This window comes from Zingiber officinale, chromosome 1A, assembly GCF_018446385.1.
Source record: "Zingiber officinale cultivar Zhangliang chromosome 1A, Zo_v1.1, whole genome shotgun sequence".
Taxonomy (NCBI): domain Eukaryota; kingdom Viridiplantae; phylum Streptophyta; class Magnoliopsida; order Zingiberales; family Zingiberaceae; genus Zingiber; species Zingiber officinale.
In genome coordinates this window covers 19,100,345-19,172,433 of record NC_055987.1, presented here as the reverse complement: position 1 = coordinate 19,172,433, position 72,089 = coordinate 19,100,345, and the positions used below count along the sequence as shown (strand labels likewise).

Below are 72,089 nucleotides of genomic sequence, written 5' to 3'. Positions count from 1 at the left end.
TCCCTAGCCGGTATCCACATAGATAGAGATGACGGGACTATGTCTTGGCGGAGGGGCTGGCACCCGATCCGCGGACGCACGGTGGGCGAGTTCATGCTACTATTTCGGAGGAAGCGCAGGCTCCACCACCACCCCACCGAGCACCACGACACGCTCCCGCACTCTAGCCGACCGTATGGCCGGGACTAGAGAGCTATGGCAGTCTCCAGAGGAGAACTCGATTTTCATCGGGACATGCGGAGAGGTTGCGAGATTCTGAGTGCCGAGAGTCACCCGACACGGAAGTTGATGGCACTTCTTCGATCCTTGGGATCTGGACCACCCCCTTCATCATCTCAGTAGCCTTAGTGATGACCTACTTCTGTAGCTACACTACTTGTAAAATATTTTGGATTTATCTAATGGCGTTTCAAACTTACATTGAATATGTTCTATCTTAATAGGCTAGGATCTTTCAAAAATACTTTCAAAAATGATTTTACTAACTTATAGGCTAAACCTGTTTGTTTTCAAACTTTCCATTCTTAGACTTTCAAAAACAGTTTTGGCCTTAGACTAGTTTTGAATCCTTAGAAAGCATGTGCCCATAGGTCTAGTTCTTGAGCATCTCACCAACACTCTAGGTTTACCTTGCTTGTGTTTAACAAACATAGAAAGGGGTGAGATGCATAGGCCAAATGTCTGGACTTAAGATGCTTATTTCAGTGCATCAGCATAAGTCTGGACGTTAAATACAATTCAGATATTAATCAGATTAAAGTTCATCAGTCAAGTCAAACACTGATTGATTATAATCTGACTAACCAAGTGAAAGCTACTATCTTTTGATAGTTAGTTAGTACCTAATTGGTTAAATAGCTGGTTAAAGTTAAGTATCAGGCTCAGGGGGAGGAATTAATTAAAAATTTTCCTTTATATAAAATATTTTAAATTTTGTTTGAAAAATGTTTTCTTAAAAATTTTTTTTAAAACCCACTTTTGAAAACTAACTCTTATAAAACTAAGTTGTTTTTAAGAATTAGGTCTTACATCCTATTGAAAATTGATTTTGAAAATTAGATTTAACTTAGTTTTGAAAATTATGGAAATTAGATTTTCCAAAACTTAAGTTTACAAACTAAGCTTCTCAAAACTCAACTTTTCAAGTATTTTAAACCATGGTTTTGAAACTAGTACTTTTGAACTTTAAAAGTTTGATTTTTTTTATTTTACTTTATCAAAGTTAGTTCTCCCAAACTCCTTTGAAAACTAAAAGTAAAGTTCAAAATCAATATTTGCAAACTGAAATTTGATTTGCAAAACTCAGTGTTGAAAATTATGAAAGTTAGATTTTTCAAACTTAAATCATTGTCAAAACTTAAGTTTTAATCGTTTACAAATTTAGTTGTGAAAAATAAATCAGTTTTGAAAAAATAGGTTTTTCAAACTTAGTTTTGGAATATTTGGTTTTGAAAACTTATGTTTGAAAAAGCGTTTCAAAGTTGAAACTTAGACCTTATACACTTATGTTTGTAAATTTAAAACCACACAAACTGACTACACTATGATTGTTTTTATACTCCCCCAAGTCAACTTGATCTTTTCTTGGATTGACAAATTGTACTTTTGTCCTGAACTATGATTGTTTAAGTGTTATTCAGTAACTCTACACTATGATTGTTTACCCTTGTTCTTTTTGATGATGAATGCCAAAGGGGGAGGAGGGTTAGGTGGTTAAGTTAGCTAAACCAATTTGAAAACACAAACTGACTTTAAAACCACACAAATGCATGTTGTTTCGTAACATATGCTTTCACTAAACAAGTTGTCATTCCATCAAAGGGAGATTTGTTAGTACAGTCTAACCCGGTTTTGATGAATGACAAATAGGTTAAGTTAGTTGTGTTGTTGGACACTTTGATCAAGTGTGCAAAAGTCCACTAGGTCGACGGGCTGACCGGATGGCGAGAAGTCAGAAGTCAAGTCGACGCGAGTCGGGCTGAACGCGGACGGCGGAAGTCCACGTCTAGGTCGGGCTGACGGGCCGGATAGCGAAGTGCAAGTCGCGGTCGACGGGCCGAGGACGCTAGAAGTCCGACGGGATTCGGCCAGGGCCGGACGTCGCGGAGTAAGTGAGGTAAGTCGAGGGAGTGTGGCGAGGAGGCGCGTCGGGAAGGGACTTTAGGCGTCGATCCGGCTTAGATCCATTTCGATGTCTAAGTCGAGATCGTGACTAGATTCCGGCTCGGAAGACGGAATCTAAGTCATACTCTCTTTATCTATCTGTTGAACTTTAACTGTGCTAACCATTTGTTTTACAGGATATATATTTGCCTCGGACTAACCTTGTTTTGCAGGAAAAAGGAGTCTTTGAACAAGGTGGTCTCGCGCCGAGGATCCAGCACCGGAGGGCCGACCGGGGCGGCAATTTTATCCAAACACCTCGTCGCTACGTGGAGCATCTTGATTTGAGCGATTACGTCACACTCAGTGCGCGAGGAAGGGATCGATAGCGCCGGAATAAGCGGAGCGCCAGATATAAAGAAGCCCCAGGGGCTTGAATCAACTTTGGAGAACTCTTGGATCTTGCGCCGGCGTTCAAGTGCGACGCCAACAACGCTCCGACAAAAGTGCTCTTCCGGTTTTTGTTTAATTTTCTTTTTGTCGGTATTGCTTTATTATTACTAGCATCTCCTGTACTTTTTCTGTAATCATATTTCGACTTGCTAGTGATTGTCCAACGAAAGTGGTCAAGGACCACGGGCCTTCGAGTAGGAGTCGTCACAGGCTCCGAACGAAGTAAAAATATTTGTGTCTACTTTATCTTTTTCCGCTGCGCTTAAACTCTTATTTTTTCGAATCGATATTCACCCCCCCCCCCCTCTCTATCGAATCTAACGGTCCTACAGAGGGTTGTTTCCGATTCTGCTGAGGAGATCGGAAACGTCCTGAGGAAGACTGCCCTAACTTCTGAGGCCGACCAGATGCCCCAGAAGTACCCTGACTTGGCCGACTGTGACCACTCTTCTACTATATAGCCTGTGTCGGCTGGATCTGTCTTGATGTCCGATCAGTCTGTTTCCTTTTCTTGTCCGAATATGCTCTCTACTGCGCTAACTTAATCATCAGAGCTCTGTCCAACGACTCCAGGTAAGACAAATTCCCAAACCGGGCAAACTTTACTTGCAGATGTCCATCCAGGCCCTAAATAAACTGTTGCATACGGGAACTGTCCTTAGCAACTAGTTCTGGACAAAATCTGGCCAACCGATTAAACTCGGCAATATACTCTGTCACCGAGCGGTTGTTCTGTCGCATACTCAGAAAATCCTACCGGTGAGTCATCTGATATGCCCGTGAGAAGTAGCGGCTCTCAAAAGCCTCTCTAAATCTGTCCTAGGTGATGTTTTGCTTGCTAATGATGGAATGTTGCGTAACCCACCAGGTGTCGGCCTCATCCCGTAAATGGAAAGCAGCCAGCTCTACTTTTTCCCACTCGGAGCAAGCCATGTAGAAGAAGGTCCGCTCCATGGTCTCTATCCAAGACTGGGCCACGCTCGGATAAATCTCTCCTCGGAAGAGTGTGAATCGACTCTTCATCAACTTTGCCAACGTTGGGATCCGGGCTCGTGCCGTGACAATATTTGTGAGGTGGGTAGGGATCGACGCGGGAATTGGCGAAATCCCCTGAACTGGTGGTACTGTTAGTACCGCTGAATAGACCGGGGGAGGTATCCCCGGTGTAGCCCATGAGCAATCATATTCTTACACAAAATCCATATATAGTGGTATGTCAATGCTGCGTGGTGGTGCTATCCTCTGCTAAATGGTTCAGACGTCTTATCTGAAAGGCAATGAATGTCATTAGTGCCTGCACATGGTAGGTCCAGTGGTTCTGGAGCTCGTACACTGAAAAACAGAACAACTTATGCATCTCTTGTTCTCCAATTGGTACCGTGGTAGGTACGAATGGTATGGGTTGTAGGTGGATGTAATTCTAAAGCCATATCTCCGGAGCCTACGACGCACCCGCAGTATCCTGAGTCTGTCCCTGACCAACAGGCTCAAACCCAGTAGGGATCTCTGGCGAGTCTGTTGCCAAAGATTCCAAGGTCCTCTTACGTGGTCGTCCAGCACCACGTCTCGCAGCTACTCGTGTAGATTCCATCATATCTGTTAAGTTATAACACAAATATTACTACATGTATAACAATTATAAAATTACCTTTATACCTATTTGCCATCTTGAGATGCTCCGTCAGTGTCCAGTCCCCCTTTATGACCTCGGAATTCCGTACGAGAAAATCAACGGAAATCCATACAAATCCGAAAGATAAATGAACACCCAAGTTAAAGTAAACTTGGACTAACCCTAAAATCCAGAACATCAAAAGCAGGTATCGTAACCTACTCTGATACCAAATAAATTGTCACGCCTCGGAGGAGTCACCGCCAAAAGAAATTTCGGCAGCATCTCCCCTGTACGGGTGACAATCTGAAATTTTCTACAATGCCATCAGGGCCACATATGCATCGGTCAACACGGCCGGAACAATAACAATAAATAATAAGCAACATCCACTCAGTTTAATAATAAAACTAAACTAATACAACGATAAGGAAAAACCAAGTCAAAAATCCTACTCAACTACACCCATAAAGCTCAAAACTGATATCCTACTACACTACACCCATAAAACATAAATCACAACGATCTCACCTCTTCTGCCATCCAGGCAGGCATGTAGCAAAAACACATCCAAATAAAATTCATCGACAATAAAGATAACACAATATCCAAGTGTCAAAACTAGAACAAGTCTAAAAAGTACAATAAGAAAACAAAAGATAAAACACATCCTCGCAATCTGCAGGGGATTAGCGACTGGAACTCCTCCGGACAGCCTCAACCTGAAAATAGTAAATATTCATGGGGTGAGTCTGTAGGACCGTTGGGTCGGCTGAAAGGGGGGTTGTTGGATAGTCCTGTAAAATAAAAAGCAAACAACAACCTTCCTCGAACTCTTTAAGCTAACACTTGTATATATAAAGTAAGTCGATAAATAAAAAGCATAAAGAAAAAGCGAGGCACAAGGATTTACTTGGTTACAACCGATGTGGTTGTTAATCCAAGGAAGATTAAGCTCACTAAAAACTCCTTCAGGCGGAGAAGCCTCGTACAGCGTTGAAGTGCAGATAACAGAAGCTTAACTCTAGACTAAAGCTTACAAGCGTTGGAATTACAATTTAGAGTTCGTTGAAAAGCTTCTGGACCAAGGCTATATTTATAGCCTTGGTCGGAACGCCTGAATGGAAGGGGATAAACTTTATCCCCAATGATCGATCAAGTCAAATCTCGATCCTGGTCAAAAGTCCCGGGCGCCCGGAAAGGGTTCCAGGCGCCCGAGGCTCCGGGCACCCGGAGCCCAAAGTCAGAGATGTTGACTTTTTCGTGACCTCTTCGTTGCTTCATACCCCTCCGGTCCTTCTCCTCCGATTCCGCTTGGGTGATCTCGCCATTCAAAAAGGGCTCACCCAACCCAACATCCGGTCTTCGAGCAGCCTTCTTCCGGCTTCTCATCCCTCGGAATTGTCGCGTGTTTCCTTCTCGCTCCACCAGTATCATCCGCAGTCTTCATCCCTCGGTCACACCCCATGCCGACCTTCTCGCTGCTAGTGTCTCTTGCTGCCCCAGCAATCTTCGCCTAGCTTTGTCCCTCGGAACCACCCACGCTTCCTTCTCGTCCATCTGGATACTATTCGCAGCACCTCATCCCTGATGCCCTGCCATCCTTCTCGCTAGCTTCGCTTTTCGACTCCGTATGTTCCTAAGCTCCTGCACACTTGGACACAAGGTTAAAACAACATAGGACCTAACTTAACTTGTTGATCACACCAAAACAACCTTGGGTTCGAACAATCTCCCCCTTTTTGATGTGATCAACCCAAGTTAAGCTAGGGACAAAATAGATATGAAAATTAAACATTTTAATATTGCAATCACGTGCAACAAGATAGAAAAAAATTAAATTTCAATTTTAATTTTTCAATTTCTACCTCCCCCTAGACTTATACTTTGTCTTCTCCCCCTTTGATCACATAAAAAATTGGGGTTGCAAGAAAATCTAAGGGTTGACACTTAAAAACTTTATAAAGATCTATTTCACTGATTTTCTGGACAATATTTCTAAGTCAAGGAGAATTTCTAAAAATATTTCTAAGTCATTAAGAACTTTTAGAAAATTTTGAGAACTTTGAAAATTTTGTAATAATTTTCACAAAAGCAATCTCAAAATATCAGAGAAAATTTCTAAGTTAAAAATAACTTTTGGAAAATTTCTAAGTTTTCGTCATGAAAATTAAGAATTTTCTCAGTAGAAAACTTTATGTAAAAAAATTTTGGAACAAAATAAAAAAAAATCTATGTATTTATTTTTAATTTTATTTCATCATTTTTTTTATGCTTTTATCAGAAGGTTTTAAATTTCCATTTTAACTTATTATAGCTTCTTAAATCACACTTTTTCAGATTTAAAGCAACCTTGATTAAACATGCAAATATTTGTATTATGTTAATCTCTATTTCACAATAATATTTTGATAATCTAAATCCTAATTTGATAAAGTTTTTCGACAACATATCCAATTTACAAAATTTGTTCGACAAAATATTTTGTAATTTGCAAAAATATTTTGACAACATAAATTGTAATTTGAGCAAATCTGTTGATAATCTGAAAAACTCTTTCGATAATATCTCTAATTTACAAAATTCGTTCGAAAAATTATTTCGTATTTTGTAAAATTTATTCGTCAGAAGATTTTCTAATTCGAAAATTCTTTCGACGATTCAATTTTTAATTCGGAAAATTCTTTCGGCGACATTTTGATTGATTTAACTAATTGTTCAGAAGTTGGAGTCCATACCTGACTTACCTTTTCAGTCGTTGGTTCTCCCCCTGTCGAGTTGTTTTCCTCCGACGTTACTCCCCCTTTATTGATGCTCTCAATGTTTATTGAGGAAGAGCTGATTGCGTCTTCTGGTAGATGCTCGGTGGTGAGAGATGTTTCGGCAATTTCCTTGATCTCTAACTCTTATGTCGGTGACTCGATGTCTATTGAGGAGTTGGATTCGACTGTAAGTGGTTCTTCGTAAAGCTTCAAGAACCTTTCCCAAAGTTCCTTTGCACTTTTGTATGTTTTGACTCTGTCGAGATCCTTAGCAGATAACATGCTCAAAAGACTGGATTCAGCCTTACTGTTTGCCATGAATTTGTCGTGCTGCTCGTCAGTCCATTGATGCTCCTTAAGTTCTTCTCCTTCTTCGCTTTTGGGCATTATAAAACCATACCTCATTATTAATAACATTGAAATCAGTTTTAAAGTAAACCTCCATTCGTCGCTTCCAGAATGTGAACTCCCCCTCGAATATTGGTGGATAGAAGTTAGCTCCGGCCATATCGTTGCTTTGATCGGCGGTTAGTTCTCCTGAAGCGCCTCAGCTTTGATACCACTTGTAGGACCATTGGGTCGACTGGAAGGGGGGTTGTTGGATAGTTCTGTAAAATAAAAAGCAAACAACAACCTTTCTCGAACTCTTTAAGCTAACACTTATATATATAAAGTAAGCCGATAAATAAAAAGCATAAAGAAAAAGCGAGGCGCAAGGATTTACTTGGTTACAACCGATGTGGTTGTTAATCCAAGGAAGATTAAGCTCACTAAAAACTCCTTCAGGCGGAGAAGCCTCGTACATCATTGAAGAAACAAAAGCTCAACTCTAGACTAAAGCTTACAAGCGTTAGAATTATAATTCAGAGTTTGTTGAAAAGCTTCTGGACCAAGGCTATATTTATAGCCTTGGTCGGGGCGCCCTGAAGGGTTTCGGGCACACTAGGGGGATAAACTTTATCCCCCAATGATCAGATCGAGTCAAATCTTGATCCTGGTCAAAAGTCTGGTCCGGGCGCCCGGAAGGGTTCCGGGCGCCCCGGAGCCCAAAGTCAACAGATGTTGACTTTTTCGTCCGGGACCTCTTCTCTGGTTCAGTCCCACCTCGGTCCGGTTCTTCTCCTCCGGATCTGCTCGCTTGGGTGATCTCTGCCATCCGGAAAAGGGCTCATCCGAACCCAACTTCCGATCTTCTTAAGAAGCCTTCCGCTTCGGCTTCTCGTCCCTCGAAATCGCTGCGTGTTTCCTTCTCGTCCACGAGCGTATCGACCTTCTAGCTAGCTGCGTCTCTTGCTCCCCGAGCAATCTTCCGCTTCGGCTTTCATCCCTCGGAACCACCGCACGCTTCCTTCTCGTCCACCGGGGTATTCTTCCGCAGCATCTCATCCCTCGGATGCACCGCGTGCCGTCCTTCTCGCTAGCTGTGTCTTCCGCTCGAGTACCTGTGCTCCTAAGCTCCTGCACACTTAGACACAAGGATAAAATAACACATGACCTAACTTAACTTGTTGATCACACCAAAACAACCTTGGGGTTCCAACAGAGTCAACTCCTTAGCGGGTAACTACTGATATGCATAATAAAGAAAATAACAACTAGCACTAATCATGCATACAATCTCCTGATATAATAATGATAAATGCAGCTGAAATAAATAGGAGAAGACTGTACTAACCAAGACCTGGTGTATGGATAATAAAATCGAGAGGTATAGGAATCCTGTATTCATAACAAACAAATGCATCCATCCAATATGCAGCATACAATTGCAGCAAACACAAGCAATAAATGCATCAATGCGTATGATGCCAATGACATGTCCTTGTCACCCCTACTGCCAGTCAGTCATCTCACACACGATGGTGAGACTGAGTGGGTAAGGTTGTGACAACCGTGCACTCTGCCGTCATTGTTCTTGATGAGTGACCGAGTGGACGGGATGTTGTCGGAGTACACCTATCCTCCTACCCCAAATCATAAGTAGGGGAGCGCAATGCTCTCATCTCCCTGAGACAATCCAGAGGAGGGATCCCTAACGTGCTACTACGCTGCGTCACGCTACCCATGAGTGGACCAGCGAAGCACTAACAGAGCAAACTGCTACACACCCTGCCTGATATACCACTAACCCATGAGTGGTTGTGTGTGCAGATTCATGAAACTGGCGATGAGCTCAACAATAATGGGGCTACCAATCGCACAACATGCAATCATGCAAGATGGTGCATGATACTAAGCATGGGAATATCCTGAACTACAAAGAATCAAATCAAAGGTCTAGGTACATAGATCAGATAAGGTATAAAAACCTAGGTCCTGAACATAATGAAGCATGGTTATGTCACTACCCTTATAAGCATGTATAATCAGGTAGGTACTAACAAGAAGTGCATAACAAGTAACAAAATAAGCAGGTAACAGGTATCGGGTAGTGACCAACCGATGCAGATAAGAAACATAATCATTACTAATTGTTAAAAACATTACTATGCATATCAAATGACAAATCTAAAAAGATAAGTCAAAGTACCCGCCTCTAATAAGAGGATCGTATCCGAAATAGATCCCTTATCGAGACACCGTCTTGAATCAATGTCCTGTAATATCAAATATATAATTTTAGCTAATACATATAGCTAATAAAATCTCTAAAACTATTCAATAATCTTATCCTTCCTTTATATTTAAAATCTTTGAATTAAACAAATCCTAACCATTTCACCTTCCAATTAGAATTTGCTACTAACATGATCAACCTAAACTTAAATAAATTCAAGTCCAATTTCATTCCTAACCTTTCCTTTAAATTGGTGCACGCTACAACAAAAGAAACAATTGCACTACACCTTACCTAAATTCTCACAGCCACAGTTGTTGATCCACAACCAAGGAAGTTTACTGCCGGAAAGGATTAGCGTCTGGAAACCACCTCGTTGCCTAATCTATTTTTGGTTAGCGACCTTATCAGAACACGCCCAAACCTAAATCCAGATTTAGGAGAAGAGCCTACCTCAATACTGGCCGTCGGAACCCTAGGTCAACGATGGCATAGAAGGACTGTGGAGAGAGTGTTGGTTGCGTCAGTAGATTGGGCATAGGTCTCTGCCCTGGGCCGAAGATCGTGTTGCACAGAGGTAACACCTCTGATCGGAAGGACTAGAAAGGGGTCGGCGGCGAGAGATCGGTTCGTGGCAGTCGACTTCAATCTAGGGCATGACGTAGAGGAGGTCGGCGGCACTGCGGGTGGTGACGCCGTCAGGTGGAGAAGGCGCGACCGAGAAGATGGCTAGGGCTCAGAGAAACAAAATGGTGGTCGGGGGGCCACGCCGCTCGGAGTCGCGAAAGGAAGAGGGAGGTAGCAGGGCTAGGGCACAGGGGATGCCGACGACACTTTCGTGCGGCAGCGGCGCTGTGCAGAGGCGCTTGGCGTCACTAGCGATAGTGGGGATGGGGCATCGTGAGGAAGGAGGAAGAAGGGTTCGGCTCAGGGAGGAAGAAGGAGAAGAGGAAGGGATCGGTTTGGGATTTGTACGCGGGAGGGGGAGAAACTGCTCGCGGTTAGGGCAAATCGGCGTTGGGGGAAAAATAAAATGAAAATGAAGAATAAGGAGGAAAATCAAACATTTCCTCGCTTAAATTGGGGTAGCCTAAACGGCTTTCCCGAGGCCCAATATTTATCCCCGTAACCTAAGCCATACGAGCTCCAAAAAATTTCTAAAAATTTCGCAAAAATCTCTTATGTTGATTCGCCCATTTTCGGTATTTTACATATTGTTCAAGCTTGGCTTGGTTTATTTTTTATGGGCTTGAGCTTGGTTCGTTTAGATGTTATCGAGCTCTCAATTCAATCTTTGCTTGAGCTTGGTTCATTTAGATGTTATCGAGTTCTCAATTCAAACTTGTTTGATTGTTTGAAACTTTTAGTTGTTTGATTGATTATTGAGTTTGATAATTCAAACTTATTTGTTTATTTTATTTTATTTTATTGTTTATTTAGCATATTGATAAGAGTTTTATTAATGAATATGGTTCATGAACATTATTCACAAATATTGTTTACGAACATTGTTCATGAACATTGTTCCCGAACGTTAACGAGTTGAACACATATATGTTCAAGCTTGTTTGTTTAATTTAACGAGTTGTTCAAAATTATTTGTTTAATTGATATTGTGTATATTGAACGAACATAATGTTGGTGCAATTGACCTCCAAGGTTTTAATGTCCGAAAAATATGTTTAAGTATGTTTAATGGAGCTTGATCATGGGAAGTCCTAATCATGGCTAGGCAAGGGTGAGAAGTCAACTGAGTCTTGGAATGTCCTAATTGTAGGCTAGGCAGGAGAAATCTCGGTATATCGTAGAATCCAGGTGGATAGGTCTGGGGGACCTGATTCCTAGGTAGCTGAATACTGACACAAGGGGGAAATCTCGGTATATCGTGGAAGCCAGGTGGATAGGTCTAGAGGACCTGATCCCTGGGTAGCCGAATACTGAGGCAAGGGAAATCTCGTTATATTGTGGAAGCCAGGTGGATTGGTTTGGAAGACCTGATCCCTGGGTAGCCGAATACTGAGTCTTGGTGAGTGAAGCCAGGTGGAGAAAATCCTAGGGGGAGATAACCTTAGGTAACGAGAAGTCTTGGAGGAGTGAACTCCAAGCAAGGTTGATCGGGCGATCGACCGGACCAGCGGATCTCGCTAAATCTAGGTTTAGGTTTACCATTATATTCTGTATTACTATTATTGTTGTTGGCTAATATAGTATTGCAGGAAAGGTCTTAGTGGATCAGGAGATCAGACACTAAGCAGGCAAAGTCCAAACATGTTTGGAGGACCATGTTTGGTAGGTAAGTTGAGGTAAACAACTGGAGGAGCGACAGTGTGGTCAGGTTCCTGAAGGGAACAACCTAAGGTCGCTGATCTAACTGAAGAAACTGGGAAGGTTTCCAAGTTGAGATCAAGACAGTTTTACTGTCTAATATTACTCATACATTATATATATTACTGTGCTAACCTTTGTGTTGCAGGGATACTTTGTTTAATTCTGTGTTGCAGGTTCAACCGGATCGGTCGACCGAACGTAGGGATCGATCACCCGAACCAAGTAGACTCAGCACAAGCCAGTTCATCAACATTGATCAGAAGAAAAAAGGAAATAGAGTTGATCGGTCGACCGAACCCTTGGATTGATCGACCAAACCAATCAACATTAATGCACAGTAAATGTGAATCTCGGCAAATCTCGACGAGCAGGGAAGGAGCCTGTTCGGTCGATCGAAAAATGAGATTGGTCAACCGAACCCTTAATGAGCAATTAATGCCAGAGATCGAGACAGCGTCAGACTCCAGCTAGGAAGAAAGGGAGCTGGTTCGGTCGACCAAACAGAGCGATTGGTCGACCAAACGTCCATTACACCTATAAAAAGAGGCTCGAGGGTTGAGGCTAATACAACACTTTCTGATTGACTGAAGTTCTCTTCTGCAAGCTACTTGTGCTACAAGTCTTCATGAGCTCTACAAGTCACTCTGTCCGATAGTGCTGACCAAAGCTTCAACTCTATTACTTGTCGGTATATTTTATTACCTTGCATTGTAATTAACTTAAGCAAGATAGTAGGTTGTTACTATCTTACTCATTTTGTACATTCTACTTCTTTCTGAGGATTTCGGAAAGAAAGGTTATAGTGGATTGCCCATCGGTGTGATCAAGGATCACGGGCCTTCGAGTAGGAGTCGACCTAGACTCCAAACGAAGTAAACAAGCTTGTCTTTCTTTTTACTCTCCACTGTGCATGACTCTGCTTTCAAAGAAAAAGAGAAGTGAGAAGTTTTAAAAAGGCGCGATATTCAACCCCCCCCCTCTATCACACCCATTCGATCTAACACATAAATAAACTCTTACCAAGTCAAACACCAAACTTGTTTATGAACGCTTGGTTAATTTACAGCCCTACTCTTCTCCTACAATACTAATATAAGACCAAGTCTTGGTACTTCTTTCTAATTTTTTATTTGTGCAAGAATCCTTTTTAAATGGCACGAATCAAGGGCTACAACATTGTTGGTCCACCTCTATACAATGAAGATGACTTCTCCTACTAGAAGAAGAAGATGGAGGTCTATCTGAAAACTGACATCGACCAATGGTTTTCTATCCTACAAGGGTATAAGGAGCTAATCAATGAAGAAACTAAAATACCCCTCAACCCAGAGAACTAGAACATTGAAATGAAGAAAAAGGCACAAATTGACAACAAGACTGTAAACACTCTTCAATGTAGGTTGATGTGGGAAGAACTCAGCCAGATCAGACCATTTAAGAACGCAAAGGAATTTTGGGACAAGTTGATCGAGTTGCACAAAGGCATAAGTGATGCAAAGATAACGAAGGATGACTTACTATTGAATAATCTATTTAATATTAAAATACAAGATGGAGTAACAACTACTCAACTACACGCAAGAATCAAGGACATTCTGAATGGACTCCACCTAATCGGTCACCAACTGGAGAACTGGGATGTAATCAAGTATACTTTGAACTCCTTTCCTCGAAATATACTGTCAGCATCTATAATAGATACCTATAAAGTTTTGAGAAATTTAAATAAATTAAAATTAGATGAGCTATTTTGTGAACTTGAACTCTACGAACGGACTAACTCAAAGCAAGTCGAGAAAGGTGTGGCTTTTCTTTCAAGTCCATCAAAGGAAATGAAGACTAGAACTCGGGTCAAGCCTTAGTTAGAAAATGAATCTAACTCAGAAACAGATGAAGAAGAAGAACTAGTGAACATGGTCAGAAAAATATTCACTAGAAGGAAGAACAACTTCACAAAGGACTTACAAAAGGTGATTAAATCAATATCCAACCATGCAAAGGCGAAGTCACATGCTACGAGTGTAACAAGAAAGGACACTACAAGCACGAGTATCCAAAAATGAAAGAGGGAAAACCCAAAACAACCAGAAGAAATAAGACACTCAAACTAACTTGGGACGATTCGTCATCGGAAGAATTAGACAACGACAAATCGAAGCATCACAACTACCTCGCACTGATGGCATCCGGATCGAAATCAGAAAGCGAGGCGGATTAAGATAGCAAGTTCAAATTCGAGTCAAGTCATGAGTCCATACTCGTTTCCGAAGGTTCCAACAAGGTACAATCTATTTTAACATAAATTTTTTAAAAAATTATTGCATGCCTTAATTAAAAATTAATTAAATCTAAAAAATAAAATGAAACACTTCTTAAGGAAAATCAATACCTCAAGGAATAAATTAATTCTCAAACAGAAAATGGAAACCCAAATCAAACTATAAAACTTGAGGAGGAAAATTCTATTTTAAAAGGTGAAGTCGATAAAATTAAAGGATTATTAGAAACTTTCACAATAAGATTAAAGAATTTAGACTTAATCCTTAGATCACAAAAGCTATATATAATAAGTCTAGACTCGGATATAGACCCAACTTAATAAATAAATCGTTCATCTCATTAATAAGTCAAAATAAAAAATAAACCAAAGCTTGAGTTTTAAAAGCTTGTCTAACTAAGCAATTCAATCAATATTATGTACATAAAAATGAAACTCATGACCTAAAATCAAACAATTCAAATTCAAACCCAAAAATAAAATTTAAACCTACTAATTCAAATCCAACCCTAAAATGTAAAACAAATAAATCAAATAAAAAACTAAATTTAAATCAAATAACTACAAAGTCAATCTAAACTCAAGTTATAATCAAGTTTATTATAACTATAAAATAAATTGACATAAACCTAAAACTTAAAATAAATCCAAGTTTAATACTTTATGGGAGACACCAGACTAGTTGGCACATCCAAAATAATAGTTTACACGTTAGGGAAGCTTAGTCTAGGGAGTCAAATAGAGTGAGGCGTACCCTTCTTCGTCTACTTAGCTAAGTGAAGCTAACCAAAGCTACCTTATCAAATCCTAGATTAGTTACACCAAGGTTTATCAATAGAAAAGTTTAGAAGTGATTGTTGTTGTGATACCTAAGACGACTCCTATTCTTTGCCATAGCCTGGAGGTCGATTTTTGAAATGCACATTTAATTGACTAGCGGTTAAATCTGAATCAAACACAAAGTCAAATTATCTTCAAATAAAAATTCAATTCATCTCACAAAACTATAGAATATCTTAGTTGAATAATTAGACCGAGTGAGATAATTAAGGAAAAGTACAACTAAAATCAAACTTAAAATTAATAACTTAAATTAAATAAAAACTAAACTAAATCTAAATTCATATTAAATTAAATTAAACCAAATTAAAATTGAATTAATTTAAATTATAATTAATTCTAATTAATCCATCTGAAATTCAATAATCAATAATAAATAATTAATCCTATTTTTCTATCATAATTCAATTAATACCAATTTAATAACCAAATATTAATAATAAATCTAAAATTTAATTAATCAACTAATAAGCCAAAAGTAATAACTTAACTAATTAATAATTGATTAATTTAAAATGACTTTTAACTAAATTTATGCCAATGAAATAATAAAATTTAATTAAAAGTTAAGAATTAAATAATAATTTATTTAATAATACTAATGAATATAAAAGAGTGATTCTAACTTAGTAAGCAATCATTATCTCAATAATTAATTTCTTTAAACTTATTAATCTATCATATTTACAAATAATTATAAGTATATTTTTTCCCTGAAAACTAAGACCTTAAGTTAATGGGAGGATATTTCTTCAAATAATTTTCAAATTCTAAGCTAATTTTTACTTATATTTTTTAAAAATTCCTAATTTCTTAGTGTTTAAAAATTAGTTATGGACTTAGCCTAGATATTCCTCCTAAAAAGTATGATCTTATAGTTCTAGCTATCAACATCTCACAAAGGACTTTAGGATTACCTTGCTTGTGTATTCAAAACATAGAAATGTGTGATATGTATAGGGTCTTGCCTGAACTTTAGATGTTTATATTTGTGTATCAATATAAGTCAAGGCGAAAAATACCATAACATATTAATCAATTTAAGCAATCCTATTTAATAAATAATTAGCTGGATAATTTTACTTAACTTGACTAACCAAATGAACGTTACTATCCTCTGATAGATAGTTAGTAACTAAAGGTTAGACATTTAAGGACTATTTTGAGATGAATATTATTTTCAAAATAATATCAGGTTGAGGGAGAGCAATTGTTTGGGCAAAATTTTTGAAATTTAGAAGACTTCTTTGAAAACACTTTAAAAAATATTTTATAAAATTCATGCAGAGTTTTATGGTATGAAAATAGCTTACAAAGTTTTTGAAAAACGTCATTGAAAATACTTGAAACTTTTTTGCTTTAAAAATTGCTCTAAAAACCCTTGCAAAGTATTGTTTCACAATTTTTAACTTTGTTTGAAAAATATTTTTTTGAAAATATTTCACAAAACTATTTTGCTTAATTTATTTGAAAATGTGGTGTAAAATTTTCCATAAAATTTTAGAAATTACTTGAAAATTGTCGTAAAGTTATTTTGAGAAATTTTTTTAGCAAATGCTTTCAAAAACTTTCTTTCAAAACTTACCCTAAAAATTAAACTTCAAAAATTACTTTGCAACTTATTTTAAAAATTGTTTTAAAGTGTTTTGAAATTTGTCTTGGAAATTTTTTCTGAAAATACTTTGAAAAATGGTTTACAAAATTCTTACAAAGTTTTTTAAAAATATTTTTGAAAAATACTTAAATGTATTTCAGAATATTTTATAAATTTAATTCTTTCAAAATTACTCAGAAAAACTTTTATGAATTTTGAAAATTCCTTTGAAAATTTTCTTAAACTCATTAATTTCTCCCTGGAATAGAACTATAAGTTTTTATGAGAAAGACTTTACCTTGAAAAATTTATTGCTACTTACTTGCTCTATTTACCTACTTTATACTTGTTATATTACCATTTTTTTTTATGAATAACAAAGGGGGAGGGTAAGGATTAGTAAGAAAAACTAAAGGAAAATCTTAACCCTAAAATGATCAAGAGAAAACAGAAACAGAAATTGCATATATTTTTTTTCTAACTTTACCCATGTTGTCATTGTATCAAAAAGGAGGAGATTGCTGGTACACTTGACATTAATAATCAAACCTAAGTTTTGATGAATTATAAATGAATTAAAGTTAAATGTTGTGTGATCTAACCTTTCTACCAAGTATATAGGACTTAACTAGTTTGACACCAGGCTGAAATCCAGCTAGGTCTAGAGAACCTGATAGCTGGTGTAGAAGTCCAAACAGGTCAAGGAGTGACCCGATATCTGGGGGGAAATCCTTTTGGGTCCGCGGGACCTGACAGCTAGTCAAAGTCCAGTTGAGTCTGTGAACCTTACAACTAGCAGAAAGATTTGGTGGACTGTAAGGGAGCTAAGAGATTCTGTATGGTAAGTAAGGTAATTCACTAGAGGAGAGTGTTCCAGTGTAAACGAGTCCTAATTAGGGACTTTAGGTACAGGTGCATTTTAGGTCCATTTTTTATCCCTAAACTGAGACCTTGACTAGATCCTAATCTTGGACGGACAGGATCTAAGTTATAAATTGATCATATTTTTAATGTGCTAACTCTGTTTTGCAGAGTAATTTTTGTTGCTTCAACTAACGTATTTTGCAGGGAACCAAAGTTGCAGAATGGTTTTAAAAAAAGGGGTTCTGGATGCCTAGAGCCCTTTTTCTAGCCTTTTTGCACTTTGGTTTAGGACAAGAGCATCCGGGCACCCAAGGTTGCTCCAGGTGCCCGAGGTTGCAACAGGTGCCCGGGGTTGCTCCAGGAGCCCAGGTCAGGGCCTTTGAAGGAGCAATCGGGTGGCACTGCAAGCACCAGGATGGTCCGGGTGCCCATAGTTGCTCTAGGTGCTCGAACTAGCTAAATGTTATCTTCGAGCTGCATTGTCACGCGTTGGTTGGTCAACCCACGTCAGCAGTCCAGGAGCCCGGAGGTGGTCCAAGCGCCCGATCATGGATAAACTTCTTGAATGAAGTTTTGATGAGAGCACACCATGTCAACACACTCCACAAGCCCAAGGAGGTATATAGGCGGCCGGATGGGGCTATAAAAGGAAGGTTCGACTAGCAACTTCAAGACAATTCAATTACGAGCTTCAACGACTCTTCTGCTGCTTTGACTACACTCTACCATTGCGCAACTACTCCAAGAACTTCCGACTGCTGCCGGCAGACTGACACTGACACATGAGTCCACTTAGACTCTACAACTTCAAGTGTTGGCAACTAGTTTTAAATTTGTACTTACTTTACATATTTGCAAAAGGAAAGTGTAGGATTGTTACACTTTCCTATTTCATTCTTTGTATTTGATCACTCTTCTGCAGTTTTGAAAGAGGATTTAATGGATTATCCATTGTTAGGTCCGAGGGACTTGGGTCTTGAAGTATGAGTCATCGAAGGTTTCGAACTAAGTAACTCCTTGTGTACTTGTGCTTTTTCGATTTTGTTTTCATTTAATTTCCATTGTGCACTTTGATTTCAAATTTGAAAAAGATAAGTTTTATAAAACCACGTGATTCACTTCCCCCCTCTCACATGCGTAACAATCTTATAAGTAGTACCTTGTTTTCCTAAACACTTCCATACCTCTATCAGAATATCTTCTGGTCCAATGGTTTTTCCATTGTGTATCTCATTTAAAGCTTGTTCTACTTCTAAAGTTTGAATTTTATAATAAAAATTTAAATTTCTATAGTCATTTGACCAACTTAAATTACCTAAATTAAGTTGGTCACCTAAACCTTCATTAAAAAGTTGATGAAAATATTTTTTCTACTGCTCTTTTATTTCTTCATCGTTTACTAGTACCTTATTATATTCATCTTTAATACATTTTATTTTGATAAGATCTCTTATCTTCATTTCTCTCACTTTAGTTTATTCTATAAATATCTCTCTCTTCTTTTGTATCTAATTTTTTAATATAATCATTCAAAAGTTTCATTCTTTACTTCATTCACTATTCTCTTAGCTTCTTTCTTGGTTATTGTATATTTTTTTAAAGTTTTTCTTGTTCTTACAAATATAATTCCTTATAAGCTATTCATTTTTTCCTTCACTTTCTCTTGTATTTTTTCATTCCACCACCAAGATTCCTTACTTAGTAGTGCATGTCCCTTTTACTCACCAAGTGGACTCTTAACTACTATTTTTAACTTTGATATCATTTTATCTCATGTTGTATTAGAGTCACCATATATTTCACCTAATGCTTGTACTTCTACTTTCTTTTTAAATATATTTTTCTTTCCATCCTTTAACTTTTATCACTTAATTCTAGAAGTCATATATATTTTCTTTATAATGATATTATATTTGAGGCATATATCCAACACTACTAATCTATGTTGGGTAGTTAAGCTTTTATCAAAACTGATATTGTAATCTTTATAAATCTTTCTATCCTTCTTCCTAATTATAAGAAAGTAAATTTGTAATTTATTATTCTCACTTTTGAATGTAACTAAGTGTTCTTATCTTTTCTTAAAAAATGTATTAGCTAATATAAGGTCATATACTATCGTAAAATCTAATATAGTTTTCCCTTTATTATTTCTCATTCCAAACTCATAACCCCTATGTACCCTTTCATATTCCTCATTTTTTACTCCGATATATTCATTTAGATCACCTCTAAATTATTTCATTTGGTAGAATATTTTATCATATTTCATCTAAGTCATCCCAAAACCTTGATTTGGTAGCTTCATCTAATCTTACTTGCAATGAATACGTAAGTACCCCAACTTAGTTTTGATGTGATCAACCGAGTTAAGTTAAGTCCTATGTTATTTTGATACCTTGTGTTTAAGTATGTAGGAGCTTAAGAACACAAGAAGTCCAATGGAAGATACAGTGAGTGAGAAGGATGGCATAGGAAGTGAGTCGACTAGCTTGGTGCATCCAAGGGACAAAAAGTTGTTGAAGGGTACATTGGTGGACGAGAAGGAGCGCGTGGAGCATTCAAGGGATGAGAAGCTAGGGAGGAAGTTTGCTCTAGGAGAAGGTTAGAGTTGAGTTCGGGTGAGCTCAATTTCAGATGGCTAGAGTATCACCCAAAGAAGAGCGAGGAAAAGTTAACTAGTTTTGAAGGTTGACTATACGAGTTGGCTGGTGGAAGGCACCCTCAAGGTGATGGAAGGCGCCCTCGCGCCTTTTTATGGAAGCCACCCTCTCACCTTTTCATGGGAGGCACCCTCAAATTGGTTGAAGGCACCTCAAGTAGACGTTAAGCTCCTGTCAGAGAGGATAAAACTCTATCGGATTGAGGATAAACTCTATCTCTTGGAGGTGCCCTGGACCTCTTTGGAGGCACCTCCAAGCGACGAAAACCAATGACCACTTCATCATAGGAGGCTATAAATAGCCTCTTAGTGCTAGAAATTAAACACAACAGTATAATTAATCTTCCTAGTTGTTTCTGAGCATTCAAATATTGTAAGAGGCTTTTTTGCCTTCAATGAAAGAATTTTTCATTGAGTTTTTCATTGTCTTAGATTAACAACCATTTAGGTTGTAACAAAGTAAACCTTTTTATCCTCTTACTTATTTTATGTTATTATTTTTAATTATTGTGCTTAATTAATATTGGGTCCTTGCTTTGTTCAAAAAGCAAAAGAATTTCTCTAATTTATTTTCAGGGCTATTCACCCCCTCTATGTAACAACCCAAATTTCCTCATTTAGAGTCATAATAGTATTTTTAAAAATATTTAGAAATACTTTAGAAATATTCTAGAGATTTTTAGAGTATTTTTATATAATTTTTAGAGTTCGTTTGGTACTTTTACCAAAAGAAACAAGTTACAAAAAAATAAAGGGGTTGAGCCGAAGTTCGAACCAGAGACCTCTGGTTAAGCAAACCCTTAAGTTGTTTCGGATGACCAGGAACCCAGTAGGGTCGTGCTGATGAAATAGATAGTGAAATTAATTTAAGCAATAGTAGATAACAGAGTACTCTAGTTATAAAGGGAGATAAAGAGAGAACTTAGGGATTATTTTTCCCCGTGACCTAAATTTTCTCTCCTCCTCTCACGCGCGGCGTCGATTTCTGCTCGGGTGGAAACGAAGCCGGAGCTAGGGCTTCGTCTCCAGCGGCCAGCCAAGGGTTAATCCGAGGGTTCTTCACATCACCGTGATCACCTTGTCGAGGAGAGCACGTAGATGTGATGTAACGCCCTAAATTTCCTCAATTAGAGTCCTAAAAGTAATTTAAAAATATTTAAAAATGCTATAGAAATATTCTAGGGATTTTTAGAAATTTTTAGAGTATTTTTATGTAATTTTTGGAGGTCGTTTGGTATTTTTACTAAACGAAGGAAGTTTCGACAAAAAAATGTCCAAGCCGAGAATTGAACCCACGACCTTTGACTCAGTCAAAACCCGACTGACCAGGTGTGCAAACGGATTTTTCTATTTAGAAAAGGTAGCGAATTTATTTAAGATAGTTAACAGAATATTGGATTATAAAAGGGATAAGTTGATCTTGGATTTGTCTGTTTAGAAAAGGTAGCGAATTTATTTAAGATAGTTAACAGAATATTATAAAAGGGATAAGTTGATGTTGGATTTGTCTATTTAGAAAAGGTAGCGAATTTATTTAAGATAGTTAGCAGAATATTGGATTATAAAAGGGATAAGTTGATGTTGGATTTGTCTGTTTAGAAAAGGTAGCGAATTTATTTAAGAAGTTAACAGAAATATTAAGTTATAAAAAGGCATAAGTTGATGCTCTGTTTTCCCGTGACTTAAACCATTCTCTCCTTCTCTTCTGCATACGATGGCGGAGCTCGGGCAGAAAACGAAAGGGAGTTAGGGCATCATCTCCGGCGGTCGGCCAAGGTCCTAAAAGCCCTTTTTGTTCGGTTGTGAGTCCAAGAAGCAAGGTAAGTGCTTCTCACCTGCAGTAGGAGTAGTTTCGGACCTTTGTTCTTCTTGAATTCAAAGCATGAGAAGCGCTTATAGTGCAGATTTTTAATTAAGCCTATAGTGCAGATTTTTAATTAAGCTTATAGTGCAGATTTTTATATAAGAGCTTATAGTGCAGATTTTAATTAAGCTTGTAGTGTAGATTTTTAATTAAGCATATAGTGCAGATTTTTAATTAAGCTTATAGTGCAGATTTTTATATAGGCTTATAGTGCAGATTTTAATTAAGCTTGTAGTGCAGATTTTTAATTAAGCCTATAGTGCAGATTTTAATTAAGCTTATAGTGCAGATTTTTATGTAGGCTTATAGTTTAATTAATTACATTGATTTTTATGTAAGCTTATAGTGCAGATTTTAATTAAGCTTGTAGTGCAGATTTCTTAGAGCTTAAATTGCAGATTTCTTTAGAGCAGATTTCTTTAGAGCTTGTAGTGTAGATTTCTTAAGAGCTTATGGTACAGATTTCTTTAAAGTTTATAGTGAAGATTTTTGGTGGAACTTGTAGTGCAGATTTTTGGTTGAATTTATAGTGCAGATTTTTTGTGGAACTTGTAGTACAGATTTTTGGTGAAACTTATAGTGCAGTTTTTAAAGAAAAAAGATTATAGTGCAGTTTGGTTAAGTATTATAGTGCAGAATTTATGTTTGTATAGTATGCAGAAATAATGTAGCATAGAATGTAGAATCTTGAGTAGTATAGTATGCAGAATTTTGATTAGCATAGTATGCAAATTTTTGTTTATGCATTTCAAAGTTAGAATTTGTTTAAACATTTCAGTTTTTAAAGAAGCATTCTTTAATTAGAAGTATTAACAAGTGTAAGAAAGATAAAGAAAAGAAAGAGAAAGGCCAAGGCCTTAAGTAGATTCCAAAGTCAAGACTTTAGGGATTTTGACACATAAGGTGCTTAAAGAAAATGCCGAGGCATTATATATTAGAAGTAATAAAAGATAACAAGTATTTTACTTTATTTAAGAGGCTAGTACCCGACTTCCGAGGTTGTCGTTAAACAAATCCAGGTGTTCAATTCCGAGGTCTTGGCCCTGGTAGACCGAGTTCTGCTCTTTTAGGATTGGTGGCTCGCTACCCCAACCTATTAGGGAACGCGCATAAGATGGTACTACGCCTGGGCCCAAGAAGAAAGTTGATTATTATTTTGAAGTATTAAAGTATAAGTTTTTAAACAAGTGAAATAAGATTCAAAATGTGTTTAAAATTCAACAAGATTATGCTAGCATGATTGTATAGATTTGTTTTACATGTTTAGCATTTCAGTATGTTTCTTTTGCTTGTAGATGAGCATGAGTAGTTTTCCTTTTGAGCATTCAGCTTTTATATTTCAGTATATTCACATGCATATTCGAGTTTTGTGAGTTAGATAGCGCTTACTAAGCAATTTTGCTTATAGATGCATTTTCCTCTTACTGCAGATAAAGGAAAGGAAAAGTTATAGCAAAGGAAGGAGACAAGGAGGTGCGGATGGATGTGTGATGCCTGGAATATAGAAGCCTTGGGACCTAACATAAGAATTTATTAAGATTGTCATTTATTAAGAATGTATTAGATGAGTCATTTAGTCTTCCGCTGCTAGTTAATTGTATGTTTTGAGTTCTCTGAGAGTTTTAGGAATTTCTATCAACATGTGAACAAGGATAGTTAAGTAAAGTTAGTAGTCCAGTAGCGCTCCGCCCTCGCAGACTAGTAGTGAGGAGGGTGGGGTGTTACATGTGAAGAAGTTGCTGGAATCTCAAGTTTCTCCGAAACCCTAGAAACTCTCTTTTTGGGATCGCAAGTTTAGTTTTCTTTTATGCTAGCATGTTGTTTAGTTTTGCTTACTGTTATTTACTATTAGATGAGCAGCTATACATGTTTAGCATTTCAGTATGTTTGATTTCTTTATTATTAGATGAGCATGTGTAGTATTTCTTTTAAAGCATTCAGTTTTTAGATTTCTTCCTATTCACATGCATATTCGAGTTTTGTGAGTTAGATAGCGCTTACTAAGCATTCTGCTTATAGTTGTATTTATCTCTTACTGTAGTAAAAGGAAAGGAAAAGTTATAGCAAAGGAAGGCGACAAGGAGGTGTGGATGGATGTGTGATGTCTGGACTATGGAAGCCTTGGGATTTAGTTTAAAAATTCATTAATGTTTTATATTCAGAATGTTGGAACTATTCTTTTATGTTGCTGGATTTTCTTATTAAATATTTTATGTTTTAGAATTCTTCCTTTTATTTGCTATGCACATTAGTTCTGCTAATTGAGTTGTATCACTGTTGCATGCATATACTGATTGATATACTTTAGTTGTGAACATATGCTTGAGTAGAATGACAAGATGAGTTAATTATGTTTCAGTTGTTACTAATTGCATGTTTCTCATTTTTGAGAGTTTTAAGTATTGATGTTTACATGTGAGTAACTCTAGTTAAGAAAAGTTAATAGTACAGTAGCGTCCCACCCTCACAGACTAGTAGGGAGGAGGGTGGGGCGTTACACTCTAGTCGGTCTCACTTGGACCTACAAGTGGTATTAGAGCCAAACCGCTCTAGAAGGACTGATCGCTTGCTAAAGTAAGGAAACGATGGTCGGACCAAATATCTACCTGCTAAAGTTTAAAGGGGAGTTTGCACTATGGAAATGTCGGATGAAGGTATTTTCAAAATCGATTTTGATATTTTTTTAATAATTAAATATGATTTTGTAGTACCAAAAGATTAACATGGAGAAGAAAAGGAAGAGCATATGTGAATAAAAAAGGAACAAAATGATTTCGTAGCAAGCGGAAGAGCTGAATTCTACCTACTAAGCATACTTTCATCCCAAGAAGTCAACTAGATTGGCAGCTATGATTCAGTAAAAGAACTTTGGGAGAAATTCTTAAAATTGAATGAAGGGACCTTAGAAGCGAAGCTTGTAAGACGGGACCTACTCCAGAATCAATTCAGCAACCTATGACTTGAAGAAGGAGAAATGGTTGCTTAGCTACATGCTAAACTTAAGGAGCTGATCATCGAACTCACCAATCTTGGATAAATGGTAACCAATTGAGACACCTTAAGATACACACTTAATGTTTTCCTAAGGACCCTTGACTGTACATCGATAATCAATTCCTACTATATCTCTAAGGATCTTGAGGTAAGTTTTAGAAAGTTTGTTTTCTACCTTAGAATTACATGAAACTTGATATGTAGGACTGAGAAAAGATAAGGGGCCACATTAGAATTTAGCACTACAAGCCAAGCAAACCGGACCAGATTCAGGTTCATCAGTGGACGAAGACAAGCAAGTATACGTGGTAATAAAGCTAAATAAGTCCTTTAAGACTAATAAATTTAATAAGATGCATGCAAAGAAGTTCCTTCATGGAAGAAGAAAATTTCAATGCTACAACTGTACTGAAGAGGAACACATCAAAGACAACTACCCAAAATTGGAGACTAAAAAAAAGACAAAGATAAAGGGACAAGAAAGTTCAAACAACGGAACCTTAAAGTAATGTGGAATGAGCCATCAATAGAAGAATTCAAGAATGAAGAATATGTTGGAATTACACTTACAACCAACTACAAAGAGGAAAGCAATGATAAATGGGGAGCTACTTCAGAGGAAAGCAGCGGTGAAGGGAGAACATCCAACTTTGAATTCGACACGGTAAGTAAGGTATAACTTGTACTTCCTCACCAATTATACGAAGGTATTAAACTCATGTCTAGATCTTGATGTAAACTTAGATCTAAGAATACTAAATTAAAAAATGACAATATAGATTTGAAAATGATTTTAATTAAAGCATGCCCACTAGAAGAATTAGACAAAATTCAAATGGAAAATTATAAATTAAAAGAGCAAGTAGAAAGATTGAAAAAGAATGATGCATGCTCAAAGTTTTCAAATTTTAGAAATAATAGAGGACTAAATTGATATATTAGGAATCATAGGGGCCAAATTATAAAAGTAGCTAAAAATAATGTTCCATAATTTTTTGATAAATCCATCGGGTAGAAACTTATTTTGAGTTCCTAAATAATACTTATAACCTGATTAGAATAATTTTTATAACGCATGCTTAAAATTTAATTTTACTTTTAATATTGTTGGCAAAAATTAATCAATTTGTAGGCTCTCTGTTCAAATTTCCTGACCAAATTTTTTTCTTTGAAAAATGATTAGGCAGGAGCTTGGGAACCGAGTTAAGTTAGGTTATGCGTTGTTTTGATGCCTTGTGTCTAAGTATGCAGGAACTTAGAAATATAAGAAATTGAGCGGAAGACGCAGTGAGCGAGAAGGTTGACATGGAAAGCGAGTTGATAGGCTTGGTGCATCTGAGAGATTAAAAGTTGCTGAAGAGTACACTAGTAGATGAGAAGGATACGTGTGGAGCCTTCGAGGGACGAGAAGCTAGGAAGGAAGCCTGCTCAAGGAGAAGGTTGGAGTTGGGTTTGGGTGAGCTCAACTCCGGACGATCGGAGCATCACCCAAAGAAGAGCGAGGAAAAGTTAACTAGTTTTGAAGGTTGACTATTTGAGCTAGCTGGTGGAAGGTGTCTTCAATGTGATGGAAGGCACCCTTGCGTCTTTTCATGGAAGGGGCCCTTAAGGTGATGGAAGGTGCCCTCGTGCCTTTTCATAAGAGGCACTCTCAAGCTGATTGGAAGTGCCACTAGTAGCCGTTAAGCTCCCGTTGGAGAAGATAAAACTCCATCGGATTGAGGATAAACTCTATCCTCTTGGAGGCACCCTGAAATTCTTTGGAGGCGCCTTAAAGCGATGAAAACCAACAACCACTTCATTTCAGATGATATAAATTAAACACAACAATTGTATTGATCTTCCTACCTGTTTTTGAGCATTCAAAGTATATAAGAGGTTTCTCCGCCTTCAATAAAAGAGTTTTTAATTGAACTTTTTATTTATTTGGATTAACAACCATTTAGACTGTAACCAAATAAACTTTTTTGTCATCTTACTTATTTTATGCTATTCTTTTATTATCGTGCTTAATTAATATTGGGTCCTTCCTCTGTTCAAAAAATAAGCGAATTTCTCTAATTTATTTTCAAGGCTATTCATCCCATTTAGTCGGTCTCACCTGGACCTATAACATATATGTTGATTATGTTTATAGTTTCTTTCACTACTATTATCTTAAGGGCTATAATTCTATCTCCTTTTCTAACTAATTCTACTACTTCATCTTTTAACAAACTATCTATAACAATACATACTCTATTTTTTTTTCTTTACTCTTTCCTGTGTACTATAACTTAAAACCTGAGTTTTCTATCAGTTTTGCTTTATCGCCTATCCATTTTGTCTCTTGTACATACAAAATATTAATTCGACATCATATCTACTATCTCTATTGATTTACCAGTGAGAGCCCCTATATTTTATGTTCTAAATATTAGATTATTAATTTTTCTATCATATTTGTCCTTATCCAATCTATGATGTGAAAACTCTTGCCTATTTAAGAATATACCCAAGTTCTCATAGAGATGTAACGATCCTTACCGATACGTTACAGTCGGATCCTGCAACACGAACTCTTGCATATTTAACGCCACACCTGAGTTTTAGAAATTGAGCAGTCCTTGCCAAGACGTTACAGTCGAATCCTACAATATATTCTTTTTAAGAAATAATTTAATATTGATATAATAATTTAATAAATCTATTTATTAAATATTTATCATAATTTTAATGTTGACGGATAATTTAACGTAATACTCTTGTTTTTATCCTGACTTAAAGACTTGCGATAACTGATTCATCGTGACGGAGTTTTTGATGCAAGTGAAAGTACGAAGAAAAAAAAAATCCATCAGTATAATTGTATCACCCATGGTTATATTTTCTCATGATGCCTTTACCTTAACAGACGACGGTCAATGTTAAACTTAGTCTTCGTAAATCACTTTACAATCCCTCTTCCATAGAATAATTTAGTTGTTCTCTGTGATAGGATTGGTACATGTTAGAATCCAACACGATTTGCAGCTTCCTGGATTTGCTTCCATCTTTTAATGTTTTTAGTTATAAATAAATTCTTAAATAATAAAATAAAATAAAATTTATTTAAATATACATGAGTATATAAAAGAGAATTAAATTTAATGGCATATAAAATTTACATAGTCATCTCATTTGATAAAATAAATTACATAATAATTTTTTTTTCCGTCTAGCATCAAAGATAACTTTCTCATTCACTATTATTGACGGTTGAAAATGATCAACCATATAAACAATTACGTGTCTACTTCATGTTAATTTCAGATTTCTCAAAGGTCAAATAGTGAAATGAATCAAAGAGTTGTGGCCCAAGTCGTAATATGGGCCGGGCTAGTAAATGAGGTTGTCCAGTTTGGCCAGCCCTTCCACCTCATTCTTCCGCCGTCGCCGCCATCCGAGTTCCTTTGCTTAATCCCTCTTCGGCTTTCCCAGTCCGGCGGAGATCTGATAAACGCATTCGCTTGGCGGAGTCATGGGAAAAGCTTCAAAGGACAAGAGGGTATTCAAATCTCTTTGCTCTATGCATTTTCTTCGTTTGCTCGTTTGGCTTATTTCTCCTTGGCATCGTGCGCCATGTATGTGTTGCAGGATATCTATTATCGGAAGGCGAAGGAGGAGGGTTGGCGTGCGCGAAGTGCTTTCAAACTTCTCCAGATCGATGAGGAATTCAACATCTTTGAAGGTGACCGAAAGCTAGTCCATGTTACTGTATTCTTTCAAGTAGTTATTTGTGAAACTCTATTCATCCCTTAAGCTTGTTGTTTGGTTTGTTTGAAGATTTCTGGTTCTGATTGTTGATTGAAACTTTGTCGAATGCAATCTAAATTTCTTCGTTGCTGGAGAAATTTCATGTGACCAAATTGTAGAGTGGAATTTATGCTCTGAGGTTATTAGCTTAGCAGGGTATTAGAAGTTCATTAAAATTTGATCAATTCATGGGATAATGACTTTCTTTTTGCAGCTATTGCTTCTGTTTACGACAACCATTCAAGGGAGTTTTTGTTGTCACAAACAGAACTGTTATATATTATGTGTAGAATGAAAAATTGTACTTGGTATTGTTCAACAGACACGGTGGATATAGTAAATTTTGTCTCTCAATAATGCAACATGAAAAATTGCACTGCAAAAAATTTGAGTAAATCAACTCATTGAAGAAGAATGATATTATTAACTAAAGATAAATTCAAATCATAGAATCTTAATCCCTTCTCTAGACCGAAAATAAGGCCTGATTCTTTATAAAATAATACTTTTTAGTTCATTCCAAAGGAAACTCTAACAAGCTTTTTCTAAAAAATTTATACAATGTTTAGAATTTCTCTAACAAATTTTTTAAAATATATAACAAATTCTAAAATTGTAAACAACTTAGATAGCTTTAAATGATTATAAATGGGATTTGAAAATCCCAACTGCATTACTTAATGTGCCACAAAAATAATTAAGTATTAAAATTGTGAAGTACAATGTTTTTTATATGGTAAACATGTATTACCAGATCAGTTTAGGATAAGACATCAGGAAGGTTTGTTTCAGCTAACAACTGTCCTTAAGAGGCCCAATTGTTTGTTTGGACTAGATTTTCCAAACTTAAATGGTCTGAATCCATTTGCAACAGGGGTCATTGATGATTGAAGAGACTGAGCTTTCTTGTAAAAATGTCGACTTCTACTACATCTATTGAGAGGTTGAGTCTGCAAGCTTCTTGTCCTAATTTGCTTGCTGAGCAAGCCCGTGATACTCCTTTCCATGAACAACGGGAAACTATTCTCAGTGGTTTATGAGTGTGGGGGCTTTATCATCAATTTGTGTTTGGGATTGCAATTGACCTCTTTATTTATCATTATTATCTTTTCATTTATTGACTTAGCTCTAGCAGGAGCCTGTATTTTAGAAAAGATGACTAAGATATCTCTCTATTATTGGATATACCATGGGGCAAGTAGTGCAAGAGCAAGACACTTGTTATTTGAAATCCTTATTTTTAATATCTTATGCTTGACTTTATCATGGAGAATTCTACTTAGCAATGCCACTAATTTGTTATAAAATTACAGAATACAAATGTTAATTGTGATTTGATATTGATCATTTGGTGTTAGCAACTGAAATAGAACTAGTTCAGTTTCAATTTATATATACAATTTTTATTGGAGATTCTGTTTTGAAAAAGGATATCACCGTCTCATGGATTGTTTAAGAATTTTTTTCCACATTTTATAATTCTTATTTATAATGGCAATTCTTAACTAGTATCGTTTCTGTTGTAGGAGATAAGATAAGCAAATACTGGTTTAGGAAACTAGGAAGTGAAATTTTCACCTCATGCTTTGAAACTTCTATCTTTTCTTGTCAATAATTAAAAGGCATTGAATTCTTTTCTCTCAAATAGTTATAAACTGGAAGATTCGGGGTGTTTGGAAAAATGAAAAGAGAAGCTAAAAGAAGATAATTATGCCTTGGCACTAGGAAAATAAAATTTGATTGTAGATACTGCTGCAATTGCTGCCATTGCTGCTTGTAAGGCTTTGATCTATGCAATTATTTCCTATCAGAAAGTCATGATACTTTTGATGCTTATCAGAACTTTTAGCTAATAATTTAGACACTAATTTGATGTATATCATAAAATCAATCTCAGGATCAACATTTTTTTTTTGTTTTTTTGTTTTATAAAAATACAAAACTCATAATGTTCAACTCATTTTGTTGTCAGGAGTAAAACGTGTAGTTGATCTCTGTGCTGCTCCTGGTAGCTGGAGTCAGGTATGTTTTAAGATATACCCTCTTGATGACCTTTTCTTCTAGGAAATCGGCTAATTGGATTGATTTTCTTTTCTTTAACCCATTAATTATTGTTGGTGATGCACAATTGAATGTAATTAACACGTTTCTCCACTTGCATGAATTTTGTCAATATTGAACTATTATCTCTTCAATGAACACAGATTGCTATAGTTCTGGTAACTACCGTCACGCATAGTCCTCTTTTCCTCATATCTATTCCTTGGGAACCTTTCCTGCATGCCTTAGAATTTGATCACCTACACTTAGATAATATGGCAGAATGGTTCACTCAGATAAACATGAATCCCCTGCCTTTTTCTGACTTATAAATCAGGTGCTAAAATCTGGCTTTAAGTTATATTATTCAGTTTATTGTCTGCTTAGTCCAACTTATCTATTTGACTTATGCAACAACCTACTTCAGATTTTAGATTTGTCATTGGTCTACTGGGTAGATAAAGAAGTAAAGTTTAATGTCTGCTCCCTAAAGGTAACTTCACCTGACATAGTGTGCTAAGTAGTCAGTGGGAGCGGAACCTACTAAAAGACAAACAGACTTTCAACACTTGCCCCTCTTAGTTTCACTGCATTTTTTCTTTTTCTTGTGGCCTCTGCAGCTACACTCCTTAAAGTATGCAGCCCATGTTAGGTATTATTTTATCCTTCTATGTTAACATGTCCTCCAATCCAAGTCACTATCCTTAATTTTGCCAACCAATCTTTCTTGATTCACTGTCAGTCATTACATCTCCTCACTTAAGTTGTTGCCTTTTATTAAGTTTTTTCTTTCTATAAAATATTTATGTAATTTTTTTTGTTTAATTTTCTTACTAAAATATTATTACAATATGCTCACTTTCAAAAGTTTCCTTTTGTTAGTGGTTAGCAGGATTGATGAATGAATTTAGGGTATAATATAAATGGTTTGTGTTTGATATAGAACTTTTTTTTTCTGTTAATTTCATAAAGGAGTTTTGTAGGAATGCAATTGCATTTAATTTCATTGGCTATTAAAACGGGACCTAATAATGTTGTCAATTTTGGGGCTCATGATCCATGAGCAACCTTGTTCAGAACCTGGTTTGAAAGCATTGGTGCCCCCACAGGCTCAGCTGAGGTGGTAACTAGATGGTGGTCTACCACTTGAGGTCGCGGGGTTAGCAGGGAGTAATTCCCTGCATCCCATATAACTCACCCTGCATCTACCTCCTCAGTTATTGTAATTTATCTTCTTTGTGTTGGTCCTGGGGCAGGCTGGCGGGAGCACTGGGGGCGAGCAAATTGCCTTTGCACTTGGTTTGAAAGCATTGGTCCTCATAAAAAAACTATATCAAGGTTTATTCCTTATAAATTGAGATATTGCCCAACATGATAATTGGTAAGATTATGTTGGTGCGGGAAGCATTAGACGATCGAACTTGGGTTTTGATTATGTCAAAGGGTCCAGCGAGAATTTTGGATACTGGAAAGACCAGATGAGGCACCAACTGAAGACCCAAGTGGAGATATGGACCATAATCCAGATCGGATTTATACTCCCACCGAAGAAGGAGCCCATCGCCTGTGACAAGTGGGATGCACAAACAAGAAGAAAAATCGAGGCAAATGCAAAAGCAACATGTACTCTCCTATGTGGACTAACAAATTTAGAGCTTGATCGAGTTGGAAAGTTCAACAATGCTTAGGAACTTCGGGAGAAATTGTTCAAGCTTCATGAGATTCCTTTAGAGCCAGAAGACCAAGTTAAACCTTAGTTCGAATCTGAGTATGAATCTCCAGAGTCAACCTCTGAACTAGACTCAGAAGAATCAGATCAGACCGATTTCATAGCACTGATGGCCAAAGAAGAGATAGCTGAATCTGAGTCCGAAGTCGAGATGGCAACAATCAAGGGGGAGAATCCTATCATGGATCCAAAAGGTAAAATTGTAAATTCAAATTATAAACTTCACATAACTTTTTTTAAGTGTAGGGAGAGAGGGCACTATAGAAACCAGTGCCCTACTCGTAAGATTCGGCTGTCACAACCAGAGGAAAAGGAGAAATCGATCCGGAAAGGGAAGAAGCACATCGAATGCTCCAAGTGCAAACGAATGAGTCACTGCAAAAGTCAATGCTCAGAAAGAAGTCCCAAGAATCTAGGGGGAGAAATCAAGGTTAGTAAATTTACATTATATGAAAATCCAATTTTTGCAACACATGTCGGTACCCTAGCTAATCCTGTTTGCTCTAGTATAGATTTCTCTCGAAAATTAGATATGCATGCTAATAATGTAATGAATAAAGTCGATTCAAATCTAAATAAAAATAACTCAAAATTATCTAATAAAAAGAAGAAATTAACTCTTAAAAAATTAGAAAAATAGAATAATATTTTAAAAGATAAAATTGATAAATTAGAAAAGATTATTAATAATTTAACCAAATTACAAAATCTAGACTTAGATTACAAGTCGAAGGTAAAACTTAAACTCTACAAACCAAGTTATAATCAAGTACCTTTTAATTATGACACCAATCGATAAACACTAAATTAATCAGTAAACTCATAACTCAACTTAAAAGTTAACTTAAAATTGTAACTTGTTAACTTAACTAATAAATGCTTGATTTGTTTGATCCATGCATAATTACCATGAATATGCATATAAGTAATTAATTGATAAATGTCATTCATGATTACTAATTGCTTAATCTAGATTAGGATAGATAAAGACTTAGGCTTGATCCACACTTGACTAGTTAGACCTAGGATTTTCAGAAAGGAAATTAAATATTTAATTTCTTTAAAAGGTTTTGTCTTGAAGTGGTGGATGATCCCATACCCAATAAGGCCTAGTGCCTCGTCACAACCTGAAAGTCAATTATTGAAATAGATATTTAATTAACTGACTGTTAAACCTTAGTCTAACTCAAATGTTGATCAATCCTTAGATTGGAATCTAAATCGAAGATAAAATTAACCATCTGGTTCCTGATTGAAAATCTAGAAAAGGATGAGATGGATCTAGGTTTAAAATATAAAATAGTTAACCAAACCCAAATTAATTAAACTCAGTTAAGTTAACTTAATTAAAATTCAACTAAAAATTAATTCAATTAATCTAAGTCATCTTAATTTCAAAATTTTAATTATTTTCAAATAATTTTTAAAATCTTAATTATTTTCAAATGATCTTCAAAATCTTAATTATCTTCAAATGATCAATTAATCTTCAAATTTTAATTATATTTTGAAATTCAAACTTATAGTTTAAAATTAGAAATTTAAACTTATATCCTACAATTATAATTACTTTCAAATCATAGTTAACTTCAAAATGTTAATTATTTTCAAATCATGATTAAATTATAATTATTTTTAAATCATAGTTAATTTCAAAATGTTAATTATTTTCAAATCATAATTAAATTATAATTATTTTCAAATCATAATTAATTTCAAAATGTTATTTAGTTTCGTAATTAATTTCAAAAGTATAATTAATTTCAATTAATTCTAAAATCCTTAATCAAAATAAATTATTTTCAAATGATTTAATTTTCTAAAACATAATCATAATTATTTTTAAATATTGTTTAAAAAGTTTTAAAATTCAAAATTTAATTACTCAAACATATATGTTTTTAAATTTAAACTTAATTATTCTGAAACTCAAATTTAAAATACTTTTGTCCTCAACATTTTGAAATCTTCAAATTCAAACTTGTATTTTAAAATCTCAAATTTAGTATTTTTAAAATCTAAATTTAACTTAAATTATTTTTTAAATATACTTCTATATTATAAATATTTTACAAAGTTAAAGATAAAATCAACTTAACTTAACTCCGTCTCACACACACTCATAAGCTGAACATGTTTGACAATATAGAATGAGTGAGATGGAAAATCAGGAAAATAAATAATAACTTTCATGTTTTACATGCTTGGACTCTAGGACCCTCAAACATTTTCGGCATTAAGTAAGGGGGAGTGAAAGGAAGGTTAAGACATTAATTTTTATTTTAAACATTGGTTTTAAAAGTTAAACTTTTCAAAAATAGTTTTTTTAAAAAAAGTACTTAACTAAGCTTGTATCAAAATTCTTTTTAAGATAAGTATTTAACTAAGCTTTTATTAAAATCCTTTTTAAGTTAAGTACTTAACTAAACTTTTATTAAAATCTTTTTAAAGCTAAGTTTTTATCAAAATATTCTTAAAGCTAAGTATTTATTAAAATATTTTTAAAACTAAGTACTTAACTTAGTTTTTATTAAATTTTTTGAACTAAGCTTTAATCAAAATCTTTTTCTGTACTTTTAACTAAGCCTTTTTCAAAACCTCTATAAAGCTAAGTATTGAAGATAAAGTTTTTATCAACTTCTTTTGAAAGCTAAGTCCTTGACAACATAAGTATTTTTAAAGTTAAAATTTAGCTATTTTTTTTTTTTTTGGAAAAAGTTAAGACCGTTTCAAAACTTAAGATTAGCTAAGTTTTTTTTAGCTAAGTAATTTTCAAAGCTTAAATTCAGCTAAGTATTTGTTGAAAAAGGTAAAGCCTTTGTTTCAAACAACCTTCTCTCCTTTTTGATATATGTCAAAGGGAGAGAGAAAAGTTAAAAATTAAGAGTTAAACATAATTTTTATGAAAGGGGGAGCATAAGGGAGTTTTTTACAAATTATTGTATTTATGATCACGCTTAAATTCCTTTATTTATTGTTATGTTTTACTTAACTTTGAACCGTGTTTCCATAATCAAAAAAGGGGGAGGTTGTTGGTGCGAACTTGGGTTTTGATTATGTCAAAGGGTCCAAAATTAAGTTGTCTTGTAATCTAACAAAATTGATTGATCTTGCAGGAAATTCCTAAGTTGTCTTAGGCAAAAGTCCTAGCGGATTCTATGCAAATGAAAACCCTAGGGGGAGGTAATCTTAGGTCCTAGGGGGCGGTAACCCTAGGTGATGGAAAGTCTTAGCTGTGATTAGGCAGGTGGAAAACCATAGAGGGAGGTAACCCTAGGTCTTAGGGCTGGTAACCCTAGGTTCTAGAAAACCCTAAGGGAGATAACCCTAGGTCCTAGGGGTGGTAACCTTAGGTTATGGAAAACACTAGGGGGAGGTAACCCTAGGTCCTAGGAGGGTGGTAACCCTAGGCGGAAAGTCCAGTCGGTCTGGAGGATCGGTCTGGCAACATATAACTTTTCCATAGAGGAGTAGGTGAGGACGCGTTCCCGGTGAGGGAATAGTAGGCATTGGTTTAACCTAGGTTTCCAGAGGAAATTCGAAATCAGAACCGGACAGTCCGAAGGCTGGCAAAGTTATTTATTTACATATTATCTGCTATGTGCTAACTCTGTTTTGCAGGAGACTAACACTTTATGCAAAGTTAGAATCGATCGGGATCGGTCGACCGAACCTCCAAGCAGCAAGATCATAGTTCCAGCGAGTGGACCAGGTTCGACCAAGGGATCGGTCGGTCGAATCTTAGGATCGGTTGACCGAACCGAGGATAAGCGGTGACGTGGTCGAGCCGAGTTGATTGGACCAGATGAGCTGGGGATCGGTTGACCGAATGAAGAAACTCTATCTGAGCAGCAGAACCGAGATTGGAAGGCTGATCGATTCAGGTGGGATCGGTCGACCGATCCGGTTCGAGTATCTGAAGAAGCTATAAAATGGAGCTATTAGTGATCTTTTAAGCTCCGTGCTACTCCGAAACGATTCAACAACGCTCAGCTGCTCTGACAATCGACGATCCTGTTTCTTTATCTTTGTATTGTCGCAACTTTATTATATTGCTATTGTACTTCAAACTTATAATCATTATTCGAGCTATTAGTGATTGCCTACCGAAAGCGATCAACGATCGGGGGATTTGGAGTAAGAGTCGCCACAAGCTCCGAACCAAGTAAAAGAAATCTTGTTAGCGTTGTTTGTCTTTTTCATTCTTTATTCCGCTGCATTTTCTTTGAGTTTTCCAAAACGAATGAGAAAGCAACACGTGCTATTCACCCCCCCTCTAGCACGTCTACGATCCTACAGATTAGTGTTAAAATCTTCTTTTGATTTGGATGAATTGAGTCATTGTAATCATTTTCAAGATGACATTTAAAAAAAAAATCTGGCTTCTTCTAATTACTCTGGATTCTAGAAATGGGAGTTAGTAGTTTGGCTGATTCGTTATTTCCTAAATAGGTTTATTTTATTTTTTTTTTTTTATCAATCTTAGGAAGGTTTTAAATCTCAACTAATGCCAGCGTTTTGGTAGCTGATTGGGACATATTAGTATCAGCATGTCTTGGTAAAATGAAGTGGTGCATACTGTCTTCGATCAGAAATAAAAGTAAAAAAGGAAGAAGTGGGAGAAAAAGAAGGATGGAAGGGAGAAAGAGAAAGAAGCAGTGAAAGAGAAAGATGGAGAAAGTGAAGGGGAAGAAAAATGAAAGTTAGGAAGAAGTAGAGGAAGAAATAAGGCTTCAAGAAAAGGAAGTGATGTACCAAGGATTTTGAGGTGCACCAGAGAGAGATGCTTGACTAACATTCTTGCCCAACAGTATTTTCATGTTGTGACTTTCTAGATGCAGCTCCATTTAGATGCCTTCCCTATGGCCTTCTATGTGATACTAGCATGTCCTCCTAGAGTTACCTTACCGGTGTCAGTTTCAGTCTGCTCTTTTTTTCTGACGGTGTGGAATAAAGTGCCTACTTTCAATCAATGATGTTACTTTATTCTGTAATAATCTGCATGCAAGGAATAAATCGTGTGTATTTATTTCTGAACTAGTGTTTTTATAGAGAGTTCATTATATTAGAAACTTGCATTGTAAAATCATTGTTTAATAAATATGTGTCTATAACCTATTAACCTTAGCACTCTTAATTTTTAGAAATAGAGGTACTTATGATGGATTAATTCTCCCCTGAGAGAAAGTCTGCATCTGACACTATGCTTGCTGATGCAGGAAATTAAAACCATGTATATTCTTCCAAAAAAAGGAAAAGTGGAAATATTTTAAGAAATTGATACAATCTAATTTGTATATATAATTCCAAACAAAACCTAGGATGTTTTAGAAGAATCAACCCTTGTTGTAAAATCCTATTTGAAGATTGGAAGTGAGGTGAACATTTACCTACTTAATTAGCTAGTAGTCTATATCCAAGAAATAACCTTTTCATGTTTGCTAGCCATTCAATCATCACTTCAGGACCATATGCCTTGGTCTCCTTACATTCTAAACGTGATTTGAAGTATATTCTTAAGGGGTTCGTATTGCTTTTGATTTTGTTTTTGTTAATATTCAAAATTTCACTATTTATGTAATGTTTTGACTATTCCATGCCAAATATGCCATCTGTGGTAGATGATGTTTGTTTAATACGTACATAATTATTATGGACAAAATATTTGCAATAAACTTTTTTCCCAAATGTTAGCAATGATTTTTTTTTTTTAATTAAAAGATCATTAATATATGTGGCCCCCTCTTTTTTGAATCCTGTAAATCATTGATCAGTGATAAGATCTTATTTAATTTATCTGTAGGTCTTGAGTCGCAAATTGTATGTACCAGCGAAATTGTCATCAGCTTCTAGGTAAGACTTGTTCACATATTGCTAGTAGAGATTTGAGGCAATAGTTGTAAATAATCAAGAATGGCTTAATAACTAGATGTTCACATAGTATCCTATTCTATTTACATTATGCAGTACATTTTCCTTATGATATAAACTTACATGATGAATTTCCTGTGCCTTCAATGTAAAGGCTTTTTCTGTGAATCAATATGGTGGTGAGCCTAAAGCCTTGTTAAACTCATGTACAGGTGACTTGGATGACACCAATTTTTGTCAAATAATCTTTGTTCATGAAGGATAAGATCATGTTCATTGATTGCTGTTGCTATACTGAGTTCCCTGACCGTTCATGTGACTCAATTTATTTGTGCATCAATTTATCTTTATTTTGTAATAGAAGAGTGAATTTTAGATGCAATCCCTCAAGGAGAATTGAATATACATAGCCAATTTAGGTGAGGGAGCATTACTCATTTATGCAGCTAATTGCTATAGCTTACTCCCTATATACTTGCATCTTATTTGTAGGGATGGTGATCTTCCACTTATTGTTGCAATTGATTTGCAGCCCATGGCTCCTATTGAGGGTGTAATTCAAGTTCAGGGTGATATCACTAATGCTCGAACAGCAGAAGTGGTAAAAATTAATTTGTATTTGGCATCTATTTCTGTTCTTAGAAGTTGGACTTTTATACTTCATTTCTTCTGTAACTTTAGGTTAGTTACTAAATAAATTTATCACAATATTTGTATGAAATTTCAAGTATAGCACAAAATTTTATTTTATTTTCAAAGGGATATGCACCACTAAGTAAGGAATCTTGGTGGTGGAATGAGAAAGTATAAGAGAAAGTGAAAGAAAAACGAATAGCTTATAAAGAATTATATATTTGTAAGAACGAGGAAAACTTAAAAAAATATACAATAGCCAAGAAAGAAGCTAAGAAAGTAGTGAGTGAAGCAAAAAATAAAACTTTTGAACGATTATATAAAAAATTGGATACAAAAGAAGGGGAAAGAGACATTTATAGAATAACTAAAGTGAAAGAAAGGAAAACAAGAGATCTTAGCCAAATAAAATATATTAAAGATGAAAGTAATAGGGTATTACTAAACGATGGAGAAATAAAAGAGCGGTGGAAGAAGTATTTTTATCAACCTTTTAATGAAGGTTTAGGTGACCAACTTAACTTAGGTAATTTAACTAGGTCAAATAAGCATAGATGCAGTCTCCTTTTATATTCAAAATCCCCATATGAGGTAGATACAATGAACAATTTGTATATTTAACTAACTAGAATGAACCTGTCAGGTAATCAGACATTTTGATGGGTGCAAAGCCGACTTGGTTGTCTGTGATGGTGCTCCAGATGGTAAGAATGATTATATATTCGCATTTTCACTTTTGGTGAATGCCAATCTTTAGAATTTTTGATGTTTTACATAAGATTATCGCTAAATTTACTGCAGTTACTGGCCTTCATGATATGGATGAGTTTGTTCAGAGTCAACTTATATTGGCAGTAAGTGCATTTGTCCAAATATTTGCATTATTCTGAATCATATTTATTATACCTAAATAAGAGAGTCATGACAAAGATCATCAGAGATTGTTCAGGAAAGAGAATGTTTGCTTGGAATTTTCATTTCTTTGAATGCCATTGTCTAAGGCTGCTCTACATTCATAAATGCTGTAAATCTTTAGAACTCTGGTTCAAATCAAATTTTCTTTGCTAATTCTTGAGTTAGTATGTTTAGACCTTGAAATGTTGTGAAAACATTGAAGTTTAAACTATGGTCAAAGCAATGCACTATAGTCATAGAAGCACAACCTCCAGTTCTGTTTCAGTGTTCTTAATCTGACTCCAGATTTGTTCTATTCACTGAGTTAATAATTTACTTTGAAGTTTGTCTGTTGGTTTGTTTTCTTATATCATATGCTAATCTGTGATCCATTTTTTTGGCTGTAGGCACTAACAATTGTTACTCATGTACTTCAAGTAGGTGGAAAGTTTATTGCAAAAATATTCCGGGGTAAAGATACAAGCCTTCTGTATTGCCAAGTAAGATGCTCCTTATAATTGGTTCATGCCTAATCATTTCTCTCTCTCTCTCTCTCTCTCAATCTGCTTACTGTTGCAATTTTAACCCTTTTTGCAGTTGAAATTATTCTTTTCCCAGGTTACATTTGCAAAGCCCAAAAGTAGTCGTAACTCAAGCATAGGTAAGCTAGTTTGTCACTTTTGAATTACCTTTTTCCATGTGCTCATTGTATAGCCAGTAATTTGAAGTCAATAGCTATTTGGAACAGATTCTATAGGTAAAATGCTACATGTTTTTATTATTTCATATGTTGGTTACCATGCTGGCTACATGTTATTTCATATGTGGAAATAATTGCCAAGCTAATCAAAGATAACGCCGATCATTATTTCTGTTAAAGGAATGTTAGCAAATTTCTTATCTATTTCATCTCTTAAATGATGTTGAAATATTGATCCGGTTGCATGAATATATATGGACACGTTGTAGCAGCAGATTTCTTCTCAGTCAGTACAATGCAGGCTTGTTTCTCCAGTTAGGTTTATGTACTCAAACAAACTGAACTTGACATGGTTTAATAGTATGTTTGAAGCAGAGAGTTCTTAAGAAGTTGAACGAGTACACAAAATTAACTATGAAGACTGAAGGATACCCTACATTTGTTCCTACGGACTTAAGATTTTTTAAATAAAAGAAACATTAGCGCATTCTTTTGCATATTTCTTTTTAATTACCACATAAGGTTCTTAACATTATTTATTTACATTGCAGAGGCATTCGTTGTTTGTGAGAACTATTCACCTCCTCCAGGTTTTAATGAGAGAGACTTGTATCACCTTCTGGAAAGAGTTGGTACTCCCTCTGGCGATGATGATTTAGGTCTCGCCTGTGAACTTTCTGCATGATGTACCTTGAACATGCGTATATATTATGATCTAGTGGTGGCTGAACTGCATTTCTTTCATACAATCAGATTCTTGGATATTTCGTGCTATTAATTTCACTAATGAATTAAGACCTAGAGGAGAATTCAAAGGACAGAATATACAGGAACAGAAATAGGGAATTATGTCTCTCTCTATATATATATGATCTTCTCCACGATGTTATTAACTTGATTTTCAATATCAATCTTCTGATAAAATTTTCATCCCCATGAAAGCCCGTTACTCAGTGTTCCTTGTGAAAATGTATATCTTCTTGGCTGAACTTATGATTCCATTGAATATTAGCTTCAATTTCCTTGCATTTAAATTATGCCAAAACAATTAGTTCATTTGATCACAGATATGATCCCATATTTTTAGAAGGCATTTCTGGTTTAGATCTCATCAAACTAAGGGTTTGTTTAATTGGCCTGAAATGGGAGAGCAACTATAGAATTCATCCACTTACACCTTACTTGTTGCTGCATATAGTTCTTTTAAATGACAACACTTATTCTATGTAAAGTTTAACAATGTGAATTTGTTCTAATATGCAAAGTTCCTACTTTCCTCCACTGCCTTTTTCTAACTTGATTCCTTTTGCTAACAAGAACAACTTGTGGTAAGAAAACACCAGACTATTAAGCTCAGAACTAAACAATATGTAAAGATTTTCTTGTTTTACACAATGATTAGGAACACATTTTATGGAGGATCCTTTCATAGAATTTGCTTTGAAGGGTCCTTCACACTGCACAATATATTATCTCGTGATTAGGAGTCAGCTGATACAATATATTTCCCTTTAGCTGAATGAGTTTCATCTTCTACTTTAATGTGTTATCTTTTTTTTCCCTCAAACTTTCACAATGAAAATAATTTTAAATTGAAGAATAGATTGTAATTTCTTATCTTGCACATTCAACTAACAAAATCATGGATAACATTATGCTCTTGTCAGATTGCCGAAGTGGGTGGTTAGAGGGACCGAACAAGGTTTACATTCCTTTCTTAGCATGTGGAGACCTCAATGGCTATGATTCAGATCGATCATACCCACTCCCAAGTTCTTCAGAGGGTGGCTCTTACAAGAGTTTGGATCCTGTGCAGCCTCCCATTGCTCCACCATACAAAACAGCACTAGAACTGAAGAAAGTTTCGAGTCATGGGATTGTAGACATTGAGAAGCTATCTTTGAATACTGAATTGTAGATAACTGAATGATCTAAGTAGATTCGGTTTGTTGTACGAGAGTCTCTTCCTTGAGAGATTTTGAATGGATGTTACAATTGTACCCTCAAATGAAACCCGAATGACAGCTAAGTTAGCAGGGTCTAAAATCAGTGTTTAGTACCACTGTAATACATGAGCTACGACATGTTCTCCTGCACTATAATTTATTGTTTTTTTTTTTTATAAAAAGGTTCTTCAGCAGGTGACCACTTTCCATGGCGATGATAAATAATTCAAGGTTTCCCAGATGCCCTGGGAGATCTTTTAAAAATAAGAGAGTGGTAACTATACGGTATGCCATATAAAGCGATTACTAAATTGCATGCAGGTTCAGTTTCCTCTTAGCATGATCTCTTGGATGAAGCATTGAGGAACTTGACGCAGTCTTCGATGGCCTCCGACAGGTGAGCATCTCCTGCTGCAACAGGTCTCTGCGGTGTCATGATAGAACAAGATACTTTGGCTGTTGGCTGCCTCATCCTGCTTCTGCTTCCGGAGATGAACTGCCGATTAGTCCTCCACGCCTGGACGTCGAGAAGGCGAAAGAGTCTCGCCAATGAGCAACGAGCATTCTTGAGCAGGCAAGAAGAGAAACCTATGCCCCCTTGCCTCCCTGTTGAATCCTTGCAATGCCCACTGGATGTTGGATGAATCGCAGGCTTCTCTATGTCGTCAGTGCTTCGGAAGTCCATGTTGCTATCGCACTCGAGAAGATAGTGCAAAAATTATGGCAAGGCATCCTCAAGCAGCCAAGAAAACAAGGTCGAAGTACAATGGCAGGCTTTGGATTAGTGGAACGCTAACAGGAATGGTATATGCTTGGCGTCACGCTTTGGCCGATGGTGGAAGAATCTTGTCACCCTTGAAGCCAGATAAAGAACGGTTCGTCAAGGTTTGCGAGAGGAGAAAGCGACTTCTTGCTACATGACAGTTTGAACCCGTCACTCTGTTCTCTTAGACCCTTCTCTTCAATCTCTCCGTTCTGTTATATTTTGCCCTACTCTCCTTTCTCGCGTGATCGAAACCATCGATTGGTTTTGGTCCATTGACGAGCATTTTGCCTTTCTTTTTGTGGATTCGTATTTGGGTTTTTAACATGAAAGTTAACTTGATCGATGAGTGCTCGATTGTTTAATCCTTGACTTGTCTGCAATATGTTGCGAGTAATTTATCGTGTTTGATTTCTTCCTAGTTTCAAGGTGACAAAAAACAAAAAAACTACCTGTCAAATATTTATTAATTTAAAGTTCCAAACGTCTAAGATTCTATGTTGATGTCGACCCAAGTCTTAAATTTATCAAATCAATTAATGATAATGAGACATGGTGTTGGGAAAAAGGAAATTCGTAATAAGCAAATTCTTTCTGTGCTTGGGATCAAAATTGGATGGAGAACTTGTCTGCTGTCATTAGGGGTTTAATCGAGTCAAGTCAAGTTGAACTTTTGAATATTTGAGTTTGACTAATTTATAATCGAATTAAAATCAAATTTTATTTAACAATTATATTCATAGCTCACGAGCTTATTCGAACTTAGCTTATTCGAACTTTCATCGAACTTAAATGAACTTAATAAATATAAATTATAAATTTAAATATTTATTAAAAATTAAATTATATATTCAGAAAAAATTATAATATTTTTATTAAAATTTATAATTATATTTTAATAAATAAATTTAATATATTTGTTTATATATTTCATAAGTAAAGTATAAAATCTATAAATTTAATATCAAAATTATTTTTTTTATTTAAAAGTTGATTCATGAACTTAATGAACATGTTCATGAGTTAATGAGCCGAATATTGTGAAGCTTGAGCTTAATTTATTTATCTTAATGAGTCTTATTAATCGAGCTTAAACGAGCTTTTATCGAATCGAGTTTCGAATAGCTTATGAGCGGTTTGGTTCATTTACACCCCTAGCCATCATCGAGACTTCATAAAAATAAAAATTCCCTCAAGCCTTATCTTCTTGGATGCATATATATGAGAGGAGTGGGCATAAGATGCCCACTCTCTTGGCAAGGTGTGCAGTTACACATTACCATCTTATTCTAATATTTTTCACTCGTCCAAGTTAATTCTCAAAAGTTATCTAGTCATAAAAATCATATAAGAATATTCAATGCATACTCAAGAAAAAATAGTTTATGCGACAGTAAGCACATTGAATAATCAATACTAAGAAAGTTGTTACACTTAACTTAGTTACTCTATTATACGAATCAAAGACATTAATATCCTATATTTATCCCAGATTAAATCATTTACATCAATACGAATATCTCTAATCCCTTATAATAACTATTATGACGAGAGCATGCTTAATATCTCTAATCAATATAATTATTTACAATCACATTTTATATATAACAAAATGGAAGTGGTTGACCAGTGAATAAATACCAAAGATATAAATCTATTTTAATCTTCCTTTTTTAGGTAAAATCTATTCATTCTAATCGGTCATTTTTGTAGTTATACTCCATAGACCGAATTATCCATAGTCAATAGGATATATGCTAAAATAGCAAATACTGAATAAAATTTTAAGTAGACAGCTAAATAGTCATTTAGGGTAAAATTGAGATTAACTTATAATATCAAGAATCTTATATAGTAGAAAAACAGAGATCCATTCTTCTACTATCCTTGTTATCGTTATAACACATGTGGTATGAATAACATGTTATGATGTTTTTCTCTTTACTAATAAAAAATGTATATTTTTCTCAATTTCAATATCGCACAGATTTTTTATCAAATATTTCTAAAGTAGCAAATATTGAATACAACTTCAAGTTGACTGTTAAATAGTCACTTAGAGAAAAATTGAGATTAACTTATAATTTTAAGAATCTTACATACTAAAAAAATTGATATCAATTCTGCTACTATCCTTATTATCACTATAATACATGTGGTATGAATCACATTGTAATATGCTCAAAATATATATAAAGATGTAAATAATTAAAATTTATCTTAATTAAATTATTTTAGTGAATAATTTATCAGGAATTAAGTTAATATGAATGTATGAAATTTACTGAATTTTTCTTAGATTTTAAAGAAGTCATTTTAGATTTTATTGGATAAACGAACAGGATTTAAAGCTTGTTTAAGAACACCTATGTAAATAAGGAGTTGATAATGTCAATTAGACTAACTTTATATTTCCTAACCTAAGTTGTGGTTTAGCGCCGTCCCTCCTCACGCACGCGTTGCTACCCACGGCCGTCGTCATCGTGTCGACACCATCACAGGCTGCCCTTAGTCGCAGTCGTCGTGTGCTTCCGACCCTGCCGCCGACGAGCATCTTGATCAGGATTTCAATCACGGTTGCCTGCCATCGTAGCCTTCCTGAAGAAGCCCCGCACTTCTGCCCAAGAGGCCAGCCATCGCCGCTCGTTGCCTCTTCGCATCCGACCTCGGCACCACCGGGCGGGAGCAGCCAGCGTCGTGTCCCTCTCCTCGGTCACCATCGTCCCGTTACTTCTTTGCCAGAGCCAAAACGCGGAGGGCACATCGCATTTGTCGGCGTCCATCGTGAGCACAAGGGCTACAGCTGCGTTTCCTTTAGACTGGCACGCGTGACCCGCTGTGTTGGGCGTTCTTCACCACTGCCTCGATGTCGGCCGCCCTCCTCCCTTCCTCTCTTGCTATGCACAACTGCTGTGGACAGTAGCAGTCGCCCCTTTACAAATCAGGTCGCTGCCACCGCTAGCAGCTTGCTCGGATCCGTCGACCCACCCAACCTTGGCGTCTCCGTCGACCACCTGCCGCAGAAAAAAACTCTCTGCCTGAGAAGGAGCTGAGAACCAGGGTAACCTTAATATTTGCATTGATTAAGTATTGAGTAGATAACAATTGACAGATCTAATTGATTAATTAATGATAAGTTTAATTACAAGATTTCTTAGATTTAGTGATTAAATAGTGATCAGTATGGTTGATAATTAAATTAGATAAACTACGTCAGGATTTAGTTGGAGATTAATTGGATTGATATAGAGTTTGCTTAATAAATAAAGTTTAATTGATTAAGCATTCATAATTAATTTAGATAAATTAATTAGATGATTGAGAGTTGGGTAGTAATAGATTAATATTGATTTATAGAACCTTAGATCGACTTTAAGTCATATACTTGTAGGATTTGAGTTCGATGTGACTCTCAGACGTGAAGTTAGTCGGCACGATCTACAAATCAGGTGGGTAGATCCTGCTTATCTTCTTGATAACTTTGATTATAGTACATGATTGTTTACTGCCATATTTGATGAGGTTATAGTCACTCGCCTACTTTAAATCTGTCCTATATTGCTCCTGAGTTAATACTTTATTGGTTGTCTTTATATGTTGACCTATTATTGATAGCTATGTAGTTATGTTTGTTATTCATGATTAGGTTCATATATATATATATAACCAGACTCTAGTGTAGGACGATCATACCAAAGTATAAGATATTGAGCATCTTGCTAAACCTGTGTTTCTTATTCATACTATGGTATAGGATATTGAGTATCCTAATAGACTCTTGTTGTTATTTATGCCTATAGCTTATATTCGTGAATTTGTATTATAGTATGGTTATATACTTAGGCTTGTGCCTATAGATCACTGTTATAAGTAGTATAGTTGTATACTGGTGCGAGGGCATATATATAGTGAGATTACACTGACCTATACTTGTTGGAAATCACTCCCTAGCAGAAGGATAGTGTATTCCACTAGGTTTTCTCCTTTAAATTAGTTCCTAGGATTATTTGATCTTGATCCTGTTGTTTATTATATCTAAGATGATTCCATAGAATTAGTCGAGACATTAATGCTAGGTGACTAGTAACTTTGGAACGTGATTGTCTATTATCTGCCTATATAGTAGTAGGATTATATCGTAATATAGGGTACAGAGTATCTTAGTAGACCCTTATTTGTTATATAGGCTTATGCCTATACATTAGTAGAATTATACTATGGTATAGTATTTTTGAGGATCCTACTTGACCCTTGGTTTCTATATCCTATTGACCATTATCTCCCATTCGTGGTTGAGAGAGTCGTCAACAACCGTTGGTATATTATGTTGACCATTGTCTCCCATTCTTGGTTGAGAGAGTTATCAGCGACCGTTAGTATATCCTGTCCCCCATGTGTGATTGAGAGTCATTAGTGACCATTGATATATATCTTGTTTGCCTACGAGACCATCTGTGGTAGAGCGTTCTCTCACAGATAGTGACTAATTATTTACCTTGTCCGCCCACGGGACCATCCATGGTAGAACATTCTCCCACGGACAATGACTAGTCATTTACCCCCGACTACCCACGGGATCATTCGTGTAGAGCGTTCTCCTGTAGTCAGTATTGGTTATGTGCTTGCTATATGTCGGTCATATATTTGTTCGTGCAGGTTTGGAGGTACTGTATGTACTCCCGATTTGTTGGTTATTCTTGGTTGAGCAGGTTAGTAAAGTGCTATATTATTAATTATACTTTTTGTTAGTTGGTGATTATTTTGGGATACCTACGTTGGTTAGTAAGTATTTTACTTGAAACTACATCCTTTGATCTCCTGTCAGTATGTTATTCATGCATTATCTTCTTCTACCTACTGAGTGGTTGTACTCACTATCCTTTGCTTTTCCCTTGACTTTCAGGTTAACAAATAGAGGAGGTATTGTGTCACTCAGAGATCCTAGCTGCCAGTCCTGCTTGAGTTGGATTTATGTTGAGTTGCTTCATTTTATTGTTTCCATTGCTTATAGTTCTTTCTGTTTCGAATTTTTGAGTGTTTCACATGTACATGCATACATGCAGGTATTGTCATTGGTGACTTGGTGTTGTTATACTACATCGGTATGTTTTTTTAATGTTGGCTTGAATTGGTTCAATATTTTATTTCCTATATTATCACTAGGGGGTACCATCTGGTTTGGTGGACAAGTATACCCTCGGGGCGTAACACATATGTTATGATGTTATTTCTCTTTACTAATAAAGAATGCATGTTTTTCTCAATTTCAATATCGTACAGATTTTTTATCTAGATATTCCCAATGCTTAATCCTGAATTCAACCCATGAATTTAAATTTGGCCGCCAATAGGTTTAGTAAATGGTGGGTACATTTACTCTGATCATTATCAATTCACAAATGAGATCATCTTAATTTAACAATTAAGGCGACTCCAACTTACAGGTATGTCTTCATGCACAACTTCATTAGTTGTCCCATAAGTAATAGTCTTACTTCTATTTGTACTTAACAAAATAGAGATGATTGTCTATGTGAATGGACCAATCTCAAGTGGTATTAGAGCCAGGTTGGCTCTGAATTGGTGCAACCACTAATCAAGAAGGGGTGATTCTCAAAACATTCTTTTAATCTCTCTTTTCAGTTTTGAGCTTTTCGATATAGTCTAAATTGGTGCAATTATCTTATTAGACAAGTTTTCTCATCTCTTTTCGCAATATCTTGAATTGGTGCAACACCAATCATTTTTTTCCCTTGCACACTACTTACCCCAAGACTAAGTCTTGGTAATATTTCCAAGTTTTCTATTTAAGTGATAAATGACCCAAAACGAAGGATACATCACCGTTCATACACCACTATTTAATGGGGATGACTTCTCATATTGGAAGAAACAGATGGAAGTATACCTGAAGATCGACTTCGACTAGTGGTTCAGCATCACTAAAGGATACAAGGCACCAGTCGACCACAACACTAAAATTCCAATGGACCCAGAAAATTAGAATCTGGAGATAAAGAAGAAGGCCTAGATCGACTTCAAGGCCCTCAATACAATCTAGTGCGAACTAACGAAGGAAAAACTAAACCACGTCGGCCCACACGAAAATGCAAAGGAGCTATGGGACAAGCTCATAGAACTACACTAGGGAATCAATGACGCAAAGGTAACAAAAATACACTTATTCTTAAATAAATTATTTAACATCAGAATGCAGGAAGGAGAGTCCGCTAGTCTGCTGTATGTGAGGATAAAGAACATCCCCAACAGACTTCACACAATCAACCATCAGATGGAGAACCAAGATCTAATAAGGTATGCTCTAAACTCATTTCCTCGAAATGCACTATGGGCATCTATCATGGATACCTACAAAATCTTGAGGAGTTTATCAAAATTAAAATTAGATGAACTCTTCTATGAATTAGAGCTACATGAATAGAATAATGCCAAACCTGAGAAAGGTATGGCTCTTGTTGTAGGATCGTCAAAAGAAAAATCTAGACCTAAACCCTAGAAGATGAGTCCGACCTAGACTCAGATGATGAAGAACACCTAGTGAATTTGGTAAGGAAGATGTTCACTAGGAGAAAGAAAAACTTCACCAAAAGAGATCTGTAGAAGATCAAGACTACTTCTAACAACAACAAGACAAACATCACATGTTTTGGATGCAACAAGAAGAGACATTACAAGAAATACTGCTTGAATCTCAAGAAGAAGAAAGCCCTCAAAGTAACTTGGGACTAATCATCCGCGGAGGAATTAGACAGCGATGAATCGAAGCACACCAACTACCTCGCATTGATGGCAAACAGACCAGAATCAGAAAGTGAATCGAAACACGGGTTTGAACCCGAATCGAGCCACTAGTTCGCACTCGTTTCTGAAGGTTCTGATGAGGTACAATCCATTTTAAGAAAAAAGTTTTTTAAAATAATTGTATGTTTACATAAGAAATTAACTATATCTAAAAATCAAATAAATGAACTAAGTATAGAAAATAAAATACTTAACGAACAACTAAAATCAATCTCAACGACCAAGCCAATTCAAGCTAAGATCCCAACTCAATTTGCAAAACTTGAGGAGGACCATTTCAGATTGAAAGGTGAAGTAGTTGAACTAAAACAACTATTAGAAAAATTCATAACTAGATCTAAGTACATCGATATGATACTTGGATCATAAAGGGCTATGTATAATAAATTTGGACTCAGATATAAATCCAGCTTAGTTAACAAAACCTTTATATCTCTAGTCAATCAAAATAAAAAATAAATCAAGGCCTGGGTTCCGAAAGCGTGTTTAACCATACAAGTAAGAATTAATCAATTCTATGTACCTAAAAAATAAAATACACTATCTAAAACCAAATAAATCAAATAACTCAACCTTAATCTAAAAAATTAAACACTCTAACCTAAATTCAATAAAGTTGAACAAAGCAATAACTAAACCTAATTAAATAAAAATGAAATTATCTAAACCCAGACTATAACCAAGTCTATTATAACTATAAAACAAATTGACACAAATCCAAAGCTAAAACCCAAGTCCAATAATTTAGGAGGAGGCTCCAAACTAATTGACACGTCCAAAATCAAAAACTTACCTAGGTGGGTAATTAAGACTAGCTTAAATAGGGACAAAAGTTTAACTTGATAAATAATGCTGGTAAAGTTTTGGATGATAGTAGGTTAGGGAAACTATGCTTATGCATGTCTGGGAAGATATTGTTGGTGCGGGAAGCATCCGACGATCGAACCTGAGTTTTGATAATGGAAAAGGATTCAAAGTTAAGGTGTGTTGTGATTTAACGTGCTTGACTAAGTGTTTCAGGAAAGTCCTAACTGTGGTTAGGCAGGTAAAAACCCTAGGGGGTAGTAACCCTAGGTCGTAGGTGGTGGTAACCCTATGTGGAAAGTCTTGGTGGGTCGAGTGCTTCAGACAAAAGTCCTAGGGGGCGGGGGGTAACCCTAGGTGGAAAGTCCTGGTGTCACGAACCAGGTGAAAGACTGGACCAGCCGGGAAGCGGAAGTCCAGCAGAAAGTCCGAAAGCATCGAGCATCGAGCAAAAGTCCAATCGATCTGGAGGATCGCACTGGCAACAGGTAAATCTCCTGAGTGGAGTAGGTGAGGACGCGTTCCCCGTAGAGGGAACAGTAGGCGTCGGGTCGACCTAGGGTTTTCGGTCGGAAATCCGAAGTTAGACCCGGACAGTCCGGAGACTGTCATAATATTCTGTTATCATATTTACTGTTGTTTTGTGCTAACTTTGGTTTGTAGGGTATGTGTTTGAGACTAACACTCTTGCAGGTACCAAAAACACAAAGTACACCTCGGATGAACAGTGCCCGAGGCGCCTCGGGTGCAAAGCTGGAGCTAGCTGCGAAGCACTCTGGAGGCGCCTTGAAGGAGTAATAAGGCGCTTTGAACCAGTTGCTTAAGGCGCCTTGAATGAGGCATAAGGTGCCTTGAAGAGATAAAATTCTACCAGTTCAAGCTTGATCCACGCGGGCGACTCGGCAGCATGGAGGTGCCTTGAATGACTTTCAAGGCGCCTTGAACACCCTTTATAAGGGGGATTCGACCAGTAGCTCATAACATCTTCTTCCAAGCGAACTTTCTGCTACAAGCTGCCTACGAGACGATCCCGAAGTGCTGCAACGGCACCCCGACAACCCGGAGCTTCAGATTTAGTCTTTTGTTGCCGGTATAATCTTTTTTACTACTTTGAATTGTAATTAGTTTGTAATAGTTTTTACGAGCTTATAGTTGTTGCCCACGGAAAGCGATCAAGGATCGCAGGCCTTCTAGTAGGAGTCGATCTAGGCTCCGAATGAAGTAAATTCTCCTGTGTCTCTATGTGCTTGTTTTCTTTATTCCGCTGCGTTTTTACTCGAGTGTTTTACGAATCGAACGAAATAGCCGCGAGCGCTATTCACCCCCCTCTAGCGCGTTTCGATCCTATAATTGGTATCAGAGTGGGGTCATATTGATTTGGTGCAACCACCAATCACGCAATTTTTTCGCGGTGTTTTAAATTTTTCGGAGTCAACTGAAATTAGTATTATTACTATATTCTAGTTTTTTTCGTTCGTATCGATCTCGCTCGAAGTTGGTGCAACACCACTCGAGTTAGTTCTTTTTCAATTCTTTACTCCCGCACTACTAATCCAAGACTTAGTCTTGGGACGTATTTTTTATTTTTCTTTTGCATATTATCTCGATGGCCCAACAAAAGGGTTTCAGCACCTTTCGTCCCCCCTCTTCTCTGGAGAAGATTTCAGGTACTGGAAGGGACGAATGGAAACCTACCTAAAAATCCAATTCGAAACCTGGATGATAATCAAGACTGGTTTGGATCTGCCAACTGATAAAGACGACAAGCCTACACCCTGCGAGGACTTGGAGCCATCTCTAATCAAGAAGGTGGAAGTCGACGCCAAAGCTACCTGCACCCTCCAGTGTGGTCTTACCAAGGAGGAGCTCAACAGAGTCGGTCCATTTTCAATCGCAAAGGAGCTGTGGGAGAAACTAATAGAACTCCATGAGGGCACCTCCGACACCAAGGTAAGTAAAAGAGACCTTTTACTTAATAAACTATACAATCTGAAAATGCAGGAAGGTGAGACGGCAAGCTCTCTACACGCAAGAATTCAAGACATCCTCAACTCTCTCCACGGAATAGGGCAAAAGGTAGAGAATCGCGACGTCATAAGGTACGCATTAAATTTGTTTCCGAGGAGCACATTGTGGACATCAATGGTAGATGCCTACAAAGTCTCCAAGGATTTATCTTCACTAAAATTAGATGAATTATTCTGTGAGTTTGAATTACATGAGCAGACTAATGCACAACCAACCGAGAAGGGGGTTGCTTTGGTTGTAGGTACCAGTCGAATGCGCGAACCGAGATCACGAAGAAGAACTGAACCAGAGTCAGAAGAAGAACCCGCCTCAGATAATAAAGATGAAGAACTAACAACGGAGTTCATGAATCTTGTGAAGAGACTTTACAAGAAGAAGAAAGGCTTCAACAAGAAGGACCTAAAGAAGGCAGTCCAATCCAAGGAAGCCCAACCAAGTTCTAAGGTAAAGTTCGAAGTAATTTGCTACGGGTGCAACCAGAAGGGGCACATCAAGGCCAACTGCCCGAATCAAAAGGATGCAAAGAAGCAGAGAAGGAAGAAGGCTTAAAGGCAACATGGGACGAATCTTCCTCAGAAGACGACGACAACGAACTCGATCAGACGAGTTTACTTGCGCTGATGGCCCAAGACCAGATCGATGAATCCGAGAGCGAGATCGAGTCGGAGGCCGAGTCTGAGCGAAGCCACGGATCCGTATCCATTTCCAAAAGGCCCGATCCCTCTGTAAGTATCCCTCGCCTTAATAATCTAGTTAATTACTTATTGCGAAAATTAGCTAAGTCGAATCTTAGAATTAAGTCACTTCTAAAGGAAGTAGTTATCCTTAAAGAAGTGACTGACTCCAAATCCTTGACTGAACCAGTTCAGATTGGAAACTCAATTCAAGTTCAAAAACTTGAAGAAGAAAACTCCAGTTTGAAAACTCAAGTTAAGGATCTGGAGAAAACTCTAGAACGGTTTTCTTTAGGTTCCAAGAATCTTGACCTAATTCTTGGGACACAAAGAGCCGTTTACAATAAAACTGGTCTAGGATTTAAACCAAAAAGAAAATATAAATCCTACTTATCTCTTGTAAAAAGAACAGATAGAAAAACAGTCCAAGCATGGGCCCCCAAGTCCAAATTGATTAATCAAGTTGGACTTGGTCAATATTGGATCCCGAAGGATCAAATATACTACCTCGATAAACCATATCGAGGCTATGATCCAGGGGGAGCAAAAAGAAAAACGATATTAATTAAACGAACTCTTAATCCGAAATTAAATTCTTAATTCGAAATTAAATTAAAATTCAAAATTCAAAATTCGAAATTAAAATAAAAATTTAAAATTAAAATTAAAAATTTGAAATTAAATTAAAATTCAAACTTAATTCAAAATTAAATTAAAATTCAAGATTCTTAATTCGAAATTAAATTCTTAATTCGAAATTAAATTCAAAATTCAAAATTCGAAATTAAATTCTTAATTCGAAATTAAATTAAAATTTAAAATTCTAAATTCAAAATTAAATTAAAAATTCAAAATTAAATTAACAATTCGAAATTAAATTAAAATTCTAAATTCTAAATTCTAAATTCTAAATTAAATTAAAAGTTCAAAATTAAAAATAGAGAAGGAGGATCCATAATAGCTGGCACCCCTAACTAAACTACCCGACTGGGTAACCAAACTTAATCTACCCGAAATGGGTAAACAAGAGTAGACTACCCGGCAGGGTAATTAAGGTTAGAAAAAAATAGGGCTAGGTTTAACTTGACCGACGGTACTGGTGAAGTTTTTGGATGATAGTACGTTAGGGAAGCTTGGGCATCGCATGTCTAGGAAGATATGACTTCGACCTGGTGCATTTGGCCAAGTGGAACTGACCGAAGCTACCCTTAAATGGATCCTAACTAGTTAGACCAAGGTTTAGTATTAAGTTCAATGGGTAGGACTATTTGGAAAACCTCGAAGGCATGATTACTTTAATGAGTTCCTTGTGACTCACTATAGCCCAGAAGTTTATCCAAATAATGTTTACTTGTTGAACCCAAAGCTAAACCTGAATCTAACACAAAGTTAAATCAAAATCCTTAAATTGAACCTCAATTCATCTCACAAAAATTATAGGATTCCCTAATTGAAAATTTAGATCGGGTGAGATGACTAAGGAATTAAAATTAAAATTCAAAATTAAACTCATAACTATAATTAATTGAAATTCTATAATCAATTAATCAATTTCAAAATTACCTTCAAAATCTTTTCAAAATCACTTTAAAAATCTTTAAAAACATAATTTAAAAATCTTTTTAAAACTTAATTTCAAAATTATTTTAAACTAAATTTCAAAATCATTTTAAACTAAATTTCAAAATCTTTTTAAAACTTAATTTCAAAATTATTTTAAACTAAATTTCAAAATCATTTTAAAAACATAATTTAAAAATCTTTTTAAAACTTAATTTCAAAATCGTTTTAAAAACTTAATTTAAAAATCTTTTTAAAAATTAATTTCAAAACCATTTTAAAAACTTAATTTAAAAATCTTTTTAAAAAAACTTAATTTAAAAATCTTTTTAAAACTTAATTTCAAAATCATTTTAAAAACTTAATTTCAAAATCAATTTAAAAATCTTTTTAAAACTTAATTTCAAAATTATTTTAAACTAAATTTCAAAATCATTTTAAAAACTTAATTTAAAAATCTTTTTAAAACTTAATTTCAAAATCATTTTAAAAAACTTAATTTAAAAATCTTTTTAAAACTTAATTTCAAAATCTTTTGAAAAATCATTTTTTAAATGTTTTAAAACTTAATTTCAAAATATTTGAAAAATCACCCAAAGTATTAACTGATTGTCAACTTAGATTGGGGTGAGATGGAAAACTAGGGAGCCTTCTTCAATTGAGCTATCTACCAATCCATTAAAAAGAAACCAATTCAACTACTTTATGTGTAGGAATTGGATCAATGGATGTTGGATAGTGGATGCTCCAGACATATGACTGGAGATAGATTGAAGTTTACTAAACTCAAACTAAAGAACCTAGGATCAGTTGCATTCGGCAACAACGGTAAACTTAAGGTAATCGGAAAAGGTAATATCGAACTTAGTTCCGATTTTATTATTCGAAAAGTTCTACTAGTTGAAAATTTCAATTTTAATCTTCTAAGTATAAGTCAATTATGTGATAGTGGATACTTAGTTACCTTTGACAAATCTAGGCGTGTAGTTAAAAATATTGAAAACACTGAAATCATTCTTAAGGGGCTTAGGAAAAATAACATCTACACAATTGACCTACCCTCTACAAAGTGTTTTCTAACACAACAAGAGGAAACTGATCTGTGGCACAGAAGATTGGGCCACACTCACACTAGACTCATTTCAAAAATGAGTAAAAATGATCTAGTTAGAGGTTTACCCAAACTAAAATTTATTGAAAAGTCAATCTGTAATGCTTGTCAACAAGGAAAACAAACCAAGTCAACCCACAAGTCAACTAATCTAGATAGAACCAACTCCTTACTTGAGCTCCTACATCTAGATCTATTTGATTCACATGGAGCCAAGTCACTAAGCAAGAACCAGTATTGCTTAGTTATAATTGATGACTATTCTAGATTCACTTGGGTAAAATTTCTAAAAACGAAAGATGAAACCTTTGAAGAATTTAGTAATTTTTGCAATTTAATAGAAAATGAAAAAGATACTAAAATTAAAAGAATAAGAAGTGATCACGGGGGCAGGGGGAATTTGAAAATCATAGGTTTACCAAATTCTGTAGAATCAATGGGTATAAATATGAATATTCCTGTCCTAGGACCCCCCAACAAGAAGCCGCTAGGACTATGATCATCAATTTTGGGCTGAAGCAGTAAATACTGCAAACTATATCCAAAACCGAATTCTAATTAACAAACTTCACAATAAAACCTCTTATGAAATATATTATAATAAAATTCCTAACTTAAACTATTTAAAAGTTTTCGGGTGTAAAGTTCACATTTTAAACACTAAAGATTACTTAGGAAAATTTACATCCAAATTAAACCAAGGAATCTTTTTAGGGTACTCTACAACAAGTAGGGCATATAGAGTCTATAATCAAAATACCCTAAAAGTTGAAGAAACAACTAATGTAATATTTGATGAAGAAAATAATCTACCAAATATAGATGAAAGTATTGACATTAATCCAAAAACTGATGAAGATGATGAAATTCATCCCAACACTAATAAACCAGAGGAACCGATTTCTAATCCAAATATAAGACCAACTAGAGCAAGTACCTCTCACCCACCTGACCAAATTTTGGGTGATCCAAACCTAGGAGTCAGAACCAGATCCTCATATAGGAACCTAAGTCAGATTGCCCTTATTTCAAAGATTGAGCCTAAGACTATAGAAGAAGCCCTACCCGACCCAGACTAGATCATTGCTATGCAGGAAGAGCTAGCACAATTTGAACGAAACCAAGTCTGGGAACTTGTACCTAAGCCCATAGATAAGCCCATAATTGACACCAAATGGGTATTTAGGAACAAATTGGATGATCAGGGTGAAATAGTTAGAAACAAGGCCAGACTAGTAGCCAAAAGATTCAGTCAGGTTGAAGGTTTAGATTATGACGAAACCTATGCACCAGTAGCTAGACTCGAATCCATTAGGATGCTGCTAGCCTATGCAGCACATAAAGAGTTTAAGTTATACCAAATGGATATAAAATCCACATTCCTAAATGGATTCATTAAGGAAGAGGTCTATGTAAACCAACCCCCAGGATTTGAGGACCTAGATTATCCTAATCATGTATTTAAATTAAAAAGGCCTTATATGGACTTAAGCAAGCTCCTAGAGCATGGTATGAAAGGCTATCTAATTACCTAACATCCAAAGGCTTTAACCAAGGTCACATAGATCCAACTCTATTTGTAAAAACTATAGAAAAAGACATCTTTATAGCCCAAATCTATGTTGATGATATAATTTTCGACTCAACCAACTCTAAATTTCTAAAAGAATTCGTTAAATTAATGGAAAATGAATTTGAAATGAGTATGGTGGGAGAACTAAATTTCTTCTTAGGTTTACAAATTAAACAAATAAAAGATGGAATCTACATTTACCAAACTAAGTATGCTAAAGAACTAATTAAAAAATTTGGCATGGAAAACTCAAAAATCATAAATACTCCAATGACCACTAACATCAACATTGACTCAGACCCAGAAGGAAAATCAGTAGACCCAAAATACTATAGAAGTATAATAGGAAGCCTACTCTACCTAACTGCAAGTCGACCAGATATAATTTTTGCAGTTGGTATGTGCACAAGATACCAGTTTTGTGCAAAAGAATCACATTTAACATATGTTAAAAGAATACTTAGATATATAAAAGACACCCTCAATATAGGACTTTGGTACCCTAGAACTAACACCTTTGACCTGTTTGGCTATTTTGACTCAGACTATGCCGGGTGCAAATTAGACAGAAAAAGTACAAGTGGTAGCTGCCAAATCCTAGGTCAGTGCCTAGTAAGTTGGTCAAGCAGAAAGCAACATTGTGTTGCTCTATCCACTACTGAAGCTGAATACATAGCCTTAGGAGAGTGTGCCTCTCAACTTTTGTGGATGATGCATACCTTAAAAGACTATCAATTAGAATACAAAAATACAAAAATCTTAATTGATAATATAAGCTCAATTAATCTAACTAAAAATCCAATTCACCACTCTAGGACTAAACACATAGAGGTAAAGTACCACTTTGTAAGGGACCACGTCGCTAAAGGTGAACTTGCACTCAACTATGTTGAGTCCAAATCAAACCTAGCTGACATTTTCACAAAACCCTTACCTGAACTTGTGTTCAGTACACTTAGAAGATAAAAAGGAATGTGCTGGATAGAATAGATGTTGATTTTCAAAATTATTATCTTACTTAATTATCCTGTTCTTCTCAAAAATTTGTTTTAAAAATTCTAGGAAAATAATGATTTCAAAAACCCCTTTTCTTAGAATTTTCAAAATTTGAATTTAGCCTAGGCTCTACCCTAGAAATCCTGTTCCCCTAGATTTAAGCCAGAGCATCTCACAAACACCTAAGTATACCTTGCTTGTGTTTGAAAAACATAGAATGATGTGAGATGCATATGGTACAGCCTGGACTCAAGAATGCTTATTTCTGTGCATCAATATGAGTCTGTGCGTTAAATACTTTATTAACAGTAATCAAGTCAAGTCTTCCAGCTCTAGTCAAATCTAACTGGACTAAATGACTTAACTCGACTAACCAAGTGAAAGCTGCTGCCCTCTAGGCAATCAGCAAGTAGCTAAAGGTTAGACAGTTGGTGAAGGAAATATTAAGTTTAAGCATGCTTGTACTTTAGGGCTCTGATACCTGATCAAAACAAATTAATAAATTAACAACTATTTCACTTGACTCATGCTTGGACTTAAGGACCAACCAATTTAATTAAATTAAATTTTAGTTTCTCCCTCTTCGTCCTAAAAATTTAAAAGTTCTTACTCCTATGTTTTCAACATTAAGTATTGTTTTATTCAAAATTAAGCTAAGTGTCTTTTTAACCTAAGCTCTATTTTCAAAATTCATTGTTTGCAAAAGACTAAGCTAAGTAATTCATATAGAAACCTTCAATTTTTTTCTTCAAACTTAGCCAACCTTCAAATCTAACTTTTTATAAATTCTTACTAAGCCATTTTTACTTACCTAAAGGTATTAAGAATCATTGCTTTCAAAATGTTTTTTTTGCTAAAAAGAGACTTCAAATTTCTTTAAGATTTTCAAAATTTAGCTAAATATATTTCAAAATCAACTAAGTTTCAAAAGTGGCTAAAATCATTCTTAATAGTCTACTAAATATTAGCCTTTTAAACTTAGTTAAATTTTTTTCCCAATAGTTTACTTAATAGTTTTTTTTCCTAATCTGTTTTACAATAAGAAAAAAAATTAAAAGTTGCTTAAACTGGCTTATTTTTTGGTAAATGACAAAGGAGGAAAGTAGGAAATTTAAAAGAAAAATCTACAACTGCCTTATTTTTTTGATAAATGGCAAAGGGGGAGAAAGGAAATTCAAAAAGTAAAAATCTATCTAATTCAAAAGTAAAAGGAAGCCCTGGATTAAGGGGGAGCTTCACAAAGTTTAAGTGTTAGCTTAAGTTATGATTTTATTTGAATTTATATACTTAAGCTTGCTCACTTTAAATCTTTTAATATACTCATGCATTTGTTTTACTTAACTTTGAATTTGGGTTGCCATAATCAAAAAGGGGGAGATTGTTGGTGCGGGAAGCATTCGACGATCGAACCTGAGTTTTGATAATGGCAAAGGATTCAAAATTAAGGTGTGTTGTGATCTAACGTGCTTGACTAAGTGTTTCAGGAAAGTCCTAACAGTGGTTAGGCAGGTAAAAACCCTAGGGGATAGTAACCCTAGGTCGTAGGGGGTGGTAACCCTATGCGGAAAGTCTTGGTGGGTCGAGTGCTTCAGGCAAAAGTCCTAGGGGGGTAACCCTAGGTGGAAAGTCCCGGTCATGAATCAGTGAAAGACCTGGACCACCGAAGCGAAGTCCAACAGAAAGTCCAAGCATCGAGCACCGAGCAAAAGTCCAATCGATTTGGAGGATCGCACTAGCAACAGGTAAATCTCCTAAGTAGAGTAGGTGAGAGGGCCTGCCCCGTGAATGGGGCGCTCGTCGACCTAGGGTTCTCCCGAGGTAAATTCGGACCCATCGATCAGATCGCTATAATACTATCATATTTACTGTTGTTTTGTGCTAACTTTGGTTTGCAGGGTATGTGTTTGGGACTAACACTCTTGCAGGTACCAAAAACACAAAGTACACCTCGGATGAACAGTATCCGAGGCACCTCCATGGGGCTTGGAGGCGCCTCGGGTGCAAAGCTGGAGCTGGCTGCGAAGCACTCTGGAGGCGCCTTGAAGGAGTCATAAGGCGCCTTGAACCAGTTGCTTAAGGCGCCTTGAATGAGGCATAAGGTGCCTTGAAGAGATAAAATTCGACCAGTTCAAGCTTGATCCACGCGGGCGACTCGGCAGCATGGAGGCAACACCCTTTATAAGGGGGGTTCGACCAGCAGCTCATAACATCTTCTTCTAAGCGAACTTTTTGCTACAAGCCGCCTACGAGACGATCTCGAAGTGCTACAATGACACCCCGACAACTCGGAGCTTCAGATTTAGTCTTTTATTGTCGGTATAATCTTTTTTACTGCTTTGAATTGTAATTAGTTTGTAATAGTTTTTACGAGCTTATAGTTGTTGCCCACGGAAAGTGATCAAGGATCGCGGGCTTTTGAGTAGGAGTCGATCTAGGCTCCGAACGAAGTAAATTCTCCTGTGTCTCTGTGTGCTTGTTTTCTTTATTCCGCTGCATTTTTACTCGAGTGTTTTACGAATCGAACGAAATAGCCGCGAGCGCTATTCACCCCCCTCTAGCGCGTTTCGATCCTATAGATATGACTTCGACTTGGTGAATTTGGCTTAGTGAAACTAACTGAAGCTACCCCTTACAAATCCTAACTGGCTAGACTAGAGTTTTATATTAAGTTCAATGGAGAAGACTATTTGAAAAATTTTGAAGGCATGGTAACTCTAATGATGTAAGATATGACAAATAAATAATAAGAATTATTGGAGGAATAATCTTATAAAATTTTCTAGGAATTTTTAAATTTTTTTCAAGATTTAAACGGAGTCCGTATGACATGTTTTAAGAGGTAAATTTATTAGACTTTGAAAAAGCCTGTTTGTATTACCTTTCAGATATTCTTTCTTGCTTTAATTTTGTGACTTCATGTCTATCTATTTCTAACACATTCCCTTTCAGATAGACATGGACTCCTTGAAGGTGAAGATGTTTGCCCTAATTCATAGGTTCAACCAAAATGAAAACATGAATTTTTATATTATTTTTTATGATATTTGTTTTGTAACAGGTTATGTGGAAAGTACTTGTTCATCATTATTTGACCCGTCCTTGTAGGGTTCCCTCTCCAACTACAATCAGAGGTGGGAGCAAGGTTATTGTGAGACTTGTAAAGTAACGGGCTATTCCATTGCAACTTGTTTAAGGATCAATAATATGGTGAAATCATTAGAACTTGAAAGAGCTTGAAAGGAAGTTTAATGAAATGGTCTATTCAAATTTTAATTCTCAAATATCCAGCTGGAGGAATCCCCAAAATTTTTTAAAAAATAATCAACAAGAAGGAAGGATGAATTATTTTGGCCTGACATTGGAAGTTCAACCACCATCTCAAGAAGATAGATTGGAAAAGATAGCGGAAGGTGTTCGGGGATATGAAGCAAATGATTAAAAGCAACAATATAGACTCATCTTACATTGAAACACCAATTCTACTCTCAACTTGGGAGGACCCTCAGATGGGCATTATACATGAATATGAGCTTGAGGAACAAGATATAGAAGCTTCTTCCCACACCTTGGAAGATAGATTATAGGAAATACAAGAAAGCTTCAAAGCCTCCTAGGCTAAATAAGATGAGATGAATGATGATAATGTAAATGAGCTTGGGGCAAATGAGATAGAAAATCTGATAAAGGAGTGCACTACTCTAATTCCAATGCCTCTTATTGTCAATAATCAAGAGGAGCCTTCCTTTGGGCTTGCTATTGATGAAGTTGTGGAAATAAGTGTAAGGAGTTGTGTTGTGGAAGCAACATCTCAAGAATCATCTCCTTTGATCATATAACCAATTGATACTTAGAATTTGTAAGAATAAAATTGGTTGATGATATATGTGTAGGAACTTAAGCAGAGATGATAGAGTCTCAAGAATCACCACTTTTAATTACAATACCAACTAAACCAGAGCTAGAACCATCAATTGATTCAGCAGATGGGCATTATACATGAATATGAGCTTGAGGAACAAGATATAGAAGCTTCTTCCCACACCTTGGAAGATAGATTATGGGAAATATAAGAAAGCTTCAAAGCCTCCTAGGCTCAATAAGATGAGATGAATGATGATAATGTAAATGAGCTTGGGGCAAATGAGATAGAGAATCTGACAAAGGAGTGCACTGCTCTAATTCCAATGCCTCCTATTGTCAATAATCAAGAGGAGCCTTCCCTTGGGCTTGCTATTGATGAAGTTGTATAAGGAAGTGTAGGGAGTTGTGTTGTGGAAGCAGCATCTCAAGAATCACCTCCTTTGATCATGAAACCAATTGATGCTTAGAATTTGTAAGAATAAAATTGGTCGATGATATATGTGTAGGAACTTAAGTAGAGATGATAGAGTCTCAAGAATCACCACCTTTAATTATAATACCAACTGAACCAGAGCTAGAACCATCAATTGATTCAAAAAAAGTCACTGTTGGGACCCGTTAGCCGGCTAGAAGGGGGGGGGGGGTTGAAAGCATAAAATCAAAAACAAACCAACCCTTCTCGAACATAAAAGAACACTTACATAAATGATAAATTAAAGAAACTGAAAGACAGAGACTCAGAGAGTTTTACTTGGTTACAACCGGGGAGGTTGTTAATCCAAAGAAATGATGCACACTAATTTCTCCTTCAGGTGGAGAAGCCTCTTTACAGCAATGAAAGCTTAGAAAGGAAGAAGCTAAACAAAACAGAAAAGCTCACAAGTGTTGTAACAAGAATTGCCTGTTGTTATTTAGCTTCTGGACCAAGGCTGTATTTATAGCCTTGGTCGGGGTGCCTGGAGTGGGATAGAATTCTATCCCCGTTGTGTCAGTTAACATCCACGTCGAACATGATAAAAATCAGGTTCTGGGCGCTCGGAATGGGTCCAAATGCCTGGACCCATAAAGTCAATAGGGCTGACTTTTTCGATCCGGGCCCTCTGCTCCGGTGCTGCTTGCCTCGGTCCGGGTCTTCCGCTCCGGCTCCGCTCACTTGGGTGATTTCGGCCAACCGGAATAAGGCTCACTCGAACCCAACTTCCGGCCTTTTCGAGCAACCTTCCGCTTCGGCTTCTTGTCCCTCGAAAACGCCGCGCACCTCCTTCTCGTCTGCCCGCATACTCTTCCGCAGCACCTCATCCCTCAGACTCACCGAGCCCATCGTCTCTTTCCTATGCCACCCTTCTCGCTAGCTGCGTCTTTTGCTCGACTTCTTGTGCTCCTTAGTGTTACGATTCCGCAAGTACACGGATTCATCGTCAGTAATATACAAGATTTGTCGAATCCACAGGGACTGTTGATTAAACACTAGAGATGTCGCAAAATAAGTTATCTAGACGGTCGAAAGTTGACTTTGGCGCTTGTAAACTAATGAGAGTGATTGAAGAGAGAAAGATAAGGATGAGAGAATCGATCTTGGAGGGAATTGAACTTTAGGAGATGGATTTTAGGATTTTGGTTTCGTTGTGGTGGAACCTGATGTATCATGTTCTATCTTTTCCTCATTGTCAATCGACATGCATTCACCGGAAGTTAAAGCTGCTATCCTTAAGCACTAAACGGAGAAGATCCCTGTGAAATCCTGTTACAGTTAACCCCTGTCACTAGGGCACCTCGGTAGATCACAAGAATGCAAATCCAATTGGTATCATTAAGGATAGAGATAAGAGTTTAGTTTGGTCTCTTATTTCCTCATGGAGAAGTTGCCTCTCCTTTCAAGGGAGTATCCTAGATGTCTGTGAACGAGTTACCCCTGTCACTAGGGTCCCCCTCGGGTATACGATCTAAGATATACTCTTTACAAAATTAGCAATTCCTACACAATCGACCAATAAGATGAGATAATCTCTGCGAGTCTCATGCATATCAAATAGAAACAAAGCAAGAAAAATCATCCAACAAGGAAAGGCATAAACATGAGTCTTACATCAAACCCTATCCAAAACTACTCCCTACATCCATAGAAAAGGAGATCTACTCCATTGTGAGGGAAGAACAACCCCAAAATATAAAGTAAAGTATACTTACAACCCTTGATGTGAGAAGAAGGGGAAGAAGAGATGCTTGCCGAGGTTTCCGATGTCTTGGGGATGGCTACTTGCTCTGGAGATGGACGGAACGTCAGGGGATGGCGGTGGATGAAGCTCTAGGGTTTCCCCCGAAGGGGAGAACCCTTTCCCAATGAGAGGGACGAAGTCCTGAACCAAAGATGCCCCAAGAATAGCGTTCTTGACCCTTTTATAAGTTAGGGCACGGGCGTCGCACGACCCGTGCCACGGTCGCGCGAGATTCGCATGACCAACTTCCTCCTTTCGGGTTGTGTGGCACGGCCGTGCGAGATCTGCATGGCCGTGTCTTCCTTCTGCTCTGGTTACACCGCGCGACCATACAGAATTGGCACAGCCGTGCCTTCCTTCTGCTCTGGTTACACCGCACGACCGTGCAGAATTGACACGACCGTGCCTTCCTTCTCTGGTTACACCACATGGCCATGCAGAATTGGTACGGCCGTGCCTTCCTTCTGCTCTGGTTACACCGCACGACCTTGCAGAATTGACACGACCGTGTATCAAGGCCATGTGGACTTGTAGATCATTTTAGCACATCTTAACGTGGTATTCTTGAGTTGGGGTCTTCATCAAAATTGTAGATCTTGAAGTTATTACAATTTGGTATAAAGAACAGCCTAAAACTCCAACTAAGAAGAAAGTTATCGCCATTTTGGTTTTAGTCTGCAGTGTAGAAATTTCACACGGCCTGGACACGATACCTTGGAAGCTCTAGACTCCACTTAAGCTTTGTTTCTGCTACAAATCGTGTCTTGTCAATAAGAAAACACACAAAGAGCAGATCTCTGAACAAAAGAGTATTTATGCTGAATATATGCTAAGAGAGGTAAACATGCATAGAATATACGTGAATAAAGTAAGTGAATGTGCGTCAAAACATGTATAAATGATCATAAGATCTACGCACATCACACCCCCAGACTTGAACCTTTGCTTGTCCTCAAGAAAAACCCACAATCTAGATTTATATGCATAGATGACATGTAATAATCCCTAATGAATCAATATAAACCTATCATATAGTTTCATTGATGAGCATGATACAAAAATTATTTGAGTGTGACCTAAGTAGAAGTTCTCCATGCTCAGTGTAATAAATGGCTTAACTTTTTCAAGTGTCAATCTCTAAGCCTAGTCAATTTTCTATTTAATCGTGTTCCTCATACTTCCGGTGATAGATACTTACCTGCCACACGCAAGGTTCGTTCCCCTCAAAAATGCTATGCATCGTCTACACAAGGTCTCAAAGGAATACTCAATATCAAGAGAAACATAACATTCATTTTCCCAGTAACCTAACTTGGTCTCAAAGGGGTGAATTGCTAGTTTCCACTCACGATAACTATTTTTTGTTGGTACAATATTCCCTAGGTTAAGGTTGACCTGGTTGACTGAGCTTGAATTGGTTTAAGCTCGAGTCTTGATGTTTGGGTTTCGATGTTTGACAATACATGGAGACGACACATGGAGATTGCAGGTGCAATTGTTCATGTGGAGAGATTGTGAAGGAGAGTCAAGTAGGTCAAGGTTGACTGGATACTTGACTGGAAAATCCTGGTGAGTGAAGTCAGGTGAAAGTCCTAACTGGGAGGTTAGACAGAGTTGAAAATCCTGGTGAGTGAAGCCAGGTGAAAGTCCTAGTGAGTGAAGCTAGGCAGTAAGGAAAATCCTGGTGAGTGAAGAAAGGTGAAAGTCCTAGTGAGTGAAGCTAGGCAGAAGAAAATCCTGGTGAGTGAAGCCAGGTGAAAATCCTAGTGAGTGAAGCTAGGCAGAAGAAAATCCTGGTGAGTGAAGCCAGGTGAAAGTCCTAGTGAGTGAAGCCAGGCAGAGGAGAAGTCCTAGTGAGTGAAGCTAGGCAGCATGAAAGTCCTGGTGAGTGAAGCTAAGCACAGGAAATCCAGATGGGTCAAGGTTGACCAGACATCTGGTGGAAGTCCAAGTGAGTCATGGAGGACCGGACACTTGGCACGAGGAGAGAAGTCCAAGTGGATCATGAAGGACCGGACACTTGGCACGAGGAGAAAAGTCCAAGTGGGTCAAAGGGATTGACCAGACACTTGGTGAGAGAGTCCTAGCAGGTCAAGGGTGGCCAGATGCTAGGCATGATGTACCAACAGGTCATGGTTGACCGGATGTTGGTTTATGGGACTTTGGACTTGGTTTTGGGCAAAAACCTTGAGCAGGATCGATCAGCCGATCGATTGGCTCATGCCCAATCGATCGACTGATCGATTGGGTGAGTCCCCGCGACAAGCCTCCTCCCAATCGATCAGTGGATCGTTTGGGAGAAACTCACGATCGCACAAGATGACTCTGGATCGATCGACCGATCGATTCAAAGCCTCTAATCGATCGGCCGATCGATTGGAGTTGCGATTCTGTGTGATAAGCCTTGGATCGATCGACTGATTGATCCAGGCAATTCCTGAGAGCACAGAGGCGCTCTGGATCAATCGACCGATCGATCCAAAGCCTCCCCAATCGATTGGGAGCAATCCAATCATTTGAGATTCGACTGTTGGCGTCGTATTTAGCTGTTGGCGAGTGTTTTTCTCAATACAGATCTCTCGGCTTTTTTCTCCAGCGAGAACAGCAACCACAGCGACTTCTCCACAGCTCTCACGCCAGATCTTGAAGGTTCTTAGAGGCTTGTGCTGGTGCACGTCCAAGTTAAGAGGCGAGGAAGAAGCTAAGGTTAGGGTTTCTTGTGCATATCTTGTAAGCTTTTGCTTGTATTGTATTTCCCTTCCCTTTCTTCTTGTACTGTGAGCTTGTAGGGCTTTTCCGCCTTCGGTAGTTACCGTAAAGGAGTGTTTTCATAGTGGAGGGTGTGTGAGTGTGTGGATTCTTGGATTAGTCACCTCTTCTTAAGGTGGATAGCAAGTAAATCCCTAGTGTTAGCGTTGAGTGTTGTTTCTTTGTATTTTCCGCTGCATTTCACCACAAGAAACAAGCAACGACGAGCACAAGATCGCGCCGAGCTATTCACCCCCCTCTAGCTACATTTCGATCCCAACATTTTTTATCCCTTATTTTTTTCCTTCTTTTTTTTTATGTTTGCAAAGTATCAAACTTGAACAAACTTTCATTTTTTTTAAAATTTTTTTTGGGATTGATTTTTCCAAATGAGCTTACATGATCTGAGTTTATCCAGTAACCAAAATATAGTTGAGAGGTCACCATAGAAGTGAGAGTACTAGTCCGGTTCTATGAGTCATGACTATTTTCAAAAATATCTACCATTAAAGTCAAGCATAATGTGAAGATTTCCTAAAACTAGGCCAACATTCAAATTCTTCTAGTAATAACAATGCTCACTTCATGCTACTATGTATAGGAAAATAAAGATCAATAGGCATACTAGCATACCAAATCACACAACATAAATATATAGATGAAATGTGATAGTATTTTGTGTTGGATCGAGTAACACTAGAGGGGGGGGGGTGAATAGTGCTCATGGCTATTTCGTTCAATTTAAAACGTATCGAGTATTAAAATGTAGCGAAAAAGAAAAGAACGAAAGCTAACACAAGGTGGTTACTTGGTTCGGAGCCTGTGGCGACTCCTACTCCAAGGCCCACAATCGTTGATTGCTTCCAGTGGGCAACAACTATAATATTGAAAGTTTGGTACAATAAAAAATTTACAATTAAGTGTACTCAAAATAAATTATACCGACAACAAGATTAGCAAAATTAACGCTCCGGATCATCAGGGTGTTGCTACAGCACTTCTGGGGCGTCTCTTGATCAGTAGGATGTAGAAAGGTTGCTTTGAAATTGAATATCTGACTTGCTGCTCGAAACCCCCTTATATAGCCTGTTGGAGGCACCTCAAAGCTCCTTGAGGGCACCTCCAACGAGCCGAGTCAGCCGTGTGGATCAGCGCTGAACTTTTCTCCTTGATCCACTTGAAGGTGCCTCCATGGCCACTCCAAGGTGCCTCCATGCCCAAGGCGGCTCCAAGCCCTGGTCCGAGGCGCCTTCAGCTCCTCTTCTCAGCCAGCTGACACTCTGCACCTGAGGCGCCTCCAAGCTCCATGGAGGCGCCTCAGACAATATTCATCTGAGCTGTGACTTGCTCCTTTGTTCCTGCAAAATGTATTAGTCCCAAACACATACCCTGCAAAATAAAGTTAGCACATAATAGTTATAAATGAAATATTGACAGTCTCCAGACTGTCCGGGTCTGACTTTGAATTTCCTCCCGAAAACCCTAGGTCGACCCAACGCTTACTGTTCCCTCTGCGGGGAACGCGTCCTCACCTACTCCACTCGGGAGATTTACCTGATGTCAGCACGATCCTCCAGATCGACTGGACTTTTGCTTGGTGCTCGACGTTTCCGGACTTTTTGCTGGACGCCCTCTCCCCGACCCGTCCAGTCTTCCACCTGATTCGCGACACCAGGACTTTTCACCACCCCCTAGGACTTTTGCCTGAAGCCCTCGACCCGCCAATACTTTCCGCATAGGGTTACCACCCCCTATGACCTAGGGTTACCACCCCTTGGGGGTTTCCACCTGCCTAACCACAGTTAGGACTTTTGTCTAAGTACACTTAGGACTTTCCTGCAATCTCATTCAAACTGTTAGATCACAAAACAACTTAATTTTGGACCCTTTGCCATTATTAAAACACGAGTTCGATCGTCGGATGCTTCCTGCACCAACAATCTCCCCCTTTTTGATTATGATAACTGAAATTCAAAGTTAAGTAAAAATATGCATAACTAAATAGATGCATAAGTAACAATTTTTAAAGTTTTAGTATAAGCTAGCATAAGTAACCAATTTTAGACGCAAACAAAGCTTAAGCTAAAACTTTAAAGTGTAAGGCTCCCCCTTAATTAGAGCTAAGGTTCCCCCTTATTTAGAGCTTTCATTTGAATTTTATTTGAATTTTATGCTACTCTCCCCCTTTGCCATACATCAAAATAAAAAGAGAGTAAAACGGAGAAACCAGAGTACTTAGGTATATTTGAAAAAGATTTTGGAAAAAATGTTTAGACATACCTTGAAAAATACCTTGCAAAATACTTAGTATTTGGAAAAGAAATGTTCTTCTAAGACTTTTAGCTAAGTAAAAAAAATATTTGTCATAAATTATTTCAACTTGAAAAATAACTTAGCTAATTTTGTGATATCAAGGCACTTAGTTAAATTTTGTGATCTTTTAAAAAGTAGCTTAGCAAAATTTGAAAAAGTACTTAGGTAACTTTTGAGGAGCCTTTTTGAGAAAAGTTAGTTAGATTCGAAAGACTTTATGTTTAAAATAGAACTTTTCTCAACATTGGCTAAGTTTGAAGGTATTTGCTAAAAATATTTGAAAACGGCTATAGAAGTCACTTAGCTAAAATTTTAATAAGCCTTTGAAAAATAGCTTTGGAAATGTTATTAGAAAATATAGCTAAAGTTGGAAAAGTACTTAGTTAAAAGGCTGAAAGATACTGCATTTTAAAAAGTTCTTAAGAAAATAAATTATTTAGTTTAAAAGACTTAGTTAAATTTTAGCTACAAAGAGGGAGGAGCTTAACTCGTAAGAATTTTAATTAAGGTCATTCAATCAAATTCAAGTAATCCTAAAGTCCAAGCATGAGTAATTTTGAAAATTAAAATTAATCATTTAATCCCCTGGGCTAAATGTTTAACCATTAGCTACTAACTGCTTACCTAGAAGGTAACAACGTTCACTTGGTTAGTCAAGTTAAGTTGAAAATCCAGTTAGATTTGACTAAGTCAGGATCACTCAACTTGATTATTGTATTTTTGGCATTTAACACCCAGACTTACTGCGATGCACAAAAATAAGCATACTGAAGTCTAGGCTGTACCATATGCATCTCACGTCGTTCTAAGTGTATTTCAAACACAAGTAAGTTAAGCCTAGTGTGCTTGTGAGATGCTCTGGCTGAAATCTAGGGGAACATGATATCTAGGGTTGGTGCCTAGGCTAAGTCCAAAATTTAAAAAATCTAATAAAGTTGGGATTTTGAAATCAACATTTTTCTTAGGATTTTGAAGGATATAGTTACCTAAGCTAATTAAAAATAAGGGACATAATGTCTATTCTATTAAGCACATTAAATACAACAAAAACTGGTAAGCAGTAAAATAGGTTAAGAAACTAAATTCTGATAGGTAGAAGTTTAACTAGGTACCGATGAAAGTGTCTGTGTCCAAAGTCCAAAATACAATGCATGAAAGTCTAGGATCAAATACAAAGCATAGAAGGCTAGAGTCAGGCAGAAGGATCATCAGCTGGTGGTGGGGGCTGCTCGGGTGCAGGCTGTCCCTAACGAAGAGAAGCAAAGTCGGAGGCTATCTCTGAGCAAAGTAAGTGAAGTTCGTCCAGGATAAGTCATCGTGATTGTGCGGACTAAACCTCGAGACGTGTAAGTCGGTCCTCGATCGATAAGGAGGTGGATGGTCATGTCGAGGTCGAGGGCCCTGCCGAAGTGGCGGACTTTCCATGAAAGTCCTCGACTATGAACTCTAACCACTGCTCTCCCTTAGCTGGAGCAAAGAAGGCAATAAACTCGGCATCTGCCTCGGGTCCTCTCGGAGCAACTTGCTCATCCTCGGCTGGGTCGGCTGGTGGAGGCCTGTCCGCCCATGCTAGGACCCCCTGAGCAGTGACATCTATATGTGCTAACCTAAGAGAACCCAACCCAAATTCATCATAATGGGCAAGAGGAATGACCACCCCTCGAGTCACATCTATGCCCTCTATCATCGAAAAGATAGACGTCAACACATGGCAGTAGGGCATGTGAACTACTCGGGATGTGACAAGACTAGCCGCATGAACTATGTTAGAGAACATATGTAATGCAATGTCTATATCTAGATGATGACATAATGCATACAAAAAGAAAGAGTGGGACAGACACATCTTCGGGACATCCTGAGATGTGATGGGTAGAATGCATGTAGTGAGGACTCTATAGATGACGTAATCCTGTACCCTGAGAGACATCGACCTGAAATCAGAGACTCCAAGTGGTCTCTCCCCACCAAAAAAGTACTCATAGAGTGTATCTAGAGTAATGTGGGAGTAGGGGTCGCCAAATGGCAGGTCCCTACTAGGGTAGCACAGGAAAGGGGATGCTGACTGTTTAAGCTCTAAGTTGGTCTTGACCAAATATTTTTGTGATTCTTAGGATTTCAA

At 36.7% G+C, this 72,089-nt stretch overlaps 1 protein-coding gene across 3 annotated transcripts; it reads left to right on the top strand.

Annotated features, from left to right (window-relative positions):
• Window positions 1-28,281: 28,281 nt before the first annotated feature.
• LOC122020114 (putative tRNA (cytidine(32)/guanosine(34)-2'-O)-methyltransferase) lies at window positions 28,282-42,680 on the top strand. Of its 3 annotated transcripts, XM_042577895.1 has the most exons (11): window positions 28,282-28,437; window positions 28,527-28,620; window positions 30,658-30,707; window positions 38,258-38,307; window positions 38,818-38,926; window positions 39,602-39,662; window positions 39,760-39,812; window positions 40,260-40,352; window positions 40,450-40,513; window positions 41,104-41,211; window positions 42,220-42,680. In XM_042577895.1, exons 1-11 carry the CDS (start codon window positions 28,411-28,413, stop codon window positions 42,468-42,470), a joined length of 960 nt encoding a protein of 319 aa, XP_042433829.1. In that variant the 5' UTR covers window positions 28,282-28,410; the 3' UTR covers window positions 42,471-42,680. The 3 variants fall into 3 exon arrangements, with proteins under 3 accessions (XP_042433829.1, XP_042433821.1, XP_042433815.1); XM_042577887.1 differs by lacking the exons at window positions 28,282-28,437; window positions 28,527-28,620; window positions 30,658-30,707 and adding an exon at window positions 30,721-32,884 and having other exon boundaries at window positions 41,104-41,184; XM_042577881.1 differs by lacking the exons at window positions 28,282-28,437; window positions 28,527-28,620; window positions 30,658-30,707 and adding an exon at window positions 30,724-32,884.
• The last annotated feature ends 29,409 nt before the right edge of the window (window positions 42,681-72,089 follow it).

Bases quoted from the DNA above. Each gene is read 5' to 3' on its own strand.
- LOC122020114 (XM_042577881.1), top strand. From the start codon at position 32,564: ATGGCCAAAGAAGAGATAGCTGAATCTGAGTCCGAAGTCGAGATGGCA. The intron at 32,885-38,257 runs GTTAGTAAATTT...ATTTATCTGTAG, and splicing joins ATCTAGGGGGAGAAATCAAG to GTCTTGAGTCGCAAATTGTA. The intron at 40,353-40,449 runs GTAAGATGCTCC...CCCTTTTTGCAG, and splicing joins CAAGCCTTCTGTATTGCCAA to TTGAAATTATTCTTTTCCCA.